The sequence below is a fragment of the Myotis lucifugus genome, unplaced genomic scaffold (assembly GCF_000147115.1).
Source record: "Myotis lucifugus unplaced genomic scaffold, Myoluc2.0 scaffold_118, whole genome shotgun sequence".
NCBI lineage: Eukaryota > Metazoa > Chordata > Mammalia > Chiroptera > Vespertilionidae > Myotis > Myotis lucifugus.
In genome coordinates, this window is record NW_005871166.1 from 1,836,766 (window position 1) to 1,900,440 (window position 63,675).

General features: G+C 38.4%; 1 protein-coding gene across 1 annotated transcript; it reads right to left on the bottom strand.

Moving 5' to 3' along the window:
• Nucleotides 1–36,552: 36,552 nt before the first annotated feature.
• CAAP1 (caspase activity and apoptosis inhibitor 1) lies at nucleotides 36,553–59,479 on the bottom strand. The gene is made up of 5 exons (XM_006093526.3): nucleotides 59,283–59,479; nucleotides 58,185–58,269; nucleotides 57,611–57,686; nucleotides 46,941–47,014; nucleotides 36,553–37,774 (listed from the first exon to the last, which is right to left on the bottom strand). Exons 1-5 carry the CDS (start codon nucleotides 59,349–59,351, stop codon nucleotides 37,428–37,430), a joined length of 651 nt encoding a protein of 216 aa, XP_006093588.1. The 5' UTR covers nucleotides 59,352–59,479; the 3' UTR covers nucleotides 36,553–37,427.
• Nucleotides 59,480–63,675: the final 4,196 nt, after the last annotated feature.

The window sequence follows — 63,675 nt, forward strand, 5'->3', positions numbered from 1 at the left end:
TGCCTTTATGAGGGGCAAGAGAGGTGGGGCAGAGACAGACAATCCCTAACTGAGGTTGTTATGACAGGTGACAGAGTTGATGACATGGAATTCATGTGAGATTATCTCCTTCTATCTCTCCATCCTAGAAGATGAGAAAATTAGGTCCAGAAAGGGGAAGGTTCCAGGTACTATGGCAAGATTCTAGGGCAAAGCTATGCCTGGAACTCTGGCCAATAGGCCCTGAAACCAGTGCCCTTGTCATACGTCAGTATGCCATCCTCCAAGATGGTGCATCCCATTACCATCACCAAGTCAATTCGTTTTACCCATATTTATTAAATATCTGTAGCTTTCCATGACTTACAGCAAATGGTAAAATGTAAACACATATTCTTTTCACTGATATCTCATATCCAAAGCTCCTACTGACTTCAAATTAGAGAATGTATTTTCTGGAAAAATGTTCCATCAGCACATACTATATGCCAGGCATACAAAACTGAATGGCATAGGGAAACAAAAAGAAAAAAAATAAACAAATGGGATTATATCAAACTAAAAAGGTTTTGCACAGCAAAGGAAACCATCAACAATATGAAAAGACAACCTACTGAATGGGAGAACATATTCACCAAAGATACATCTGATAAAGGGTTAATATCCAAAATATTTAAGGAACTCATACAACTTAACACCAAAAAGACAACCAATCCGATTAAAAAATGGGCAATGGACCTGAACAGACACTTCTCCAAAGAGGACATACACATATGAAATGATGCTCAAGGTCAGTAATCAACAGAGAAATGCTAATTAAAGCCACAATGAGATATCATCCACACCTGTCAGAATGGCTATTAGCAATAAATCAACAAACAACAAGTGCTGGGGAGGATGTGGAGAAAAGAGAGCCCCCCTGCAACTGTTAGTGAAAATGCAGACTGGTGCGGCTACTATGGAAAACTGTATAAAGATTCCTCAAAAAACTTAAAAATAGAACTACCGTGTGACCCAGAAATCCCTCTTTTGGCTATTCCAAAGAAATCAAAAGCACTAATTTGAAAAGAAATATGCACCTCTATATTTACTGCACCATTATTTACAATAGCCAAGATATGGAAGCAATCCAAGCGCCCATCAATAGATGTGAATAAAAAAGCAGTGGTACATTTACACAGTGGAATACTACTCAGCCATAAAAAATGAAATCTTGCCATTTGTGACAATATGAATGGACCTAGAAGGTATTATACTAAGTGAAATAAATCAGTCAGAGAAAGACAAATACCATAGGATTTCACTTATATGTGGAATCTAAAAAGCAAAATAAATAAACAGCCGAAACCGGTTTGGCTCAGTGGATAGAGTGTCAGCCTGCGGACTGAAAGGTCCCGGGTTCGATTCCGGTCAAGGGCATGTACCTTGGTTGCGGGCATATCCCCAGTAGGAGATGTGCAGGAGGCAGCTGGTCGATGTTTCTCTCTCATCGATGTTTCTAACTCTCTATCTCTCTCCCTTCCTCTCTGTGAAAAATCAATAAAAATATATTAAAAAAAAAAGATTTGGCTTTTTAAAAAAAAAATATATATATATAAATAAATAAATAAATAAATAAATAAACAAAACAGAAATAAACTCACAGATACAGAGAACATTTTAATGTCTGCCAGATGGGAGATGGGTTGGGGAGCTGGGTGAAAAAGGTGAAGGAATTAAGAAGTACAGATTGGCAGTTACAAAATAGTCACAGATATGTTAAAAGTAGAGCATAGAGAAAATAATCACTAATCTATAATAATAAAAGCACAATATGCTAATTAGACCAGACATCCTTGCCGAGGAAGCCAGGGCTGCGAGGGAAGTCTGGCTCCCAGGTGCCAGAGGGAGCCGGTGCCAGCAGCCAAGGAAAGGAAGGCCTACTCTTGCACAAATTTCATGCATCGGACCTCTAGTATTGTAATAACTATGTATGGTGTCAGATGGGTACTGGACTTATCTGAGCAACCATTTTGTAAGCTATATTAATGTTTAATCACTATTCTGTATACCTGAAACTAATATAATATTGTATGTCAACTGCAATTGAAAGTTTTAAAAAGTTTTTAATGAATGGTCCGAACCCTGTGGTCAAGGAGCCAACAATCCAGGGAAGACAAGATGCCCACAGATGAGCACAGTCCTGTGAGTGCACGGTACCATGTCCATTGGGTGTGGGATGAAAGATAACAGAGCTCAGCAGACCCGAGAAGGGAGAGAAGGAAGAAAAACCTTCACCGACAGGTGATGCTGGAGTGAACCTTGAGGAAATAGTTAGTCAACAGGCAAGGACAAGAAGGCGGCCAGTTTTCATATGTGCCTGGCACAGCAGCCTAGTGCAAGGCGGTGAGGGCTGGAACGGAAAAGTACCAGAAAATATAGAGGAGTGGGAGGCGGGTGGGGCTGGTGGCGAAAAAATCGTCCCGCAAACTGGCAGCCAAGTCAAGTATCAAGGAAAATCCAACCTGTTTTAAATTGTAAGGCAAAATTGAGAGGGGGGAGAGAGAGAGAGAGAGAGAGAGAGAGAGAGAGAGAGAGAGAGAGAGAGGTGTTTCTTGTCTCTAACTGTATTCAGCTGATTAAAAGTGAGGCATCAACCACTGAAATAGAAGGTCTCCAAGAAGGGAACTGATGCTGGTGCTGTACAGATTCAGGCAGCTGCTACCAAACCTACATTTTGGGGTGTTAGTCCTGGAGCACCTGCTCATACAAATTCTGACTTCCTGGCAAAAGTTTCTTTCCCCTCCTGCCCCCTTTTTTTTCTGGAATCATGCCTCTTCTGGCTCCCTCCCACCCCACCCCCTTCTCTAGAGATTCCTTGTGGTTTTTAGGTTAGAAATTCCAATGGAAAAATACCTGGTCTCTGCCGTGTGATCTCCCTGGACCTGCAAGCTTCCGACCAATGATCCTTCAAAGCCACCTGCAGCCGAGGCACGATCGACAGCCCTCAAGAAGCAGCCCCTGCTCTGAAGAGCAAGGTCTCCGGGCATCGGATTACAGGGACATGTGAAGAGGACACTATAACATATCCTTCTTTCCAAAGCCAACTCTGAGGACCATTTCCTAAGAGCTGCAGGACACGTGGGGTGCCACACAGGAGGGCCGAGTGAAGGCTCCCGGGAAATGGCCCCTCTCTGCAGCAGAACAGGAAGCCAGCCCTGGACTGGGCACATGTACACGATGGAACACTACTCAGCCTTAAGAAAGGATGAAATAGCATCATTTACAACAGCATGGATGAGCCTTGAGAACATTATGCAAAGTGAGTAAGTCACAAAAATGCTAAGAACCATATGATTTCACTCATATGTGGGACATAAAACTGAAACTTATGACCACAAACAGCAGTCTGGTGGTTGCCAGAGGGAAGGGGGTATGGGGAGAAGGGGTCTATCCTGATATGAGGTGACAGGAGAAGATTTGACTTTTGGGTGGTGGGCACTTAGAAATCCACACATGAAACCTATATGTTCATGTTGACCAATGTCACCCAAATAAAATTTAATTTAAAAAAAAAGAAGAAGAAGCAGGAAGCCACTCCATTGTTGGGCACCACACTGACAGAGCACTTTCCATGTGTTACTTAATGTTTTCCTTTCTCCTTTCCTTAGTTCACTCAGCTTTATTCTTTCAAGTACCTCACAGTAGTCCGTACACATTGTGTCACTGTTACTAAGGTTGCATTTGGAGATGATTAGAACAAGGAGACTGCCCTTGCTAGGGCCAGAGAAAACCTATTTCTTCAGATTCCCAGATATATATTCTTTGTAAGAGTTCCACTATTTTTCGGACAACAGAGCATTTAAAGATATATACTGACATGTATACCTTAAAATTTCTCTTAAAATACACTGTGGGCATAAAGAATGCTAAATACTCTGAGAGTTTTGCCTTGTCCAAGCACATCCATCCTTCTGTTCAAAATCAGCCCATTTCCTGCAGCTGGGTGCTGCCAGGAGAACGCCCCCAGGAGGAGTGATGGAGCTCTAGGACGACGCAGCCCCCCACCTGGCAGACCTCTCACAATGTCCGGAACCTGACCACGGATTTACATCCTTCCCCGCCGCATGCTTGCTGCACCTAAAATATTAATAGGGTCTTGGTATCTGTCATTCTTAATTTCAGAGAGTAATAAGGACACGCTGAGCCATCGTGCTGATGGATTTGTAGAATATGTTCATCGTAGCTCTCATTACTCAGCTAAGTTACTGAATTTATCAGGTGCTTTTTCTCCACTAATCATTTTTGATATTTCACAATTTGTCACCTGCAACTCTGCACACTAGTTGCTTAGATGTCTACTTATTATGTATTTCATAACATCTTTATCGCAACTATTTATTAAATAATTATTGTGCCCCATCACATAAGGACAAAATCTTGACAAACATCTGGAGAACTTTGCTAAGATATGAGTAGATTGTTAAAACCTGGCATAAGAATGGTATGTTCTTATTTTGAAATGAGAAAGCTGAAGCAAAAGTTAAATAACTTCCTAAGAACCACGAAAACCTAATATTATCTAATTCTAGAAGCTTGAAGTGTACTAAAGTTTAGATTTGAAACATGCATTTAACAAAGGCAAACAGTTATTTCTCTTGGTTAGAGTATATGATTCAAATATAATTGAAAAGGTAACTAATAAGCATTTTTTTATTGTTACCTAAAAAGCAAATTCTCTCTTGAGGTAATGATTCTTTTCAGGTGAATGACATCATACCCACATGTTTCCCCAGTCTTTTTACACTCCTCAATCTAGTCCCACTATCATTTCTAAGAGATCATATTTAATCTGCCCAAAATGGGATGGTGGAGGGCAAAATGTGGTAGAAGCCACAGCGCTAAGTTAAAAGGCTTTATGCTTCATATCCAATTACATATAGCACAGTCTACCTCTAACTACGCAGGATGACCAGTGCTCATACTATACTGCAGATGATTGTGTTACTGCTTACTTACTGTAGTAGCCTCGCCCTCCCGGAACAGGGCTCTGATGAGTGGATAAAAAAGCTGTGGGGCATTTACACAATGGAATACTATGCAGCTGTAAAAAGGGGATCTCTTACTCTTTGGGACAGCATGAATGGACCTGGAAAATATTATACTAAGTGAAATAAGCCAATCTGAGAAAGAAAAATATCACACGATCTCACTTATTTGTGGAATTTAATGAACAAATGAATTGACCAACAAAATAAGACCTGAAGCATGGAGGCATGAAACAGTCTGGCATACCTCGATATGGGGTTGGGAGGATGAGAAGCGATAAACCAAAGAACTTATACCCATAGCCCTTGGACACAGGCAATAGGGTAGTGAAGACCTGGGAGTAGAGGAGGTAAGAGGCTGGAAGGAGAAGGGGAGGGGTGAAAATGGGAGATATCTGTAATACTATCAACAATTTTTTTTTAAAAGGGTGAGGGGCCCTAACTGGTTTGGCTCAGCGGATAGAGTGTCGGCCTGGGTACTCAAGGGTCCCAGGTTTGATTCCTGTCAAGGGCATGTACCTGGGTTGCAGGCACATCCCCAGTAGGAGGCGTGCAGGAGGCAGCTGAATCGATGTTTCTCTCTCATCGATGTTTCTTAACTCTCTATCCCTCTCCCTTCCTCTCTGTAAAAAAATCAATAAAATATATTTAAAAAAAATAAAAATAAAAAAATTAAAAGGGTGAGGAATGCAGGTGGAACCAGAAAAGAATTTGGTTGCACTACCCCATCACTGTTGGTGAAATACCTCTTACTGTGGCTTCAAGCAGAAGCAGAAATGCTCTCCATTTAGAGGCTGAAATAGCCTCGGTTGTGCTTTATCTAAGGCTGCCTCTATCACAAATCAGATAGAGACACCTTTTTTAAATGTGACCGAGGCTCACAAAATGACAAGTGAAAATAACAACAGGCTGCTCTGTTTCTCCTCCTGGGTCACACCTGAGATGCAAAACAACCCAACCAATCAACCGAACAAAAAAACTGTCGGGGGAGGTGTTTTCAATGTTCAATATTGTGCAGTTCACGTTTAAATGGATAATCCAGTTCTCTTCTCCTGACCTTGAAGAAGTTGTTTTTCAATCGTAAAATGTAGATCTCAGACCACCTCCCCAAAGCATTCAATAACTCAATCTACGAAAGAAAACATTACGTAAGACAGGATGCTCGGGAAACAGTGTTGTAATTAACCCAGGAGTCTCCACCAACTCCTTCTTACTTTCCACTCCTGCCACTCGAAATCTTCTGAAAATTAGTTCTTGTTCCATCCTTGGTATTCAGAATATACATAAAAACTTCTTGGGTGAATAAAGCTCCCTCGGGGGGTTTAGTTAATTCATCATTCTGATCAGTGATCAGTCCATGTTACTGCAAGGGTAGACAGTACAATAGAAAGTACAAGAGAATGTTGACAACATAAACATCTTGAGAGTTACTTTCCATTGAATTCCCAACACAAGCACTTTCTCTTGGTATCTCTTTTCGGAAAAGCCTAAAGCGGGTGTGGCAGGAGGGGTGAGTGCAGGAGTGGGAGTGTGTGAGAAGGGAGGAAGACTATGGTTCTGAAGGTTCCAACTGATTGACGTTTGCTCCATCATGGACTGAACTGCTACATAATCTTTTGTATTTTTAAAATATACTCTGCATGTCAACCGTTTGGGCCAGAGAGCAGTTTTCTTTGTCTCAGCCACAATGATACAATTACTTGCTAATGTTGCCACAATAACACCACTGGGCAATGCTGTGGGCTGCATTGTGTCTTCCCCAATTCCTATGATGAAGCCGTAACCCCCAGTGGGATGGTGTTTGGAGATGGGGCTTCGGGCAGTGAATAGGTTTAGGTGAAGTCATGCTGGTGGGGCCTCATGGGATTCGTTTAATTATAAGAGGAGACAGCAGAGAGTTTCTCTTTCTCTGTCTCCAAAGAGGTCACGTGACCCCGCATTGAAGTGGCCACTGTCTGGAAGCCAAGAAGAGAGCCCTCCCCAGAGCCCTGCCATGCTGCACCCTGACCTCACACTTTCAGCCTCCAGAATGATGAGAAATAATGCCTGCTGTCTAAGCCAGCCAGACTACGGTATTCTGTACCACAGGCTGAGCTCACTAAACCTGGTGGAGAGACGGAGACCTTCGGAAAGAGTCATTCCCACAAACAGAGTTGTTCTACATGCAATGGACAGTTATTCCATTTGCTTCATACTCACAGTTATGAAAGTTTCATTGAAGAAGACACCCCTTGGCCAGTGTCCAGGGCTGCCCCCCTTAGTTCAGCAAACAGAAGCAGAAGCTCTGAGGAACAAGGGTGAACACAGGCTTTCTCGGAAGATGGAGCGGTGAATTCCATTGTCTACCCAACATCCTGCTCCACAGGCGGCAGACAGGAGCCCAGGCTCTTCCTGGTCCCTGCGTGAAGGGGCTGGGGCCCTGCCACTGGGGGGCCAATGCTGGGCAGACTGTGGGCTGGGCAGGCCTGAGCCTGCACCTTACTCCCCAGGTCTCCATCCAGCAAACGGGAGTTAACTGGGGAGGTCACTGGCCTCCAACACAGAGGAACTTCAAAGGGAAAGAAACTGCTAAATTCCACTAGACTAGACAAACCAGGTTTGTTCAGCTCTGACTTTTGCAAACCTACAGCTTTCCACGGGACACCAGATGGTTCTGTGACATTAGGGCTCAGGCAAGGCCAATACAGACAGCGAGGTCTGAGAAACAAATCAGTTTCTAATAAACTGTTTTCTCCTGCTTAAAAAAAAGAAAAGAAAAAGAAGAAAATGTCAACACCATGCAGGCAAGTACAGAGATGAAAATGAGAGCTCTGCCCATCGCTGCCAGCTTTCTTTTGTTAAATAAAATTGATTTGGATCAATCTGAGGGAACTGCTGGGCGATGCAAGGTTTTACTTTGAGATGCGTCCTTTCTGTTTGTTCCCGAGATCTGGGCTCAGCAGGGACACTGCCAGTGTTTTTCCAGCGGCACAACGCAGCCCAACAAGAGTTAAAATAAGAAACCCTACCTGTTTAATCTGCCGGAAAACACGAGAGGAGCAATCAGCTCTGGGAAGAGGCGCTCTGAATGAGGCACGCCTGGCTGCTTTAGGCCATGCTGTTTGTCAGTCTTTCAAAATTCAAGTCATTACCAGATGCTGATCTACTATAATATTGTGATATTTTATCTGATTACACTTACCTGATTGTGCCTTATCTGCTATTCGCCTTCCCATTCTTCCGTGTATATTAAATGCAGGTGCTTTTATTATTCTGAGAGCTAGAAAGTGTTGCCTGCTCTGAATATAAATGGGGATATTATATCATTAACTTGCTCGGAAAGCAGGGCCATTCACTGTGTAAATCACATGGAAGGTACCTGCTGGAGACACAATAAACCATAATGTCTTGAGAAAGAAAGCAATGAGGAACGAGTAAGGAGATAAACATTTAAGGCATTGTTCAAGAAGGGTAATCTTCACAATCCTATTTGGTTCTTTCAAACTAGCATTTGTTGATAATATAACCTTTATATTAGAAACTTTTTTAAGTTCATAAAAAAATAACTTTTGGGGGGGGCATCATAACATGGAATGTTATCACCAATAGAATTGCATAGAAACACGACCACTAGCATCCGATGGCTTGTCTAAGTTAGAAAAACGTTTTGAAAGCACGGGCCTGATCTCTTAGAGCAGTACGCTTTGCTTTGGCAAATATATTCTTACCGTGTTTGGGTGTATGGCTTAAACAAAATGAACAAATGGCCAAATGCTTTAAGCATTTCCGGACGTTAAAAGGTGAATAGTTCAGAAAAGTGAATAGTTTGGTTGCAAATTACAAAGGAAGTAACATGCAGTGAATTACGGCAGAACCGTGACAATGCGCGGCTGCCCAACACTCCGGGGTTATACATTCTGCTTAGTTTCCACTATGTTGGCCCCACGAAAAGTTAACCCACAGTTATTTAAGTGGAAAGCTTCAGAAAACCCATTTTCGGAGCAAATGTTACATGAGAGTTTAAGTGAGCCACGCCCAGTGTTAGCTAGACTATCAGATGGCCTGTTCATTGATCTGGGTGCCAGATGCCTCTGCCCATGAGGAGCTGGGAGCCAGGCCGTGCAAAGGAACACAAGCTGCACTCTTTCCCCGAAGCAGTGTGGCCAGCCACCTTCTGACTATCATGTCTGATGTGTGAGACAGAAGAGAACAAGTGGAAGTGTGGCGGGCAGTTAGACAGATATGAGCAGAGCAAGGACAATGGGCCAGGGCCAGAAGGTCACCAGGCAGAAAGCCCTGGGTGCTCAGCAGCTGGCAAAACTGGGAAAACCAAGTCCTTGCCCCCAGGGTAACCTTTCCTCCACTAGCTATCACTGGTCGGGGGGGGGGGGGGGGGGTTCGCCCCCCACCCTTCACCTTTCCTCTCCTGGCATGTCACCAGTTGTGCCGTAAACCCCCTTGGAGGAGGAACAAGGAGCCAAAGAATGGCCTCAAGTGACTCCCCTGGGCGCCCTTTCAGCCCCACTCCCTTGAGCATTAACCCCAGGGGATAACGTCTAGGCCTCAGGAGTGTTTCCGTTCCAGGCCCGGTAACGTAGCGAAACCAGACAAGCGATGTCCTGGCTGACCTCAGGACCAGCTGCATTGACTAATGAAGCTCTGCCCAGGCACCCACCGTTCAGTAGAGACCAAGACCCTGAAAGAACACGCCTGGAGCGCTGATGAATATTCTATTGAGACCCTTCCCTGGGACCTCCCCTAAAGTCCCTGCCCTGGGAAGCCCTAAGGACGGAGGACTCCATGTGCTCTACCTCTGGGGAGCACGCCCACACCTTACCTTTACGGCCCCCCCTCTCTCTCTTCAGATCCAGGGGCCTCTTCTTCTGTCTGTGTAAATTGTTACCTGAACACATTTCTTCTATGGCTCACGTCTTTTACCTCTGTGACTTTCTAAATAAACTCTTGCTTATAGTTTGAGTCTTGACTCTGAATTCTTTCTTAGCCAGGACTCAAGTACCGAGATTTGAACCGAGGTCCGGTCAGACTCCACCGATCCAACACCTGGCGCCATTTTCACCGCCACCAATATAAGGACAACTTGGGAACATGAGAAGTAAAGTTCTTTCTCCTGAGCAATCAAGGAGGATGTGGTTTCTATCCTCACTTTCCTCTCAAATTCCATGTGTGGACACACTGAAGCTGGAGGTGTGGGTACTACTCCTCTCTCCCTGCTGTTCACTGATACATACAAACGCACAGAAAGGTCAATTTTCCTTTAACTGAACGATGCATGTTTAAACCATCTCTGTAAGTCAAGGTTGCTCTTGAATCAATGAATCCTTTATAATTCTTAAACCATATGCTAGAAAACAAAACGTGAACATGGAAGAGGGTTTGGTCTTTCAGTAATTCTGTATTTGCACACACTTTCTCAGGAAAGATCTAATAGGTTTCTCTCAACCTGATTAACTTCACTGATTTGTTCATATATAAAAGTATACTTTAACTGGGCATTTTACATTGCTTAGAAGGTCTATTCTTGAAACATGGTTAAAATTAGTGAAAAGGCAAAATAAATATCCCAAATATAAAAGGTGAAACTACAAGGATTTCAAAAGAGAGTATAGGAGAATATGTTCATGACTTACAGGTAGCCACGATTTGTTAGGTCAAAGAAAGCAATAACCATAAAAGAAAATAATTAGGTTTCATCAAAATTAAAAATGTTTACTCATCAAAAGACACCATTAAAAAAAATGGATAGCCAAGCCATAGACGTGGAGGAAACATTGGCAAAACACGTATCTGATAAAGAACTGTTGTCCAGAATATACAAAGAACTGTGACAAGTCAACAACAGAAAGACAAACAACCCAATTTAAGATGGGCAAAAGATTTGAAGAGTACTTATATTTACACAAATGGCCAATAAGCACATGAAAAAGTGCTCAATGTCATTGTCATCGGGAAATGCAAATTTAAATCACAAGAGGACACCACTGCACACTAACCAGAACGTCCACAGTTAAACAGACTAACACCACCAATCAGAGGATGAGGTGGACCAGCCTGGTTCCCGGCAGGATAAAATGACACAACCACTTCAGGAAAAGGTCAGGAGTTTCTTTTAAAATGAAAGATACACCTACCCTATGACCAGCAGCTCCACGCATAGGTATTGTACCGATGAAAGTGAAAATGCATTCACAAAAAAAGACTTGTGATATTCCTAGCTACTTTATTCATACAGCCCAAAACAAGAGAGTCCCAGAGACCATCCGGAGAACAGGTCAATAAATGCTGGTAAGCAGTGCAACTAGTAATACCAAAGAACAAATTGCTGATACAGGAGAGAATGTAGATAAATCTCCCAAATATTACTCAGAGCAAAGGAAGTCTTTTTTTTTAAACATTGATTATTTATTTATTTATTCGTTTTTTTTATTAAGCATGTGTATATTGTATGACTTCATTTACATGATGCTAGAATATGCAAAGTTAACCTACAGTGGAAAAAAATTCAGAACAGGGGTTGCCTCTGGGGCTTGGGGAAGGGATCCACTGATAAGGGAAATGAGAGAACTTTCTGTATTCCATATCTTGATAGGTTACATGTGTCTATGTGTTTGTCGAAACCCAGTCAATGCATTCTTAACAAAAATCCTTTAAAAAAATTACCTGCTTGTCCAAATGTTAAAGGCAATGAGGCACACAACTGTACAAAGATTATTAAAAATGTGACTTTATTTTAGTCACAGGCCTTTTCTTTTTTTTTTTCTTAAGACTTTTTATTGATTTTTAGAGAGGGAGGAGGGGAGAACAAGAGAGAAACATTGATATGAAAGCAAAACACTGATGGGCTGCCTCTTGCAGGCTCCTGACCAGAGATCCAACCCACCTTCCAGGCACGTGCCCTGATAGGGAGTACAACGGGCGACCTTTTGGTGCACAGATGATGCCCAGCCAACTGAGCCACACCAGCCAGGACATGACATAATTTTTTAGACTCTGTTCTCAAACATGTAACCATCCTGGCCAGTCTATACCTGCCAAAAACCTGCGATGATAACTGCTGGCACCTCAGAGACCATCTCCAGGCATCTCCTGCCACCCCATTCCTCATCTCAGAGATGGACAGAGGGTTGCTTGGATTCATGTTCACTCGCCTTTAGATCATCTCATTCATGTACAGAGTTAGGGAATGATGGCCGATTCCAAATAGGGAGACGGGTTATTAGGCAACATACCTACCAATCAGCTGCAAGTTTACAGCCCCGTGGTAGATGCCAGAGAAGCATGGCAAGGGTGGGAAATGTCTTTGGCTACCAAGGTGACGCTTTCAGACAAGTTCAATGTGTGAAATAAATAAATAAACTGATATTTATATATACAGGTATATATGTATATATCTACACTAATAAAAGAGAAACATGGTAATTAGCGTACGACCGCTACCCTTTTCATTGGCTAATCAGTGAGTATATGCAAATTAACTGTCAGCCAAGATGGCAGCCGGCAGCCAGGCAACTGGAAGCGAACATGAGGCTTGCTTGCTGCAGTGAAGGAGGACTCCAACATTCCCCGCCTCACTTGCTGGCCTCTCAGCTGCAACTCTAAGCAACTATGTACTATGTTGCAAATAAGAAGCTAAAAAAACCCCAGAAACCAGCTTCCATTCAGCCAGGCTCAGACCGCAACATTGTATCGATGTTTTCAGCAGCGAGGCCTCAGAGCTAAAGCTGGCCCAGAATAAAAAAAAAGAAAAGAAAACAAAGAGCGGTTGGAAGCTTTAGTCACTCGCTTCCGGAAAACAGCCCTCAGCCCCTCACCCAGACTGGCCAGGCACCCCAGTGGGAACCCCCACCGTGATCCAGGACACCCTTCAGGGCAAACCAGAGAGCCCCTACCCATGCACCAGGCCTCTATTCTATATAGTAAAAGGGTAATATGCCTCCCGGCACCGGGATCAGCGGAGCAGTGAGGCTCCTGGCACCGGGATCAGCATGACAGGGGACAGCGCCCAAACCCCCTGATCGCCCTGCGGCTCTGTGTGTGACAGGGGGCGGGGCCACAACCTCCTATCCACTCTGCTCTGTTCGTGACAGGGGAAGGCAACCCAACCCCCTGATCGGCCCTGCTCTGTGTGTGACAGGGTGCGGCGCCCCCCCCCCCCACACAGGCCCTGCTCTCTGCCTGATAGGGGGGAGATCCCCAATCCCCTGATTGCCTTGCGGCTCTGTGTTTGACAGGGTGCAGCACACCAACCCCCTGATCGGCTCTGCTCTGTGTGCGACAGGGTGCAGCGCCCCAACCCCAACCCCCCCACGGGCCCTGCTCTGTGTGTGACAGGGTAGAGCCATAACCTCTCCATCGGCCCCGCCCTGAGTGTGACAGTGGTGGCGCCCCAACCTCCTGATCGGCCCTGCTCTGTGGGTGATAGAGGGTGGTGCCCCAACCCCCCTCCATGGGCCTTGCTCTGTGTGTTACAGGGTAGAGCCATAACCTCCCCATTGGCCCTGCCCTGAGTATGACAGGGTGCAGCGCCCTAACCCCCTGATCCGCCCTGCTCTGTGTGTGATAGGGGGCGGTCCCCCAACTCCCCTATTGGCCCTACTCTGTGAGTGACAAGGGGGAGCTCCCCAACCCCCTGATTGACCCTGCTCTGTGTGTGACAGGGTACGGAGCCCCAACCCTCCTGATGGACCCTGCTCTGTGAGTGACAGGGGGCAGTGCCCCAACCCCCTGATTGGCCCTGCTCTGTGAGTGACAGGGGGCAGCGCCCCAACCCCCTGATCGGCCCTGCTCTGTGCGTGACAGGGGGTGGCGTCGCAACCTCCCCATCGACCCTGCCTTGAGTGTGACAGGGGGCGGTGCCCCAACCCCCCAATTGGCCCTACCCTGAGCGTGACTGAGGGTGGCATCGCAACCTCCTGATCCACCCTGCTCTGTGCATGACAGGGCGGCACCCCAACTCCCCAATCTGCCCTGCTCTGAGCCTGACCAGGGGCTGCACTTAGGGATTGGGCCTGCCCTCTGCCACCCGGGAGCAGGCCTAAGCCAGCAGGTCGTTATCTCCCGAGGGGTCCCAGACTGTGAGAGGGCACAGGCCGGTCTGGGGGACCCCCCCCCAGTGCACAAATTTTTGTGCACCGGGCCTCTATAGTAGGTATATAAATATAAATAATATAAATATAATAACAAAAGCACTGCATAATCCAGCCTCATAAATCTGTCAAAAATAAAACTAGGCCACCCCAACATATGACTGGCAGGTTTTCCCAGATCACTGATGAAATCTATGCTTTCTCATCCCACGACATCAAGGTCAAATTCAACTCATGAGACAGCCAAGGCACATCTCCATGAGGACAAGCTGAAGAGCAGAGTGTGCAGAAGCGGGCGAGGAGTGTCTCCCCTGACATTACTATGTCCCTGCACACACCAGTCCTCCGTTGCTCTCACCGGCGAGTCTGCAGGCATTTCTCGATCTCTAGGGACTCACAGAAATCCAGGGGTCTGGATAAGCAAACACACGGAGCCTTTTTAAAAGTCAAAAGAGGTTGAGTAGCTATTTGCTTATAGACTAACTCATCCATCTAGAGATTGATCTCTGTCACATTCCCGCGATCCTGTTACTCTATTATTTATGAGGACCGTGGCACCATGTTTCAGAGATTCGCAACCAGTCAGCACTGATGGGTAGGCATTTTTGTTGCTCACTCAGTGGCAAGACACATATGTAATAAATTCTTAGGAACTTTACCTTCTTCAGTTAGACTCAAAATAACTGCTGACTCAATGATTTGCCACAAAATCTGTCCCTGGATGAAAGGAAGGACGAAGGACCACACTCTACAGAAAAGAACTATTTCAATAGTTCAGCATTTCCAAGAACAGAGCAAACTAAGAAACTATGTTCCATGGCTGAGAAATTGTGTCTAAATATTATTATACCATTTTAAATCGGTTCCAAATGGAAAAATAGCAACAGATTAATTGCCCACATAACCATTGGATAAAAAAATTTTTTAAACAAACTTTTTTTTTTTACTTTCATAGTTGCAGATAGGAGTTATTAACCACCTGCCTTTCTATTAAGCATTATACAAATAAAAATTATTTTACAACCAGAAAATAGTTATTCATAGAATTGAACATTTATTCCCTAATAATTCTTCTTTGCCACTTAAATAAAGCTTGAAGTTAACATGATTTCAACTCTTTTTAAAATCCATTACCTCTAATACTAAGAAAAGTAGATGACAACACAGTATTTCATTGTAAATGAAGAAGGCCTTAAAGAGATTCTTAAAAATTTACCAGCAACATTCATTATCTGCTTATGAGGAAATAGTTAAGAGGGGAAAAAAATGACAATCTAAATTGGAACTCAGGCTGTTAAAGGAAATGAAGGGACGCAAACAACGACCAGCTGACAGTCCTGCTCACTGATGCTCTTACCAGAGCAAGCTCCCTCTTGCATAACAGCCCATGGAGAGGCGAATTGACATTTTACTTCTCTACCTCTTCAAAACACAGAAATGAGTATGTCTCCAGAATCAGACAGTAATCAGACAAGGCTTAACATCTCCTGAAGAGAGTATGTTTTGACCCAAATTTGTCAAGATTAGAAAAACACCCTAAAGAACAGAAGTCAGGCCCTGGCTAGTTTGGCTCAGTGGATAGAGCGTCGGCCTGCTGACTGAAGGGTCCCGGGTTCGATTCCGGTCAAGGGCACAGGCCTGGGTTGTGGGCTCGATCCCCAGTAGGGGGTGTGCAGGAGGCAGCCAATCAATGATTCCCTCTCATCATTGATGTTTCTCTCTCTCTCTCCCTCTTCCTTCCTCTCTGAAATCAATAAAAATATGTGTGTGTTTTTAAAAAGAACAGAAGTCAGCATAAACCAACCACAGAAAAATCTTCATTGAAGACAAACTGTGAGGTGCACTCTACACCCAAAACGAGCGAGAACTCGGGAGCAAGGCAGAGGCCCCCACAGGTATGCGGCTGAGTACTCAGCAGGGCATGCAGGTGAGGAAGCTGCCAAGGTCAGGACAGAACCGCCACCAGGGCAGGAGGTACTAGCGCCCAGCACCCACACAAGGCTGGGAGGAGGGCCTGCTCCAACCGCCACGGGCAGCCTCGGGATTCACGGGGCACTGAGTGCATAGAGGGTGTTCCATCAGTGGTGGGAACAAACGTGCCCTAGAATGAGCATGTTCCAGTCGGACCTAACAATTCTTAAAGGCGAGAATGGGAAGGATCCAATTATTTACAAATAACTCAGCTGTGTCTCAGTAAAAAGACTCAAGACTATTTAGATGAATACAAATATCCAGCACCCAACAAAGTGAAAGTCACAGCGTCTGCCATGCAATCAAAACTGGCCTCTAGGGACACTGGAAAATAGGATCCATCATTAGCAGAAAGTTTCATCAATTGAAACTAACCCAGAACTGACAGAGAATAAGCAGAAAATGACTTTTTAAAAGTTATTATATAACTGCTGGTGGGAATGCAGACCGGTGCAGCCACTGTGGAGAACAGTATGCTATTTCCTCAAAAAATTAAAAATGGAACTCCCATTTGACCCAGTAACCCCACTTCTAGGACTATATCCCAAGAAACCAGAAACACCAATCAGAAAGGATATATGCACCCATATGTTCATAGCAGCACAATTCACCATAGCTAAGAATTGGAAACAGACTAAGTGCCCATCAGCAGATGAGTGGATTAGAAAACTATGGTACATCTACACAATGGAATACTACGCTGTGGTAAAAAAGAAGGAAATCTTACCATTTGCAACAGCATGGATGGAGCTAGAGAGCATTATGCTAAGCGAAATCAGCCAGTCAAAGAAAGATAAATATCACATGATCTCACTCATTTGTGGAATATAATGAAAAACATAAACTGATGAACAAAAATAGAACCAGAGCCATAGAAGCATCAAACAGACTGTCCAACCTATGAGGGAAAGTGGGGGGTGAGAGGGTAAGAGATCAACCAAAGGACTTGTATGCATGCGTGTGAGCTTACCAATGGACATAGACTAGGAAGTGGGGAGGGGAAGGGAGGAGGCTGTAAGGGCATGTGCTGGGAGGTGGGGGTGGCTGGGGAGAGATCAATGGGGGGAAAGGAGACTTATGTAATACTTTAAACAATAATAGAATTTAAATTAAAATAAATAATAAATAAACAAATAAATAAATAAAAGTGATTATATAACTGTGCATGCTGCCAGGTGGTACTGGAAATAGCTGGGGACTTGGTAAAGTATATGATTGTCTAAGCACTATGCTGTACACCTGAAACTGATACAAACTAATATCGAATGTAAACTGTGATTGAAAAATAAAATAAAAAATAAATGTTGCACTATCCACAAAAAAGTTATTATAACTATTTTTATATGTTCAAAATGTTAAACAAAGACATGGAAGATCTAAAAAGACACAAATTCAACTTCTTAAATTGAAAATTACAATGTTTAATATAAAAAATGTATTATATGATGTTAACAGCAGGTTAGATATTGCAGAATAAAAGATTGGTGAGTTTGAAAGACAGAGAGAAAAGAGAATTTTAAAAAATGAACAGAGCATCAGTGAGCTTTGATTAAAAATTTGAAGTACACTATTATACATGCATCAGTGGAGTCTCCAAAAGAAAAAAAGGAGCAATAATAAATATTTGAAAAAATTATCACTTAAAATTTCCCAGATTTGATAAAAATAATAAACTCACAAATCCAAAATACCAATGAATCTCGAAGCACAAGAAACATAAAGAAAACTAGAAACAAAATCACATTTTAATCAAATTGCTCAAAATCAGTAATAAGGAAAACTGTAAGAGCAGTCAGAGAAAGACGTTATGTGCAGAGGGACAATGATGACAGGAGATTTCTCACTGGAAACAAGCCAATGAGAACCCAGGGAAGCAACATGTTTAAATACTGAAAGAGCCCTAGCCGGTTTGGCTCAGTGGATAGAGCATCAGCCTGCAGACCGAGGGGTCCCGGGTTCTATTCCAGTCGAGGGCATGTATCTTGGTTGGGTTGCAGGCTCCTTTCTGGCCCAGGCCCTGGTCAGGGTGTGTGCAGGAGGCAACCAATTAATGTGTTCTCTCACATCGATGTTTCTCTGTCTTTCCCTCTCTTTTCCACTCTCTCTAAAAATCAATGTAAAAATATCCTCAAGTGAGGATTAAAAAAATAAAATAAAATACTGAAAGAAAAAAGACAAACAATAACAAGTGATGGCAAGGAAATTGGAACCCTGACACATTGCTGGTAGAAATGCCAAACAATACGGTAATTTTGGAAAGTCTGTAAGTTCATCAAAAATCTAAACATACACCTAGCAATTCCACTGCCAGAGAAAAGAAAGTGGGTGTCCATTCAAAAACCTGTGTGTGAATGTTCATAGCAGCATTATTCACAGTAGCCGCAAAATGGAAATAACCCAATAGTCAACCAATGAATGGATAAACAAAATGTGATGTATCCACACAATGGAAAATTATTTGGCCATAAAAAAGAAGGAAGTACTGACATATGCTACAACATGGATGAAGCTTAAAAACAAAAAAGACAGTCCTAACTGGTTTGGCTCAGTGGATAGAGCGTCAGCCTGCGGACTCAAGGGTCCCAGGTTCGATTCCGGTCAAGGGCATGTACCTTGGTTGCAGGCACATCCCCAGTAGGGAGTGTGCAGGAGGCAGCTGATCGATGTTTCTCACTCATCGATGTTTCTAACACTCTATCCCTCTCCCTTCCTCTCTGTAAAAATTCAATAAAATATTTTTAAAAAAGACAGATACAAACAGCCATGTCTTGTATGAAATATCCAGAGTAGGCAAATTCATAGACTGAGAGTATATCAGTGGTTACCAGGGGAAGGTGGGCCTGGGAGTCACTGCTAATGTGTATGAGGTTTCTTTTGGGGGTGATGAAAATGTTCTGGAATCAGATAGTGTTGGTGGATGGGCAACTCTATAAAAACCTCTGAACTGTATACTTTAAAAGGGTGAACTTTAAGGTCTGTAAATTACATATCAACAAAGCTGTCAAAATAAATGATAGAAATACATTGCAAAAGGTATATAAAAGGTGAGAGACAGTGTTACAAATGCTATGCTACGTACAAATACACTGTAAAGAAAATCTAACAAATAAATAAAAGGTCAAGATTGTAAAACTGAATAGAAAAGGAAGACCTGACCATCTTCTGCCTACAAGAAACATAACTTAAATCTAAAGACACAAATAGATGAAAAGATTGGAAAAGATATACCATACTAACACTAATCAAAATATTTTTTTCAACATATTTTTTTCAAGAAAAACAATTTTAAATATAATAATGTTACATGCAATAAACATTAATATTCCAAGCAGAAGTGGCCCTGGCCGGCGAGGCTCAGTTGGTTAGGGCATCATCCTGTGCACTGAACGATTGAGGGCTCAATTCCTGTCTGGCCACATACCCAGGTTTCATGTTCCATCCCCAGTCAGAGTGCATATGGGCGGCAACTGATCGATGTTTCTCTTTCTCCTTCTCCCTTCCTTTCTCTCTCAAGAATCAATGAAAAACAGATACTTGGGTGAGGATTAAAAGTAAGAAGAAAATCAGAAAGCAGAAGTTGTTATATTACAAACAGGAAAAAGAACGATTTCAAAGCAAAGAGCATTACTGGGGAAAATACTGTTATTTCATTATGATAAAGAGATCAATTTTTAAAGAAGATGTAACAATCTTAGACATCAATGCACCTAGTAACAAGTTTCAAAATACTTGAAGCAAAAATGACAGCATGACAAGGAGAAATAAACAAATTCACAAATTATTGTTGGAGATTTTAATACTCCTATGTGGTTGCCAGAATTTTAAGAGCACCCCCAAAATTCTCAACCTTGCTCTTGATGCCCTATATAATTCCTAGACAAGACTTGAATATATGATATTTCATTCCTGTGGTTACATTATGTTATATGGCAAAAAGGAAGGATTTTGCACCAATGAGATCACTTGTCAGTTGAGTTAATTGAGAGAATTATCCTGAGCAGGTCTGACCTAAACAGGTGGGCCCTGCAACATAGGATCTGGAGGTTAAAGATGGAAGAAGTCAGAGACTCTTTGGAAAAACAGGCTGCCACGGGTTCTACAGCTGCGTGGAAGTGAATTTTGCCAACAACCACCTGGGCTTGGAAGGCTGCCAAGCGTCAGGGGAGACCACAGCCCCAGCTGACACCTTGATTGCATTCTTCTGAGACCCTGAGCAAAGGACCGGCTACATCCTCCCCAGGTTCCTGACTCATGGAAACTGTGAGATAATAAATGTGTGCTGTTGCCGAAACTGGTTTGGCTCAGTGGATAGAGCGTCGGCCTGCGGACTGAAAGGTCCCAGGTTCGATTCTGGTCAAGGGCATGTACCTGGGTTGCGGGCACATCCCCAGTAGGAGATGTGCAGGAGGCAGCTGATCGATGTTTCTCTCTCATTGATGTTTCTAACTCTCTATCTCTCTCCCTTCCTCTCTGTAAAAAAATCAATAAAATATATTTTAAAAAATAAATAAATAAATAAATGTGTGCTGTCTTAAGCCCAATTTTTGGTAATTTGTTATGCTGCAAAAACGATATACCCTCTCTCAGTAAGTAAAGAAATATAGGCAGAAAATCAGTCAGAATATAGAAGATTTGAACAACACTATTGAGCAACCTGACCTGATTGACATTTATAGAACACCAGACAACAGCGGAGTATGCATTCTATATGCGTGTTCAAGAACTGTTTACCAAGATGAAAAAATTAGGGGGAGTGATTTTACCAGAATATTGCAAAACACCAAAAAGACTGAGCAATTAGAGCTTCACAAAGTTTAAGGTAAATGAACAACCAAATGAGACTTAATTATTGTATTTAAATATTTTAAAATGCAGCTACTATAGAAGATAATGAGCTCCTATTGCGGGAACAGAAACAGGAGTGTTACACTATCAAATTTTTCCCTGTAAGCTGACAAAAAGAAGCTGTCTCCGAGCCTGATGGCAATGAAAGACAGAAGATGAATCATTGCTTGTGGAAAGCAATTTATTTAGTCACTTCGGACTGCTGTTATTTATTACTTGTCAGCACATGCTGTTTGTTCGATTAAACATAAAAATCTGAAGTTCTCTTTCCTTTCCTACCCCCCATCTTAAATTTAAAAAAAAGATACAGATTTAAAACATTAACAGAACATCTTAGGCTTCTTGTGTTTCCATGATGTCACTTCGGTGCTGTTTATTAAACATTCTGCCACAAATGAAAGATTATTCATTGCTTTGATAAGTCAAATTTAAATGCTTACAGGGACTAGATATGGAAATGAAATTTGGGAGCTCTCCTCCCAGGATCATACAAACACAAACATTTCAAACAGGGCACTCAGGAAAGTGTTCATTGCAACACTGCACTGAATTGTGAGGAAGCCAGAGGCAGCAAACTCGTGGTGAACAAAAAGTTCCATTTCTTGACTGTAGTGCAAACTGAACCATCTCAGATAAGTTATAATACTAACATTTGTCACATACTGAGTATATATTTTGTTTTGACCGTACCACAAGATTCTCACCATTTAACTGCAATCAACCTTAAAAAAACAAAAACAAAAAAACTTGTTCATATAAAAGTATTGCCATAAAAAAAAAAAAACGATATTTGGAGAATCTGCCAAGAGAGTATTATAAGTAACGTATGTCAAGTAAATGCGCCACCTAGACCTGCCAAGCATAAAAGCCTGCTATCCTTAATTCTGTTTCTCACTGAGTTTATACCTTTAAAATGTCAAACACAGCCCACTAGTTCAGGGCTAATTTCAGCTCTCAGTGATAAACATATCGTATGCTTCGAATAACATTAAGTGGCCATCCATCTACCACAGAGTACACAGGTCCACTTCCTTTATTCTATTGTTTCAGTGAACAGAAACGACACATTTTCCAGCAAACAAAGAGTTTGACTGCAACTAGGACTCAAATAAAATGTAAGTGCATATAACAGACATGTTCAAATGTCTGAAGATGGTGCCTCATTTATTCAGCAACTCAAGAAAAGAAGCCGCCTACCCTCCTCACACCAAAACAACTTTATTTTTTTACACTTTACAATAAAACGTCTTTGCACACAATTGCACGTGTTACTTGCAGACTGGTTCATCATTAGACACATCAATTACCACACGGAAGTGTCGTACTTGGAGCAAACAAAACTCCTGTTGTGATACTATTTGCCTCTGCACTGAACAGACTCTAAGGACCACGCAACTATCACTTCTCTCACGCGAGCTGTCATTTCTCCCTATTGGCGGTGCTTCCTCCGCACATATCCCACTGCTCCACATCCTCTGAGCTTAAGTAATCAGTTCATACACAATTCTAAGATACTGACACTTTATAATTTCTTGATTATACATACTAGATCGTGATATCATAAATATATCAACCAATGGTTTTCATATTTGTGCAAATGCTTTTCCTCCGCATTGTTTGCTTTTTACCTTTCTCCTCTTTATAGTCTTGCCAACACTGAGTATCTCGTGTGTGTGTGTGTGTGTGTGTGTGTGTGTGTGTGTGTGTGTACATGCGTCCGGGTGCATACGCCTGTGTGTACTCCTAATTTATCAACAGATAATAAGTATTAGAAAAAAGAAAAGAAAGTTAGAGGTTAAATCTACATATCTACATACTGGAATTCTTTTCTATACCTCCTCTTTTGTCCAAGTTATCTGCAATACACGTATAATGCTGCAAAAGAGAAAGAAAAATATTAGGAATTAGGAAACAAAGCTTTTTAAAAAAACTCTGAACTCCAAATCATCTAGTGGAAGAGAATTCATATTTGAGTGGAATGTGCAATTATTATGGGGAATGGTGAAAGGAGGTGGCATAATATAAAACTTTAATCTTTTCTTGTAATGAAAAATACTAATTCAATAATAAATTTTTTGCCAAGTCATATGCAATAAACACTCAACATGTTGGCATTTTGAACTAGACCTTTAATAGCCTCTTCAATCAGAAATTCTATTTCTCTGGTTTACTATTATAAATTTTTCAGTTATCTACACTAAAAATGAAAAACAGGTTTTTAAACAACATACTTTTGACATTTAAAAATTTTTTAAGTGTACAGGTTCAGAATACAACAAATAAAAAACTTTATCTCAAATAATAATCAGTTAGGGAAGAAAGTGCAAGACAGGAAAATGGAAGAAGAGCAAAGGAAAGAGTTAATAGTGAGGTGGAAGAAGAAAAAGAAAAAAAGACCAAAAAGATTTACTAAAAAAGTTGGTCACATCGATTGATGCAGAATAAGCATTTGACAAAGTCCAACACACTTTCTTGATAAAAACTCTCAGCAAAGTGGGAATAGAGAGATCATACCTCAAAATAATAAAAGCCATATATGACAAACCCACAACCAACATCATACTCAATGGGCAAAAACTAAAACCATGTCCCCTAAGAACAGGAACAAGACAGGGATGCCCACTTTCACCATTCCTGTTGGACATAGTACTGGAAGTGCTAGCCAAAGCCATCAGACAAGAAGAAGAAATAAAAGGCATCCAAATTGGAAAAGAAGAAGTAAAATTGTCATTATTTACAGATGACATGATACTGTACTTAGAAAACCCTAAAGACTCCATCAAAAATTTATTAGACCTAATAAATGAATTTGGCAATGTAGCAGGATACAAAATTAACGCCAAGAAATCTATGGCATTTTTATATGCCAATAGTGAACTTACAGAAAGAGAAATTTTAAAAAAAAAATCCCATTTACCATTGCACCAAAAAAATTAAGATACCTAGGAATAAATTTAACTAAGGAGGTAAAAGACCTCTACCCAGAAAACTACAGGACATTGAAAAAAGAGATAGAGGAAGACATAAACAGATGGAAGAACATACCGTGTTCATGGATTGGAAGAATCAACATCATCAAAATGTCCATACTACCCAAAGCAATCTATAGATTCAATGCACTCCCCATTAAAATACCAACAGCACATTTCACAGACCTAGAATGAACTCTCCAAAAATTCATCTGGAATAAAAAAAAAAAAAAAAAAAAAAAAAAAACAAGAAAAAAAAAACCCGAATAGCTGCTGTGATCCTGAGAAAGAAGAACAAAGTAGGAGGGATCTCAATACCAGATATCAAGCTGTATTACAAAGCCACTGTTCTCAAAACTGCCTGGTACTGGCACAAGAACAGACATATAGATCAATGGAATAGAATAGAGAACCCAGAAATTGACCCAAAACACTATGCTCAATTAATATTTGACAAAGGAGGCAAGAACTTACAATGGAGTCAAGACATTCTCTTCAATAAATGGTGCTGGGAAATTTGGTCAGACACATGCAAAAAAATGAAACTAGACCACCAACTTACACCATACACAAAAATAAACTCAAAATGGATAAAGGACTTAAATGTAAGATGGGAAACCATAAAAATATTAGAGGAATCCACAGGTAGCAAAATCTCAGATATATGCCGAAGGAATTTCTTCACCAACACAGCTCCTAGAGCAATGGAAACTACAGGGGAAATAAACAAATGGGACTACATCAAAATAAAAAGCTTCTGCACAGCAAAAGAAACCATCAACAAAACAACAAGAAAACCCACTGCATGGGAGAACATATTTGCCAATGATATCTCTGATAAAGGTTTAATCTCCAACATTTACAGGGAACTCATACAACGTAACAAAAGGAAGATAAACAATCCAATCAAAAAATGGGCAACGGACCTAAATAGACACTTTTTGAAAGAGGACATACATAAGGCTGAGAGACATATGAAAACATGCTCAAAGTCACTAATCATCCCAGAGATGCAAATCAAAATGACAATGAGGTACCATCTCACACCTGTCAGAATGGCTATCATCAACAAATCTACAAATGACAAGTGCTGGTGAGGATGCGGAGAAAAAGGAACCCTCGTTCACTGCTGGTGGGAATGCAAACTGGTGCAGCCACTGTGGAGAACAGTATGGAGTTTCCTCAAAAAACTAAAAATGGAACTTCCATTTGACCCAGTGATCCCACTTCTAGGAATATATCCCAAGAAACCAGAAACACCAATCCGAAAGGATATATGCATCCCTATGTTCATAGCAGCACAATTTACAATAGCTAAGATTTGGAATCAGCCTAAGTGCCCATCAGCAGATGAATGGATTAAAAAACTCTGGCACATCTACACAATAGAATACTACGCTGCTGTAAAAAGGAAGTAACTCCTACCATTTGCAACAGCATGGATGGAGCTGGAGAGCATTATGCTGAGTGAAATAAGTCAGTCAGAGTAAGATAAATATCACATGCTCTCACTCATTTGTGGATTATAATGAACAACATAAACTGATGAACAAAAACAGATGTAGAGACAGAGAGGCATTGATCAGATGCTCAAAACTCAGAGGGAAGGTAGGGGAGGGTGGAGGTGAGGGGGAGAGATCAACCAAAGGACTTGTATGCATGCATATAAGCATAAATGATGGATGTGGACAATAGGGGGTGAGGGTGAGGGCAGGATTGGGGGGATGAGGGGACATTGGGGGGATAAGGACACATTTGTAATATCTTAATCAATAAAGGGAAAAAATTTTTTAAAAAAGGAAAAAGGATAATTTTAGCCTTAAAAAAAAAAGTTGGTCAGGCCCAGCCAGTGTGGCTCAGTGGTTAAGCATTGATCTAGGAACCAGGAGATCAAGGTTCGATTCTTGGTCAGGGCACAAGCTGGGTTGCAGACTCAATCCCCAATGTGGGACGTGCAGGAGGCAGCAAACCTATGATTCTCTCTCATCATTGATGTTTCCATCTCTCTCTCCCTCTCTGAAATCAATAAGAATATATTTAGAAAAAAAAAAAGTTGGTCAGGTAGGGCTGGTTTAAAGTAGACATATCAACCAAGCTAATGTGGGGAGCCTCACCCCTGTTTCCTATCCACTTGGTAGTTCCATAAGTTCTATATATAAACATCATTTTCCTACCATTTAAAACTCTATTTTCTGATAATATTCAGCTAATAAAGGCAAATAATTTAAAACTAATTTATAATATGTGCTTTTTTTAAAAATATATTTTATTGATTTTTCACAGAGAGGAAAGGAAAGGGATAGAGAGTTAGAAACATTGATGAGAGAGAAACATCGATCAGCTGCCTCCCGCACACCTCCCACTGGGGATGTGCCTGCAACCAAGGTACGTGCCCTTGACCGGAATTGAACCTGGGACCCTTCATTCCGCAGGCTGACACTCTATCCACTGAGCAAAACCGGTCAGGGCTATAATATGTGCTTATAATTGATAACTCACTGAATTTCTGTATACTAACAATGAAATATCAGAAAAGAAAAGAACAATCTTATTTACAATTGTAACAAAAAGGACAAAATACCTAGGAATACACTTAACAAATAAAGTGAAGAATCTGTACACTGAAAACTATAAGACATTGTTGAAAGACATTGAAGACACAAATAAATGGAAAGATAGTATATGTTCACGGATTGGGAGAATCAACATTGCTAAAATGGCTATATTATCTAAAGCAATATACATATTTCATGCAAGCTCCATCAAAATCCCAATGGCATTTTTCAAAGAAATAGAACAAAAATTTCTCAAATTTGTATGGAACCATAAAAGACCCTGAATAGTCAAAGCAATGTTGGCGGGGGGGGGGGGAGGGGGGCCATGGGGGGGAGGGGGAAGGCCAGAAGCATCACAATCCCTGACTTCAAACTATACTACAAAGCTACAATAATCAAAACAGTATGGTATTGGCAGAAAAAACAGACACACAGACCAATGAAACAGAACTGAGAGCCCAGAAATAAACTCACACATATATGGACAACTAATGTTTGACAAAAAAGCCAAAAACATATAATGGAGGAAGGAAAGCCTTTTCAATAAATGGAGCTGGAAAAACATATGCAAAAGAATGAAACCAAACTGCTGACATCATACACAAAAATTAACTCAAAATGGATTACAGACTTGAAAATAAGACCTGAAACAATAAAAACATGTAGAAGAAAACAAAGACACTCAACTTAAGGACCTTGTTCTCAGAGAGGTTTTAGTGAACTTGATCCCAACGGAAAGGAAAATAAAAGCAAAAATAAATAAATGGGACGACATCAAACTAAAAAGTTTCTGCACAGCAAAAGACACCATCAACAAAACAAAAGGCAATCAACCAAATTGGAAAATACATTTGTAAATGATACCACCAATAAGAAGCTAATATCCAAAATATGTAAAGAACTCATATAACACAACAGGAAAACACAAATCTCATTAAAAATGGGCAGAGGACCTGAACAGACACTTTCCCAAGGAAAACACGGATGGCCAATAGATATATGAAAAGATGCTCAACATCACTATTTATAAGAAAAATGCAAATCCAAATCTGAATGAGACTGCACCTCACACTTGTGAGAATGGCTATTATCACCAAGACAAGAATCAGAAGTGATGGAGAGGAGTGGAGAAAAGGGAAGCCTTGCACACTGCTGGTGGGAATGAAAACGGGCATAGCTATTATGGAAAACAGCATGGAGGCTCCTCAAAAAATTAAGAGAGATGCCATATGACCCAGCAATGCCTCTTGCAGATATCTACCCTCAAATTTTGAAAACATTGATTTGTAAAGATATATGTACCTCCTACGCTCATTGCAACATTCGTTATTCATATTAGCCAACATATAGAATAAACGAAGTGTCCTTTGAAAGATGATTGGATAAAGATGTAGTACACACACACACACACACAATGGAACACTACTCTGCCATAGAAATTGATGAAATACTGCCATTTGGGACAACATGGATGGATTGTTACAGTATCAGACTAAAAAAGTGAAATAAGTCAGACAGAAAAGAACAAAAACCATATGATTTCACTCAGACGTGGGATATAAAACAAAAAGCAACAAACGAACAAACTCATAGACAGACAGCAGAACAGTAGTTACCAGAGTAGAAGAGGGAGTGGGAAGAGGATGAAAAGGATAAAGGGGATCAAATATATGGTGACAGAAAAAGACTGGACTACAGGTGGCGAGCGCACAATAGAGTATACAGCTGTTGGATAATCAAGTTGTATACATGAAATTTATATAATGTAACTAACCAACGTCACCTCAATAATTTAATGTTATAAAGAGACTGACAACTCACAACATTTAAACACGTGAGGAAGAACCATAATTTAAAGATTCCCGAATTCCCAATCAATGCACCTAATACAGATTCATTTTAGGGCCCAAAAGCTATTAGCAAAATGCCCGTCCTTCACTAAAGGCTAGCACGCTATTTAACAACATCAATTAACACTAACACACAGATGGAAATATGAAAACCGAGTTCTTACAGTTGTCATATGTCGACATAACCATGTTTTATACCAGGATGGAATGATTCATTCACTCAACATGGAAAAGAGTAAGTTATTTAAGACTGATTTTTTTGCCATAGGTTAAAATTCACATTAACTTCTGACAAAGGATCTACAGATTCGGTGAGGAAAGATGGCATCTTAAGATATATTTAAAACAGAATAGCCAATTGTATGAATACGTATTTAAAAATCAAGCAGGGATGATTACATGTCCTCCACAGTTTCCTCTCCCTGCCGTATTTACAGTAATTGTCTATGGTTCTTTCTCCTGTGACTACAGCAGCAGCATGACTAACCTAGTGTGCAGCTAAAACCTTTTTGCACGCTTCAGAATCTGTAAGTATTCCATTTACATTTTTAATGTGAATGGCAAGAAGTATAAAACATGAAACTTGTCCCAACAAATGCAGTATTTTAATATTTAAATCTGGCTGTAAATAAGATAAACATAATAAACACTTTTAAATAAACATGAAGGTTTATATATCCATGAATAGGCCAAAGGACTTCATAATCAGATTTTAATTTGACATCTTAGTGTTTTTGATATTATATTCTCTTCTGCCATGTTTACTAATAGAAAAATCCCACAGATAAGCTATTACACAGGTGTTTTAATGCCCCAAAGGTTGTTTTATAGCTATTAGCTACATCAAAGGACAGAGGGGAAAACTTTAGGTGGTAGTATGTACTGATACGTTCTGAATCTCATCTCAGACAGAGGTTTTTCATTTGTGTCTTTGTTTATTTTGTGAGCACTAATAAATGTGATAGGAAATAATACCAAATTTCTATTAAGGTGGTGATTTTAATTACACTAAAGATAGAATTAAACAAATATATTTTAGCCTCACCCTATGACATATCTACTGATTTTAGAGAGAGGAAGGGGGAGGGGGATAAAGAAAGAGGAACATTGATGTGAGAGAGAAACATTGATAGGTTGCCTCCTACCATGCCCCAAGCCAAGATTGAACCCGAAACCTAGGCATGTGCCCTCACCGGGAATCAAAACCACAACCTTTTTGATGTACGGGATGACACTCCAACCAAGGCAACTGGCCATGGCTAAAGATAGATTCTTATTAAAAATCCTACATCAGCCCTTGCCAGTTTGGCTCAGTGGATAGAGCGTCGGCCCTCAGACTGAAGGGTCCCAGGTTCGATTCCGGTCAAGGGCACATACCTTGGTTGCAGGCTGGATCCCTGGCCCAGGTCAGGGCATGTTCAGGAGGCAACCAATCAATGTGTTTCTTTCACATAAATGTTTCTCTCTATATATCTCTCCCTTTCCCTTTTACTCTAAAATTCAATGGAAAAATATCATCATCCCTAGCTGTTTTGACTCAGTGGATAGAGTGTCGGCCTGCAGACTGAAGGATCCGGGTTCGATTCCGGTCAGGGGCACATGCCTAGGTTGCGGGCTCGATTCCCAGTGGGGGGGCGTGCAGGAGGCAGCCAACCAATGATTCTCTCTCATCATTGATGTTTCTATCTCTCTCTCCCTCTCCCTTCCTCTCTGAAATAAAAATATATTTAAAAATATCATCAGGTGAGGATTAACCAAAAAGAAAAAGAAAATCCTGCCTCAAATACATTTAGAGAGAAAAATCAGTTGCCTACCAAAATATGTAGTCAGTTCTCTTTTGGACTTTGAGAATATAGGTTCCAGACTGAGAAGATATACTAAAACATAAGAGTGATAAGTAAGTATAAGTTGTTCAAATAAAAAAACAACAACAATCTTTAAAACTTCTAAAGAGTTTTAAAATAATGTTAAAATACTGGTCCTTTGAATCTATAATACCATATCTTTTTATATAAATGAGTTTTAGTCTTAATAGATTTTTAAAAAATCCTTAAACTGACATGAACTATTATACCTAATGATGCTACATTCCTTTGCTATTAGGGAGCAGAATTAACTTATTTTGCCTTCAGGCTAACAACTGCTCCTACCAAGTAGAATAAACAGGCATTGGTTTTAAAATTTAAAAAAAAAAGTAACTTAAAAAACTTAAGAAAGTCTTGTCATAATTAACAAAATAATTTGTAAATAATTCAGTAAGATATTTACATATAAATTAGTTCTCCTTGATATACAATACATTATTATTTGTATACTAGAGGCCCAGTGCACGAAATTCATGCAAGGGAGTTGGACCTCGCAGCCCCCCCCCCCCCCCCCCCTGGGCGTTCTGGAAGGGTGTTACCCCGTCCAGGCTAATTAGCATATTAACTCTTTATTATATAGGAATAGAGGCCCAGTGCACAAAATTTGTGCACGGGGTGAAGGACGTTCCTCAGCCCAGCCTGCACCCTCTCCAATCCGGGACCCCTGCTGGATTGGGCCTAAACCAGCAGTCAGACATCCCTCTCGCAATCCGGGACCCGCTGGTCCTAATCGCTCACCTGCCTGCCGGCCTGATCCCCCCTAACTGCTTTCCCCTGCCAGCCTGATCACCTAAGACCATCCTGCATATCAGATATTTACATTACAATTCATAACAGTAGCAACATTAGTTATGAAGTAGCAACGAAAATAATTTTATGGTTGGGTCACAACATGAGGAACTATATTTAAAGGGCCAGAAGGTTGAGAACCACTGCCCTAACTGCTCTCCCCTGACCGCCTGATCAACCCTAACTGCCTCTGCCGCGGCCCCGCCACCATGGCTTTGTTCTGAAGGACGTCCGGAAGGTCGCCCAGAAGATGTTCAGTCTAATTAGCATATTACCCTTTTATTAATATAGATAATAAAGACTGAATACATATTTTAAGATGAAAACACATGAGTATCCTGGAAGGTAGTGCTAGCAAAAGCTTTTTTAAATTTTTTTTATTGCTTAAAGTATTACAAAGGGTATTACATATGTGTCCTTTCTTTTTCCCCCGCCCTTGACAATCCCCTGGCCTCCCCTACCCCCCGCAAAAGCTTTTTTAATCTCTCCAATTCCCTACATAAACTAGGCAGAGCAATAGAAAGAAAAACAAAAACCCATGGACAACATAACATTTAAAATAAACCAAAATATAGGTATATCCCATAACTCCCAAATATAAACATGTTAGAAGAAATCACCAACAAGTCATAGGATCTTCATAATATCAGCACTACTGTGGGGGAAACCAAAGGGACACCAACTGGGCATCTAATAGGCCTGATTCTAAGAAACCCAGAATTAGTAGAAGTGATGGCAAACCAATCTGAGACTACCGAAACTGGGAGGGGCTCTGCCTCTAATCAGAGCAGGCGAATGCAAGGTGTAAGGTCTGAAAAGAGCTGGATCAACACATATTTTACTAAAAGTTACTGGAGTGAAAGAAGAAAAACACATGACCGCCTGCATAACCAAGTGTCATTGCCTGCTGCAAGTATCGCTTTCTCACCTGCTGTCATCCTTGTCCATCTTTCGCTCACACCTTCCCATTTATGATCAAGATTCTCCATTAAATTTAGAGTTAGAAAAAAAAAAACACCTCTTAATATTGACAAAGCAAAAACAGGTTAAGGAATCAAATAACATCTGCTTAAACAAAGAATACTAAATACCACATTTGCCACTGTTCCCTCATCAAAGTCTTCTAAAATAACAAGTATAGATATTGAAAGGACTAACCCATTTAGATCAATAGACAGATTGGTTAAGAAAATTTTGGAAGTTGAAACACAAATAAATGAGGGGAATTGACTTCATTGATGAAGAAGGTTCAACCCAAGGGGGCCTATAGGAAACCAAGAAGCAACTTGATTCTAAACACAAATCCCAGCGAGGTTCAGCAACGAAGATCCCACATTCCTCCAAAGACAGAATACAGTGGATGAAACATGAAAGCTGGTCTTCATTCATCAAGGCCACAGGCATAAACTCAGGCATACCACGTGGAGTTAAGGGCAGGGTTAGTCTATGAAAATACAAGGAGTCAGTAAAAAGCCTTCAGAGTGAACTGTGGATAGCCTCAGCCAGCCCGAGGGAAAAGTGAATTCTACCAATTAATGAGCCTCATTCACAAAGAGAGCTCTCAATCAGCTTTTTAGTGTCTTACTCATATATATATACATACATACATACATATACATACATACATACATATGAAAACAGCCAAACATCACCAAAGAGTTAAGGGAATTTGAGAAACATCAGATAGAGAGCAAAACAAGAAAAAAATTAACTTGAAGGAACTAGAAGGCAAAAAGTAGAAGACAACTTGAAAATAACCACTAAAATTAACATCCTCAGAGAGGTAAAATGTTACATCCATGAAACTAACAAGCAAAAGGCCAGGGCCAGGCCAAGTAGGCAGATTTAGCTGGTAAAGAAAAACAATGAGCTCTCTGTGATTCAGGCAGCTTATTACTTGCATAGACAATGAAAAAGAGAGTTGTCAAAGGTGCCCAGTCCCCATGGTCTTTGTGCAGGGTAATGACAAAGTAAAAGATGAAGAGGATTGATGGGACACCCTGTTGCTGAGGAGCTAATGCAGCTAAGCAATTCATAGCCTGCAGCGGTACCCTAAGTGGGGCAAGATAGTCTCAGATCTCAGGGAAACCAGAGGCAGATGGGAAAACTGCCTCAAGATATCCTCTGCAGGACAGCGAGTCCCTCTCAAGAAAAAAAGGCAGATGAGGAAATGATGTGATGGGTCCTTACAAGACTGCCTCTCTGGCCATGTTTCTGGGAGGACCTCAGGGTGCTGCTCCAAGACTAAAGCTGGTCAGAGGTCAAGCTCTGCCTGCATGGCCCAGGCCTCACAAGGTATGTGCCAGATCCCCAGGACACAGGACGGAGCCATTGCCCTACAGACCAAAAGCACAATGCTATTTTTAAAAGGAAACATTCAGAGATTAAAATACAAAAAGGCCTTTTGGATAGTAAAAATAAATTTGGGAAAAAATGTTAAAAAATAAAAATATGATAGAAATTTTTTTTTAAAAAATCATTGAAAGAACTGGAAGAGAATATTGAGAATATATATAAGAAAGTACAAGAAAAAGGTGGAAAATAGAAACAATAAAAAATAGGGAGCATTTGAGATCTTGCTTTCTGGAAATTGTCAACAGTTTGGCTCAAATAAACTCTTAACAATTCAAAAAAAAAAAGAAATTAAAAAACCAGGCCTAGATATCAATATCTTAATAAAAGGAGTTCCAGAAATAGAAATAGAGATCAGAGTAACAGTAGAGGGAACTCATCCAAGAAGCAATGTTTAAAAACTTCCCAGAACCAAATGACATAAAAATTTGCCCCTGAAAGAGTACATCTTCAATGAAGGAAAAAAGATCCATCCAACAGTTTCTTATTTGAGGACTAGGACGAAGCCTGGAGAAAAGGTGAATCTGATCATTTCTAGTGTAGGCTCCCCTGCACTTACCTGGCAGGGTTTTCACATGGCCAGGGTATAAAGCAGGAAAAGGGGGAGCAGGAGTAGTATCTTTTAAAAAAAATCTGTCCTCTGACACATCATCAACAAATTTCAGAATACTGGGAATAATGATAAGCTCCTAACAGCTTCCAAAGAAACAAACACTGAAATAAAATTTAAAAAAGAGAATGATGCCGAAACCGGTTTGGCTCAGTGGATAGAGCGTCGGCCTGCGGACTGAAGGGTCCCAGGTTCGATTCCGGTCAAGGGCATGTACCTTGGTTGCGGGCACATCCCCAGTGGGGGGTGTGCAGGAGGCAGCTGGTCGATGTTTCTCTCTCATCGATGTTTCTAACTCTCTATTCCTCTCCCTTCCTCTCTGTAAAAAAATCAATAAAATCTATTTTTTTAAAAAAGAATTAAACAGGTACAATAGAGGAAAAAGTATCTATAACTGAACTCTCTTTTCCTACTTTTTATGATGGAACAGAACTGTGAAATTTTAAAACTTTTAGGCTGCCAGCTATATTTGGCCCAAACTATGGGTTCACCCCAGCTTTATCTACCTTGAAAACAGTATTAAAAAATAAATACAGTGTGGGGCAAAAGTAGGTTTACAGTTGAGTATGCAAAAGTTTATTCTTGTATTATTATTGTATTATTTTCCATAGAATTAACTGTAAATCTACTTTTTCCCTACACCGTATTTTGTCACAAATTGTTATTCCTGTTCAAATGACTTTGAACACCTCTACTCAGATAGCTAATCATGCCCTGGGATCTAATAATTTGTTGAAAATAGGTTTTGGTAACAAGATATATTTTAAAAGGATATAGTCTGGTAGTTTTAAGGAATTGATGGTGCTCAACAAAAGGATGTGAGGAGTTTAGGTGATTTTCCATAACTAGTATGTTACACAGGTAATGTGGTAATAGGTTTTTAGGATATATCTTAGTGTGTAAATTAGCAGGAACATCAAAAAATGGGCCAAGGTCTAGTGCAGAGGACCCCATTATTATCAGTTGCCACCTATCATTCAAGATTTTGGCCAAGTTCCTAGTCAAATGGACTGCTTTAAATGGAAAATTAGGCTGCCCAATTTTTTCTCTTTTAATTAATGGAACATTGTCTAGAAATTTTCCTTACCTTGGCAAAGGAAGGAGGAATGAGATATAAAAGGAAGTAGCACCCGTATCTTTTTTAGTCAGTCTATTCTACACTTAAATCTATACTGTAACATCCTTGAGTTTAAGATTCTGAAGAAGACTAAACACCTCAAAGGTAATCAATAAATACCTGTGAGCAGATGATTTAAATAACAGCATCAGATCAATATATGTTATTTTCTCATTACTTAGGCATGTCTAGAGCAAACTTATCCCTGTTCTCTAAAGCCATTCATTTTCAAAAAGCTCTGTCTTTCAACATTAAAAAAGAGTAAGATAAAAAGTTGCTTTTCTAAGTAGGACTCTAAGTAACCTCTAATTTGCTCAGCTCATTCCACCTCACACATACCAACTCTACTCAAATGTCCTCTAACCCGCCTGCACGCTGAATAGAGCACACATAATGCTGAAGGTGGTGACTTTAATCAGCTACACAACACTCAGACCTTTTCCTACTCCCATATGTTTAATCACACACATCATCAACTGCATTTTATAATTAGTAGCAGCATTGTTACAGTTTATTATGCAGTATTTTATCATTTTAACTTTTAGTGTAAGTTGACAGAAAATGTTACTATAATCAACGCTTTTTTTTTTCTTAAAGCAGTTAGCTACAAGAAACCATATTTAAACCACTACTTAAACCATATTCACATTTACCAGCCTAAGAGAAGCTTTTCAAATGATGCAGGCCTCCGCTTCATCAGAAAGATTCAGGGAGAAAAAAAAAACATGACAAAGTTATTTGTTGTTCAGGAACAACAAAAAGAATTTATAACTGCAACTCCAATGTTCCATAAATACTCCCTATAAGTCACCTTCTAAAATCCTATATAATAAGAGCCTAATATGCAAATTGTTCCCTCAGGTGGTCGTTCGACCAGGAGACCAGGAGACTAGGAGTTCGACTGCTGGGGCATCGCGGAACATGGTGGGCGTTGGTGATGCGGTGCTGGCAGCAGGTGGCAGTGGAGGCGCTGCTGGCCCCGATAGGCCCCGACGAGAGCAGGATGGTAGAGCAGGTGAGTGGGCGGCGCCAGGGCCAAGGCAGGTGCGAGTGGGGGCCCAGGTGCTGCCCAGAAGCCAGAGGTCAGCTGGAACCTACCCTTCCACGCCAGATGCTCGCACTTCTATGGCCGGCCAGGCCTAGGGACTGCACCCATGCAAAATTTCATGCACCGGGCCTCTAGTATATATATAATTAAGCCAGCTATAAAACACAACCCCTGAAAGTTTAGTGTCTCAGGAAAATCCTCATAGAATATTTGGAAAGCATGGCTTATACATAAAATACATTATAATTGTGAGCAACTATAAAAACAACAGTTCGAGATTTATATTTTAGGGAAAAAAAAAACAATTTATTTTAAGTTAAGCGTCTCTACCTAAATGTATTTTGGTATCAAACAACTACAATTAGTGATGGGGCAAAATGCATCCATAACTATTAGTTATTTACAAAAACTATACAAAATTAGATTAATTATAACATCGACTTATCAAAGCTTCCTGAAATTAATTTTGCTTTTGGAAAAGTATCAAAAGTCTTCAAATTCAGAATGACAGTCTTTATTATTTTTAATTCATGGAATTATAGCACATCAGATCATCAAGCAAAAACAACAGACGAACATCTCTATGATAAAATATTCTCCTCTTCCCTATAGCTTGGAATGAAAATGAAAACGTGTTCCCTTTTTAGTGAAGAAAAACACTTCAACAAAGTGTCCAATAAAAATCAAATACCTGTCAGAATGGCTTGTCTATTGGAACTAAAGCTGGGCAACTACTCTACATTATTAAAAACTGACTTACATTAAGTCCTTTTTTTCTTTATTAAGTAAGTTTTTCTCAGACATTTCAGATCTCTAAGCCTTACAGTAAAAAATGTTACTCGGTTTTTACTAGTAAATCCACAACCATAGAAGGTATATATCTTCAAGATAATACATATTTTCAAGGTGCATATGAGCATAACTAAAATTCTTAAATTGTTAACAAATCTAGGAGCACTAATTTAATATTTCATTGCAAAATATAGGTGGTCTTAAGAGCAACATTCTTAGTCAATTTTTCTTAAGCTGTTAGGCTTGGTACCAAAATATTTAAAAATTAAGAAAAAAATTACCATGACTCTGCTAATGGCTTTTCAGATATTAATCTGCAGACAAGCTAAAATACTTATCTAACAAAGTATCCAATTATCTAACAATATTTGTCATGAACTCATAAAACAATAACACATATATAATATAAAAGTAACATCAACAAAAATAGCCATAGGAATTTTAGGTCTAGATTGAGTTTATCTAACAAGGGTAACATGAGAAATATCACGTAAGACCCAAATAAATTTCAGATACGAAGTCATACCATGTGGCTTTGTTCAAACACACCTAAAATTCAGGTTCAAATTAAATAATTAGGCTGGCTTTTTTATATCACCAGCTTTCATCAGGGCTTTAATGGCTCTTGCCCTCATCTCAAGTTCTAGCAGCTCCAGCTGCTGTGCAGAAGGCTGAACATCTTCTGGTGGAGGAACAGTTAGGGTAGCTGCTTTGGGCTCCTTTGGGCTAGACTCTGCCAGTCCCAGAATCTCATTCACACTTTTTTCAATGTCTTTCTCCAGATCATCTATCTGACCAGCTTCACTCTGGACTGTATTTTCTGGGACCTCAGGAGCAGCTGCCTCTTCATTGCATGGGCCTTCTATGTCGCTGTCATAAGCATCTGCATTTATACTGAGAACATCACTATCTTCCCCTTTGCCTGTAACAAACAAAAAAAGTGGGAAAGAACCATGTAATCTAATTGCCTTAGTCAAAATTTCCTTTCTATTTATGCTTAACGGGCTTCTTTGACCCACACCTCCCACCATGGATCCCCCATCCCACTGACTCCTCCACTTTGAAAACAGATATAATTTAATGTAAACTTTAATGTGTTTTTCATTCCAATTTAAAACATGTAAGCATTGGGAAATTTATACCATTATATGGAGTTCTGTGATCTTTTTTCCTAAATAAAATATCGTAAAACTTTACACCACAGTGAAGCTTCTACATTACAAATTGAAAACTGACATTGGAAACCCTTTGGGGATAGGGTACTGCTTATTATTGAAGCAAAATTCCATTCTAGAAAGAGTTTAAAATACTTTGCTTTATAAACTACAAAAAAAGGGAAAAAATCATTAGTAAGCTGGACCCCATGTACATTGCAATTATCCCAAATCTTTTCATATGCTTTTTCCAACACTTTGTTCTAAACCAATAAATTAAAAGAGAATGCCTAAGGCCATTTTCTAAGATAAAATACGTTTTCATCAAGAGGATTATAATTAATAAAGTTAGTACACCATAATTTTTAAAAATGCATTTGTTATAAAACTTCTATATCTGATGACAAGTGAATATAAATGCAGATTATAGCTCTCAGCCACTTGGGCATTGGACATCACTCAAATCCAGGTGTCATTTACAACTCTGAGTGCTCATTTATACCTTCAATTTATTTATCTTTTAAATTCTAATATATTTTAAAAGTTATGATCCCCAAAATGTTAACTTTCTTAACTTCCTTATGATAAGGAAAAGTTATTTACAAAACAGGTTGATCAATGAAGAAATTCTGATAATAGAAGGGATCAGCTTCAAAAGTCAAAGAGACATCATTCAGAAGAGGTATTTTTCATAATCCAAAGGACACAAAAGGACCAATAAGTAAAAGCTACATAAATGCAGACTATAATTCAATATAGAAACAAGTTTACCAATTAGATAGCCAGGATGATACGGAGGGGATGAAGCAGAAAGCATTAATGACAACAATAATGATGGTAGAAATAATTACAAGAGCTAATATTTATTGAGCACTTACTATTACTAAGCACTTCTCTATAACTCTTTTATGCCAAGATAATATTAGACACTCATAATTATTATCCCATTTCATAAATGAGGAAACTGAGGGGCAGAGAGTTTAAGTAACTTCGTTCACAAACTAAAATGGCAGAAGCAAAGTCAAACCTGAGTATATTTTGAAAATCTATGCACTTAAACATTCTATTCTGCCTCCCAGATCTTAACAGAATCAGAATGACCACAAGCTTCACAGATTAGAATGCTGGTTCAGGCTGAGTATATCTTCTTCTCATAGGTCTCTTAAAGCCACCTGAATAAATTCAACAGGGGTCCTCAAACTTTTTAAACAGGGGGCCAGTTCACTGTCCCTCAGACCGTTGGAGGGCCGGACTATAGTTTAAAAAAAAAACTATGAACAAATTCCTATGCACACTGCACATATCTTATTTTGAAGTAAAAAAACAAAACGGGAACAAATACAATATTTGTATTTGCATGTGGCCCGCGGGCCGTAGTTTGAGGACCCCTGAAATACAATATGTAAGATACATAGACCTACAAAGTATGTGTAAATATGAATAAATAATAAGAGAATGAAAAGACAAGCCACAGACTGAGAGAAAATATCTGCAAAACACATCTGATGAAGGAATGAAATCCAAACTATAGAAGAACTCTTGAAACTCATCAATTAGAAAACAAACATCCCAATTTAAAAATAGGGAAAAGATCTGACGAGACAAGTCACCAAATAAGATATATGGATGGCAAAGCATATGAGAAGAAAATCAACATCATATGCCATTAGAGTGTTACAAAATAAAACTAGACACCATTACACACCTATAACAACAGCCAAAATACAAAACAATGGAGCACCAAATACTAGCAAGAATTTGGAACAGGAATTCATTCATTGTTGGCGGGAATGTAAAATGGTGTGGCACTTTGAAAGACAGTCTGACTGTTTCTTACAAAACTAAACTTGGTATTTACCCAGAGTTACAATTATGTCCACATAAAAACCTGCCTACAAACGATTGTAGCAGCTTTTATTCATGACTTGGAAGCAAACAAGATGTCCTTCAATAGGTCAGCGGATAAACAAAGTGCAGTGCATCCAAACAATGGAAAATTATTTAGCAACAAAAGAAATGAGCTATCAAATCACAAAAAGACATGGAAGGACCTCAAATGCACATTGACAAGTGAAAGAAGCCATTGTAAAAAGACTACATCCTCTGAGATTCTAGCTGTATGATATCCAGTAAAGACAAAACTAGACAGTAAAAGATGGGTGGTTGCCAGGAGTCCGGGGGAAGGATGAAGAGGTGAAACTATACTCTAATGGTACTGTAATGGTGGATACATGTTATTATAGTTATCAAAAGCCATAGAATATAAAACCCTAGGAATGACCCCTAATGTAAACAACGGACTTCAGTTAATAACAATGTTTTAATACTGACTCATCAATTAAAACAAATTTTCCACACTAATGCAAGATATTATAAGGGAAACTGGGAGAAGAGGTGGTGAGTGAGTGAGTATATAGACACTCTAAAGCTATTTCAAAAAACTAAGAAATAATAATTTTTAAAAAATTAAAGTCTGTTATCTGTAAGCTCAACATAAATCAATTATATGATGTGGCAACCAAAACTGCTCATTAAATCATAGACTAATGGTGGGGGATGTGTAAAAGGGTCAGGAACTGATAACAAAATCTGACTGCAAGCCTAATGTTGACTATCTTTCCTTTGGTAGGAGCACTTCTACACAAGAAGGTACTTTTCCCAATGAACTAGATAAAGCACAGAGGATTCAGAGGGGATCCAAACATCCGATGAAGGTTTGGAGTTTGTGACCGCCAAAGCAGCTGCCCTAACAGTATGTATGTCTAGGAGCCTATGAAACAGAATGTTTAAAATGGGTATAATTAAAAAACACAAAAACACATGAAAATTAACACTTCTCTCAAAATACTGAATCAAATTATTTGTAATTTCATTCTTGACAAAACACGTAAGGCATTATGCATCTAAAAGCCTTGCCAGTTAATTCATTATTTTTTAAATCTAGAAAGTATCATATTTAATTGCAACAGAGGGGCTTTCAAAGGGTACAAAAACAGTGTGGGCTAACAGCCATAGAAAATGTAATTTTCACCCTTTCCTTTAACTACTACTCATAGAAAGAGACAAATTAAAAAGCAGAGTTGGAAAATATTAAATTAAATTTAAAAACACAGGGAGATCCTGGACAGTGTAGTTCAATTGGTTGGGCGTCGTCCTATGCACCCTAAAGGTTGCCAGTTCAATTCTGGGTCAGAGCACATGCCCAGGTTGTGGGCTCGATCCCAGGAAAATGGTTCAGGAGACAGGATTTATGTCTCACTCTCACTTTGATGTTTCTCTCTCTCCCTTCCTCTCTCTCTAAAAATCAATTAAAAATCTTTAAAAAAATAAAATAAAAGGAGGGATGATCCCATTTGGTGTCATTGTTGGTAATAACTTGTGAAAAGCTCAAAGGAATGAGAAAAGAAATGTAAATTCTTAAGTTGCACTGATGGTTACACCACTCTTTGCTTCACCAATTGCCGAACTGGACAGCATTTTCCCAGAACAGTGTTTGAAATCCTTTAAAGAAGTTAACTCCTTTTGAGAAGCTGCATTCTGTGAATACAGCTGATCAAGGAGGCAACTAGGGTTAGGAAGAAAGGAATTAGACTCAAACTTTACCGGTGGTACATATGCTTCTCTGCTTCCAACACCAGGCAGCCCTGTAACACTTTCTTCCCAGTCTCCCTCAGCTTTCTAGCGCTCATGCCTGCAATTTAGACATACAAAGGAAGAGGCAGCACAAAACATCTGCCAATCCAGACAGTTACTCGGCAGCACGTACATGGTAGGCATGGAAAACTCTTGGCCTACCAATGCTGCTTAATTAGCTGATAATCTTTATTCTCTTCTTTTACAAAGCAATAAAAGTCTCTCTGGTGGCACTTTTCTCTACCTTTTAAATTTTATATAAATGTATTTATTCTTTGAGCTACTGGCTGTGAAGTTCTTTTTAGCAAAATTCAACATTAAAGCTGCAAATTCATTTCTTTTTATTCTAGTCCCTCTACTTACTCAGTTTTGCCTCCCCTAGTCAGTACTACCTTAGAACAACAATAACAGCACCAACAAGAACGAAAATTAATTGGGTTTTTCCATTTATCTCTCACTTTAAGGATTCAAATGGTCTCATGTAGTTTTATATTTAATACCTTTACTAAACAATGGTAATGTTATTTTATATTTTACCCCCTTTTTAAAATATATATATAATTTTTAATTGAGAGATGAAGGGAGAGGGATAGACAGAAACATCGATAGAGAGACACAGCTGCCTCCTGCAAGTGCCCCTCACTGGGGATTGAGCCCACAATCCAGGCATGTACCCTGACCAGAAATTGAACCATGACCTCCTGATTCATGGGCTGATGCTCAACCACTGAACCACACCCGCTGGGTGCAATTTTTCCTCATTAAAAGTCTAATTTTCAATTTCTTAAAGCTCTTATTAAGAAGATAATTCTCAAAGATAATTCACTAACTCGTGAAATAGAAGGCCAAAATATAATTGCATGAGGCAACTACATTTTTAAAATAAACTAATATGTCAAATTATAATGCTGTATATCTGAAACTTAAAAATGTTATAAAACAAGAGATTTTCAATCAGTGAGCTGCAAGAATTTTTAAAGCATGCAATACCTGACTATTTAGTCAGGGGCACTAACCTCTTGTCCCTTAGACTGTCAAATAAAAAAATGACAACAGCCAACACAACAATAGCTGTCCAATGTGAATGAATGAAAATTATACCTTTTTCTTCTGTGAGATCGGGGAAAAAATATAATCTTTTTGGTGCGTCGCAGAATTTTAGTAATTAATATATGTGTGTCATGGGATGAAAAAGGTTGAAAATTGCTGTTAAAAACCAATGTTATCTGAATAAAAAAGAAAAAGTGGCCAGATCTGAGCCTAAGCACAACAAAACTCTGCCTGAGAAAACTAATGTAAAAGATTCAGAATAAGATGTAGTACACGCCTTATTGATTTCGATAATTTTATATGCCATATGGTTGCATATTTATTTTTATGATTATACTCATATGTATGCATTCCAAGGAACCATCATATAATTTAAAGACATTTTAAATCAAGTATCTTTTCCTCTAATAGAATAACAAAATGCAGAGTTAGAAAGAAATTGTGTATTTCATCCTGCTTCCATTAAACAATTTAAGAAACCAGTTATTACGCACTCTTCCCAAGTGAAGACACTGCACTAGGCACTGGCGTTAACAGAATCTGACAGCTCGAAAAGAACTTCAAGATCAAGGCCAAACAGCCAAACATTTACTCGAGTCAGCTCTACAACAGTGTCACCAAGTGGCCGTTTATTATAGCCTGTTTTCAAACACCTTCAGCAACAGGAATGTATTTCAGAAGGCAGCCCACTGCATTTTCTGTTACTTGTGATTATTTGAAATATTCAAATGATAACTTTATCTGCTGGCCCTATTTTTATTCTCGAAAACAATATAGATCAAACCTAATCACTCTTCCATTTAGCAGACCTTCAAATATTTTCAAGTGATTTCAACTTATCTTCAACCTAAATACCCACGTTTAACTTAGGTATTTCTCATGTATAATAAAAAAAAAATGTATCCTGCCCTGGCCGATGTGGCTCAGCGATTATAGTGTTAGCCCACATACCAAACGGTCTCCAATTTGATTCCCAATCAAGGGCACACACGGGGGTTGCAAGCTGGATACCATGCTCCGGTCCTGGTGCATGCAGGAGGCAACCAATCAATGTATCTCTTTCCAATTATGTTTTGTTTTTGTTTTTTCTTTCTCTCTCTCTCTCTCCACCCTCACTCCCTCTCTTCCACTCTCTTAAAAAAAAAAAATCAATGGGAAAGTATCCTTGGGTCAGGATTAAAAAGAAAAGTTTTACCCTAACAACTTCCAAGGACAAGAGCTTAATTCTTTAAGTTACAAAGGAGAATAATTTTCAAAATTACACATATTCCCCAATTGTAAACTTTATAGCAACAATTTGAATATAGATCATTATTTTAATATTACTGAATGTCTTAAGCAAGTTTATTTAGATAAATAATAGAAAAACTCATTAATATTAGCAGAGATTTGATATTTTAAAAATATTTTCTACCTTTAACAAATAGCAGTTTTTATTTTAATGACAACACAAATAACTAATTTAGGAAATTTATATAAACCATTATTATTTTAAAAGCTGAACAAAATCTTTTCAATAATACAAGCCTTGAAATCCTCCAGAAATTAACGTAAGATCTCAGGCTTGCATATGTAAATGTGCATGTGTATACAAACATAGCTATGCTAAAGACAAAAAGCAAAACTATATCTGGTGTTTCTTTTACAACTGCCCTCTTGCTAAAAATGAATGACTCAGGAAAATAACCTCAACAGAATTTCTATTTTACTACAATACCAATCAATCCCCAGTAGATTATATTTATATTTCAATAATGTTTGCACATGGAAGGTGAATCTTCAGATATTAATCCTTTATTAAAATGTGACAGAAGTCAGGGTATAATCTATACCCATCTTTAGCAAAACCAGTTTTATAAATGTTATTTCCTATCAACAAAATCAATAAAACCAGTACTAAACAAAGAAATGCCAATTTCAATTTAAGTAATTCATAGTTAATATTTAACAATATTTGAATATTTTAGAAGCTGAAAAAAAATGAAAATGTAATTTAAATAACCTGTCAGCTTCATACACCATTAATAGGTCGTACAGTAAGATTTATTTTATTCTGAAAGAGCAAAGGGAAAATTCAATGCTGCTTTACATTTTGGTCTACTGAACAAAGGGTTACTTTAGTAAGCAAGCTTCAATGAATTTTCTTAAACAGCCAAACCATTAAATAAAATGACAATGCATTCACAAAAAGCATTATATTGTTTTTATTGAGCTCACTGTGAGCAAGAATAGCTAGCTGTGCAAAAAAAGTTAGAGAAAATATTAAATCAATTTTGAAAGTTTTGCATATTAAAAATAGGCCACATTAATTTAGAAAAAAGGCAATAATCTGTATTGAGCCTACCAGAATTTCTATTTCCAAGCAAGTTACTTATTAGCTGGTTCAGATTTCAGCTATACAAATATTTATCTGGGACAAGCTCTACATAATTGAATCGTCTAGGTAATTTATGTTTATCCCATTACACAATAAAACATTTTATATTTTAATCATTTTTGTAGACATTTTTCTAGAAGACTTATTTCCCTGCTTCCTTTAAAAAAGAGTTGAAATTCAGTTTAACCATTTCCTACAGATTTGGTCACAACATGAACTGTATTGCAAAATGGAACTAATATGCTCTGATCTCAAGGTTTTTTCACCTCTGCTTACTGTCACTTACTGATGATCATGTGTTTTTGACAGTTCTGATGCCTCAGTGAGAACCGAAGTGGCCTATAAAACCTCCTATGCATAAAAGCTTTGTGGTATCTGGCTACTCTGAGTCCTTTTTCTCTCCCTCTCTGTCTCCATGGCTGGGTTTCAAATGACTGAAGTTACCATAAGAAAACTAAAGCAAAACAGGCTGTTGACACTGGGAAGGGAGTTCTAATGACTCCAGGTGCTTAAACATGGGAGCAGAAAAACATCTTCCCTTAGAGGGCGGCACTGGCTACTTTGTACAACGAGGTCTCCATTCTTTCTTCCCTAGAATCAGCCTGACCACTCCAGTTTTTTTCTGTCCTTTATATGACATTCTTCTCTCCACAGATGGTCTAACCTCCACACTGCCTGCTCATCTGATGCAGAGTAAAAACAAAGGCAGAAGCAACGGCAATGTTGTCCAATTACACAGATAAATGGTGCAAGAGCTATAAGACTATGACTACATTTTATGAAAGTGATGTGTGCTTTGCATTATTTATATATGGCAAATAAATGTAAATGAAAACTATGAATCTGAGTTTATGTCTGTGGGGGGTGCTTGGAAGTAGTCAGAATACAAAGACATGATTTCGTCTGGCTAACAAAAAGAGGACTTCTGAAAAGCAATGGTATTCTCAAGGTCAATCAGAAATATTTATAAACTCAACAGTACTTAACTTAGAATTACAGAATATCTAGGCTTTGTTCTCTCTATATATAAATTGAAAGAATCACAAAATTCATTATCCAACACCTTTTCAATTTGTTAATTAAGCATTAGTAACAGACCACAGTTAAAACAAATTCTGCCTAAATAAATTGATAACCTGATTCTCTCCATGAAATGTTCTTATAACTCAAGTTTAAAAAAAAACTATTCTAAGTTATCAAAGATTAGTTGCTTACATCATAAATATTACAATCCTCTTGGCTGCAAAAGGTTATCACTGCTCTGAAGTATTTTTAGCAGGAAAAAGAAAAAATGTGATTTTTGAGTAATAAAATTTTATTTTTACTTTCAATTTTCCCATTGAGGATGTGAAGAAACAAACAAAAAATATATATCTAAAAAATTAGCCCAGTTATCTACTTGGCTCAAATAAACCACAAACTGCCACTTTACTTCTGGTAAATGGTAATGTCAAAAAATACCGACTTATAGAAAACAATAAATAAGGAAGAAAGTAAACAAGGAGAAGACATCTCTGCAAAAAAAAAAGAGAGTAAGTTATCCCATAAGATTTCTTTTTTCCACATACAACCCACAGCTACCAGTTAACATATCTCTGATATCTACAACTAAGGATATGTAATAGAGATCATCAAATTAAAACTATTTAAGATGACAACTTTCTGGTGGCCTCTGTAACTACACATCACTAAGGCAGAACCACTCTGGGGCTGAAGGATTCATGAAATAAAGGATGTATTCTTTACTCTTTTGATCTTGAATCAAATAAACTTTTCTGTCATCTATCTGTAAAATAAGGTGAGCTGAAAATGTATTATTAGTGCTTATAATCTTCAGGTAAATGCTATATAAAAATTAAGTACTTGATTCATACCTTGTTTTAATTCCAGACCTTCAGGTTGCTTGTTCTCTTTTAGGGATGAAGAAGAATCTATACAGATGTCTTGTCTGAGGAATAAAAATAAATAAAAACAATTGTTAAAACTACAGTCAATCAAATAATATTTACAGCTCAATATCTAAGAATTAAGTTAGACACTTGGAAAGGCACACTGAATTTTCTACATCCCCAGGGTACCATTCAGTGCAGCGGTCGCTAACCGGTGGTCCGTGGACCATTGATGGTCCGTGAGGCCGAAAGGTTGGCGACCGCTGATTTAGTGTACTCTGGCAACTCAGAAACATGTATACAAGGGTCAGAAAGAGCAGCTCTAAACTACCACCAATTTAAGCAGTATACTTCTCTGTGAAATCAAGGGGCAAACCTGAAAGGAAATGATGAGATAACGTCGTCTCCCTTCTAATACCCTGCACAGTAGCTAATGAAGAAATAAGTCGCAGATGAATCCAATAATTTATCAAGTTCAACTGCTAGTTTAATGGGTACTCTGGAATTCAAATTATTTTATATTCACCTAATTTTGTAATCCAAATGGAAAATACATATAGATTAAGTGTAAGATCATGCCCTAAAAAAGTTTTGATTCACCATGTTCTGCAACAGAGCTGCAAACTAAACTAGTGTTCCTTCTTAGAGGGTATTATATCATCTTAATATTGATACTACAAATAGTTTTCAGCGGAAGTCAAATTAATGAATTTCATATATTCAAAATGGCTATTTTCTTTAAAATAAATACCCATTACCTTCTGAGAATTTTTATACATACACACCCTAAAACTAATACACTAAAAGTATTTAGGAAATTTTCCTACTCAAACTATCTACTTAGTAACAACAAATTCCTTAAATAACCAAAAGATAAAGACATAATAATTTTGTTGAGAAGTTTGTAATATTCTTTCCAATCAACATAATTAGAACTTACATGTTTGTTACATATTAAAACTCTAATACAAGCACAAACTCAAATAGGGACTACAAAATAATTTGAATTTGGTATTATCATCTGAGAGATTTATAACTGTGATAACTGTTTTCTGTATTTCTTTCTGTCTAATGCCAGATTTTATTCTTTCATCAGAATGACTGGCAGAACTCAACAAGGATATCAATAATATTCCTTGGCAACCCAGGGCAGAGTGAATGCCAATATACTACACTAGAGGCCCAGTGCACAAATTTGTGCATGGGTGGGGTCCCTTGGCCTGGCTGGCCATCGGGGCCAATCAGGGGCCACGGGAGGTTGGGGGGGAGTGGGGGGGGCCTGGGAGATTGGCTGTGGGAGCGCACTGACCACCAGGGGGCAGCTCCTACGTTTAGCGTCTGCCCCCTGGTGGTCAGTGTGTGTCACAGTGACTGGTTGTTTAGTCATTCAGTCGCTTAGGCTTTTATATATATAGACTAGGGGCCCAGTGCATGATTCGTGCATGGGGGGGAGGGGGTGTGTCCCTCAGCCCAGCCTGCCCCCTCTCACATACTGGGAGCCCTCAGGGGATGTCCTAGTGACGGCTTAGGCCCGCTCCCTGCTCCCCTTGGGGAGCGGGCCTAAGCCGTAGTCTGGCCTCCCTTTGTGGAGGTGACTGGGCTGATCAGGGGAAGGCACCAGCCCATCACCCCGCTGCTGCAGCCACTGCAGTCACGCAGCCAACAAGGTTTTTTCATCAACATGGACTCCAGTCCCTTCACCATGAAAAAATGTCAACTTTCTTTAGGCATTTTCAAGATGTGTCTTTCATATAATAATTTCTTTATTATTTTTTTTATCCTCACCCGAGGATGTTTCCATTGATTTTTAGAGACTGTGGAAGAGAAAGGGAAAGACAGAGAGAAACATCAAAGTGAGAGGAACGCTTTGATTGGTTGCCTCCTGCATGAGTCCTGACCTGGGCCCCGCCCAGAGAGGAGCCTGCAACCTAGGTATATTATATGCCCTTAATCAGAATTGAACCCAGATCCTGCCATCGGCAGGCCAAGGCATTGTCCACTGAGCCAAACTGGCTAGGGCAGGATATGACATTTCTTAGCCCTCCAGCAGCGGACCTCCATTTTTTTCGCCAGGAGTGTGGTGAAAAACCCTAGATCACCTTTTTGGATTCTTATTACCTAAGTTATTAAGAATATTACCAGTGGCATACAGGGAGCTTAGCCAATGAGCGGTCAGAAAAGGTGTTTCCTCTGTAGTTCACACCAATCACCGGCTTGGCCCCCCCCCCCCCAGCCCAGACCTGACGCCTCTGGCCCAGGCTTTCAGGCCTGGGAGGGGACCCCCAGACCCCTCTGATTGCCGGCTCCACCCCCTGTCCAGGCCTGACACCTTGGCCAGAGGCGTCGACCTCCATTGCCCTCTAATCACAGGATCGGCCCCTTGCCCAGGCCTGACACCTCCGCCAGAGGTCTCAGGCCTGGGCAGGGGACCCCCATCTCCCCCTGATCACCGGCTTCTGGGGCTTCTGGGGCCGGCCTGCGGCCCTGGATCGGATCCGATCACTGGCGGCAGGCAGGCGGCTTCTGGGGTCGCACACAGGGGCCTAGATGGCGGCTCTCGAGCTGGCGGCTGCGCTGTCCCGCCTTGCCTGCAGTATGCAAATTAGCCGCCATCTTCGTTGGTGGTTAATTTGCATATCGTGCTGATTAGCCGATGGGCGGCGTAGTGAAGGTACGGTCAATTACTATGTTTGTCTATTATTAGTTAGGATAAAGAACTTTCTAAAGAATAAAGTTAAAATGTACTACCTCAAACCTTATAGTCAAATTAGATTTTACCTAATGAAAGCATTAGTCTACATATCTTCCTTTAAGAGGAAATGTTTTTTCTTACAGTCATGATGGACACTGAATTCTTCTTCTAAACATATACAACTGAATTTACAAAAAATGGTTTGAACAAAAACATACTGTAACATTACCGTTAAAAAAAGACCATGAGCATATGAAATACACTAAGAAGGACACATCACCCATGCAATATTCTAGCTGAGAATGTATAACCCAAAATGAAAACACTGATTAAAGATCAATGTTATAAAAGACAAAGAGAGGCTGTGGAAACATCCCAGGATAAAGGAGGATAAAGAATCATAAAAATTAATCATTATATTTGACATGAGACTACTGAATTAGAGGGGGAAACACTGTAAAGGACATTTACTAAATCAAATGACAAATTAAAATACCAATGGTAGATTGGATAAAAGTACTGTACCAATGTTGAAATACTGAAGTTGAATTAACTAAAGTTACACTATATTGTGGTTATATAAAACAGAATACCACCATCCTTAGGAAAAGCATATTGTAGTATTTAGGAGTAAAGTATGTAACTTAGTCTCAAATATTTCAGGAAAAAACACACCTATATAAAGAGAAGGTGTGCAAATAGGATAAAATGTTAATGATAGGTAAACCTAGATAAAGAGTATATGAATGTTTCTTGTAGTAGTCTTATCCTCGTGACATTTTAATAAGACTGAAATTATTTCGAAACAAAAAGTTTTAATAGTGCAACAAAATGAATTATTTTATACATTATTTTATTTTCTCTGTGAAAGTCCCTTGGATTCCCATCAAATAAAACTAAATCCCTCTATAAAAATTCTCTGCTTTTATAAATAATTTACTTTAGTGCCCAAAATGAACTTTTACAATGTTCTGTTTTATCTTAAGGCTGTTGAAGAAACTCAATCGAATTTCAGACAGTAAGTCCAGTGCACCACCTTGTGTCTAAAAAGTGAAACAGTAGATGATTTTATACCAGTATTATCTGAAGTTGAAAAAAATTTCAGAAAATAGTTTGGAACTTTAAAATCTAGTTAATTTTTCCAAGATGCAGACTTTAAAACTACAATTATATACAACATTCAGATTTCTCTAATACAATTTAAAGATCTTCGTCAAAAAGCGTGAAAGGCAAGATATATACAAAAAAAGGAAATGTCTTAAAGTATAAGAAAGCTACATGTACATATGAAGTATTTCTTTGCTAGTTCTATGAAAAATTTTATAAAAGTTACCTCTAGATGATAAGACAAACTAAGTGTTAGAGTTAGGAAAACTAAAAAAAATTTATATTTAAGTGATATTTTAATAAAACAGTTTAAAACTATGTAAGAATTTTATAACAACTGGAGAGAGAGAAGTGAGAGAGAGAAAGGGGGAAGAGAGGGAACACTGCTAATGCTGGTTTGGGTTAAGAATCTTGCAATGATATTTTGTACCTCTTTCCATTAAGAAAAAAAAACCCAAAAAACTTCATTTTTTATTTTTCTAATTCCCTTCTCTAACCTGCACTGCTCCTTCTTAAAGAAGCTTAATTTACAATCTTGGCCTTGAATTATAAGTGAATCCTATACCGATCTCTGGAATTTAAGTGCTCAAACCAGTATCAGTCCAAATTTCTTTATTTTACCTCAAATATAGTTCTACTCTTGATCCTTTCTATCACTCAATTAATTTGTTTTTTTTAACTCAGAATAATACATTGAGGAGATTTGCAGAACTTAAGAACCACATGTGAATTACTACAGGTTTAAAAAAATTTTCTAAACAGAAAAAGAAAGTCAATTTTTTGTTAATGATAAATACTGAGAGGATACCTAAACAGAAGGATAAAGAAACAGGACCAAACTAGCCAGATTCTTTCCATTTTAATTTTTTAAAATAAATAAATAAATAAATTGTGTGTGTGTGTGTGTGTGTGTGTGTGTGTATTTTATTGATTTCAGAGAGGAAGGGAGAGGGAGAGATAGAAACATCAATGATGAGAGAGAATCATTGATCAGCTGCCTCCTGCACGCCCCACACTGGGGATCAAGCCTGCAACGTGGGCATGTGCCCTGACCTGAAATCAAACTGTGACTACTGGTTCATAAGTGGGCACTCAACCACTAAGTCAAGCCGACTGGGCCGCAGCCTTACTTTTAATATGAATCCATAGAAAAAAGCTCAGTCTCAACCTACTCACATAAGCCATTTCCAGTTTGGGCTTATTTAAATTGCAAAAATATGAGTTCAAAAAAATAGCCCTCTGTATTTATACTATGTGCCCCAAAATTTTATTGTTGCTTATCCCACAGCTAAGTGACAACTTTTTAGAAACGCCTCTTTGAGTTTTTCCAAATCATTCAACTTTCCTCTGTTACATAGATACTTCATCAGTCCATACATTTAACTAAAATTATGCAACTAAGATAATTGAATTGGAAACAAACATGAGTGACTCTTGGTAAGCAAACAGTTCAAAAGGTGAGAGAAGTACACAGGAGGATTAGAGAATTAACAAGTTTAGTGCGTTGTGAACATTAGTGAATTTATTTTTCAAGTGAAACAGTAAGGGCAATTACTACAATGAGTCAGTTAAGTGTTAAAAAAAAATGTCAACTTCAAAAAGTGATGAGGGAATAGCAGAAAAAAAGGAAAAATGCCAGCTAACATCCAACCCAGTGCTTGAGCAGCAGGATGAAACAATACCCTGACAGAAAAATGATGAGATACTTTCAAAATCAGGTTTCTGTAATATAAAGCATACAAACTTTGTGTGTGGGTTAGGGGGGGGGGGGGGGAAGGGCAGTTACAAAACAATGCTTCCTCAGTCCCTCAAAGTCCCCCTGGGGAGCACAGCTGCAGTTCACACGAAGATCCCATCTAAAACCGGAGAAGCTCACTCCCTTCCCTTCTAAGGGATGTTCCAGAGCAGTGATGGCGAACCTATGACACGCGTGTCAGAGGTGACACGCGAACTCATTTTTTTTGGTTGATTTTTCTTTGTTAAATGGCATTTAAATATATAAAATAAATATCAAAAATATAAGTCTTTGTTTTACTATGGTTGCAAATATCAAAAAATTTCTATATGTGACACGGCACCAGAGTTAAGTTAGGGTTTTTCAAAATGCTGACACGCCAAGCTCCAAAGGTTCGCCATCACTGTTCTAGAGATTCCAATCTGCTTAACATTTAAACTAAGTAGGTCAAGATTTGCTTCAAAGTTATCAATTTGGCAGAAATTGGGAGGATAGAATATGAGAAGGGACATAGTGGGTGGGTGATAGATATGCAAGGGTTCATCGTACATTGAAAATTTCCCTAACAGAGTTAAACAAACGAACAAACAAATAAATAACTAGTACAAAACACCATAAATCTCAGAGTGGGTAAGTGAGCTGGGTGAATCCCAGGGTGAATTTCTCAAGTGTATCATTCCCAGCAAGCCCAGGTGTCGGGTCTACCTGAGGCCTATTTTTGTATCCACTGATAAAAATGCTTACTTAAATCAGTACTGTAGACTTATGCTACCCATTAATCCAATTTTCCAAAGCACAGTAACTTCTATTCAAATATTTTATTCCACTGAAGTTTAATAACAGCAGTTAGTTCCAAAATCCACTGACAGTTACTGAGAGTTTAGCATTTGGCTGAAAGCCATAGCCCCTTTGAAAGTTACTTATATTTAGATATTCAAGTAATATATGTTACTTGTGGAAACAAACCAAATCCTTAGTACTCTACAGATAGCTGAGCTGAACCCCTTGGACAGCCCTAACTCATCAAAGAGAACATGGAGGTTTTATCCTTATTAAAAACAAAAGGTGGCAAGCAGCTGTATCATGATAGCTCAACAGGAAAACTAGTGCAGTGTTAATCACTGGCTTTTTAATAAACAAACAGCATCAGAGCTCTACCACGTATTACTGCCAGGTTCAGCAATAGAATAGTGGTCATAAACCCAAATCCTAGTTCTTGCTCTCAGTCAGACAATGATCAAGCCAGAGGAATAGCCCTTTATTTTCAAGAATAAACATCTTAATGAACTATGCTGTTCTTTCATTTTAACATCTCTAAAGTGCCTAAACTTACTATAAACAGCAGTAAACAGCAAGCTACTCATTTTAAATGGTGGAATAACTTGTAGACCACTTAAGAAACATAACTATTACAAATCATTAAAATCTAGTATATTGTAACTGATAACCAGCACATTGTAAGTAGTAACTTGTTTTAAATGACATCAACTTGCTCTTTTCAACCACTTATATTTTAAGAATACTCATGCATGCCATTTTAAGCAAAAGCACTGACATTTCAGATTTACAAAATGGATAATTAAATGGAGATTTAAAAATAATCCCTACCCAAAATTTTTTCACTTCACAAAACAATTCCCTGTGAAATTTTATTTGCTATTTAAATAGTCTAGTGAACATGAAATGGTTCAATTTATATGTGTTACTTAAAATTCCTAAGACCTATTTAGGAATATCTAATTTTTTTAAAAGTTAACCATCCAAAATTGGCATTGAATATTTTAGAACATATCCATCCTCTGCTAAGAAAGTAGCAGTGGCTAGGAACAATGGTTTCAGGACACTCCTGCTCTGCGGTGTGCTTTATTTTGAGAACCCGGATTTTAAAATTTCTGTATCTTCTAGAACTGTGACATTATCTCAACACTGCTTATTATCTGTTGGGAAATACAGCTTTACTTCTACTGACATCTCCCTCAGTATCACTTACTAAAAGCGTATTAATTTAAAATTCATAAAAAGTTATTAGAGCAATTCTAAAATATTGCTAAGATTTCCCTAAAGTGTTTGTATTTTTATTCTTTATACATAAAACTTCAATCCTGATTATTTTATTGCGCTATTCAAGACTTAAATTTCATTATAAACATATTCCTAAGAGCATAATCACCTTGCATTATAGGCCAAGTTAATACCTGTTCTCATTTTTAGTGCTATTTTAGCTACAATAAATCTTCTTTTCCAGCAGCACATCTACAAATGGAGATAGCAACTAAACCCAGGCCTCCATATCACAGTATTAACTTAAAATTGTAATTTTTGTTAAGCAACTGTCATAATCTGTAACATTTGCAAATCTTGTCACAATACCTAAAAATTTTAAAACACTACAAAATCACTGACACTAAAGATTTTAGAATACCTATATATTGTTTTATAAACTTAGACATTTGCTTACTTAAGGTGAACTAGTTAGATTCACACGTCTCCTTCTTCCTTCCTGATCTCAATTAAATTGCTCTCCAGTTATTTCCTTAACTCAGCAATTTTTAACCTTTTTACATCTCATGACACACATAAACTAATTACTAAAATTATGACCAAAAAAATAGGTATAATTTTGACTCATTCACACTGAACGGCTATTGTTGTGTTAGATGCTGTCATTGTTGTGTTAGCAGTTTTATTTGACAATCTAAGGGAAAAGAGGTCTGTGCCCCTGACTAAGTAGTCAGGTATCTCATGCTTTAAAATTTCTTGCGGCACACTGGCTGAAAACTGCTGCCTTACCTAGATCCAAGAGTTTATCTATGTTCTAGTTTTTACAAAGACCAAGTTAATGGATTTGTTTATCCTTTCTGTTTTCTATTTCTTTAGTTTTAATGTTTACCTTCATGTTTCATTTCCCAATTTCCTTTTGGTTTGTTAATTTTCTAATTCCTTTAAGATCTGTACTAAGTTCCTGGACTAGCCACAAAATGTATCTAACCCAGTGATGGTGAGCTCGGCATGAAAAACCCTAACTTAACTCTGGTGCCGTGTCATATATAGAAATTTTTTGATATTTGCAACCATAGTAAAACAAAGACTTATATTTTTGATATTTATTTTATATATTTAAATGCCATTTAACAAAGAAAAATCAACCAAAAAAATGAGTTCGCGTGTCATAGGTTCGCCATCACTGATCTAAATCTTTCCTTTAAACTCAGCTTTGTGATATTAACAGTCAAATGGAACACATGAACTCTAAATGGATCCTGGACCAGAATCAACCACTTAATTAATTAAAATAAATAAATATACTATAAAATAATTGTTTTAGTAATTGGGGAAATTTTACATGACAATACATTCAATGACATCATTTTAATTACTGTTTATTTTCTTATGAGTGATGATCTTGTGGGAGACTGTCCTTATTTTTAGGAAGTGCATAATGAGTTGTTTAGGCATGAAATTTTATGACATCTACAACTTATTTTTAAATGGTGTATGGGCTGAACTGTGTTTCCCCCCACCTCAAAATTCCAATATTCAAGCTCTGACCTTAGTACCTCAGAAGGTGACTGTTTTGGAGACACACCCTTTACAGTGGTAATTAAACTAAAATAAGGCATCATGGTGGGCCCTAATCCAAACTGACTGGTGTCCTTATAAGAGATTGGGACACAGGGAGAGATATCAGGCAGGGCCGCACACACACAGGACATCCACGTGAAGAGGCAGAAAGAAGATGGCTATCTGCTAGCCAAGGAGAGAGGCCTCAGAAGAAAGGAACCATGCCAGTACCTTGATCTTGAACTTCAGGCCTCTAAAACTGTGAGAAAGTAAATTTCTGTTGTTTAAGCCAGCCAGTCTATGGAATTTGCTACAGAAGTCCTAGCAAACTAATACAAATGCTCTGAGGGGAAAAATGAGAAATATACAAAGAGAAAGCAAAAACAGAAAATGTTACTGTTGATGAATCTAGGTGGAGAGTATATGGATAGTCATTATATCAATCTTTCAACTTTCATGTAAGTTTAAAATTTTTCCAAAATAAAAAGTTTGGGTAGGAAATTTCACCAGAAATGTGTATATGTGTAAAATTAGTTTGGTAGGGCTGCCACCGGCTTACACAACAGAAATTTATTTCTTACAGTTCTGGAGGCTAGAAGTTATAACAGGAAATGAAATTGTCCTTTTTTTGGTAATACTCGCCCTGTAATATTCTATTAGAGATGACAAAATACTCAAGATTTCAGGTTAACTATGTACTACTTATTTATGCTACTGCCACTGGTAAACTCTTATTTGTGCCACTACCTTTGCAAAGAGAGATACAAGTCAGTCTTTGGCATTTACCAAAAAATAATTGCTTTAGTCAAAAATCATCAACAGATGCTAAAATTAGTAGTGACAGAGCAGAATTATCTAGAAAAAAAATTAGCATGCTGTTTCTTGATTAGTCAGTGTTCTAAAACTTTAGGGATTTTATATCATAACTAGAGGCCTGGCGCACAAATATCATGCAAGAGTAGGCCTTCCTTCCCCCAGCTGCTGGCACCGGCTTCCCTCTGGCACCCGGGGCCTGGGCTTCCCTCGCAGCCCCGGCTTCATCCGGAAGGTCATCCGGAAGGTTGTCCAGAAGGACATCCAGTCTCATTAGCATATTATGCTTCTATTATTATAGATAATCCAATTATACATATCTATATAAAATAAACCACCTGATTATCGTATCTGTGAGATGAGGCAATTACTGCCTAATGTTAATAAGCATGAAGAAGAATTCAGTGAAATAATGTTCTAAGTCATTAACATAATGACTGATAGAGTAAGTACTTAACAAATAGTGGGTATCACTATTCAAATTCCAAATGAGAGATGTGATTCTGCTTCAAGTTGACATTGCTGTTGTTCTGTATCTTGAGTAGCTATTTAAAAAAATCACCTTAATCCTGTCAGCAATAAACTTCATCCTTATATATACCAAAAGAAACCAATCATTACAAGTAAAGTAAATCAATCTTTCTACACTGTTTAATTATATAATACACAGAAAAATAATCATTCTTCAGGTAACAACTCACCAAAGGAGTAACAAAAACACTTTAAAATGAAAAAGTTTTAACTTACTGACTGACTAAATCAGATCCCTTCTTCGAGCCATCATCTGCCTCCTCTTCCATATCAGAGTCCATTCCATTGTCACCTTATAAATGAAACAAACTATTGAAAGCATGCTTATAAAATGTCACAATAATTTAATTTTAATCATTACATAAAAAGTGTCATCTTTAAACATGATGAAGATCAAAGAACTTTAAAGTTTATAGGTTACTAAGAACAATGAGATTATAAAGCAGAAAATAAAATATTTTAGGAAAAAACTTTGCTTTCTCAAAAACCAATTTTATAGTATTTTGGGTAAACATTTTTTATTTCATTTTATTATTGTATACAAACTTATGCTCTTACCTATACTCTTGAGATGGAAAAACCACACATACATTACAAAGTCTATTTTTGAAATGCTCTTCTGGTATGTAAACTATATTTCTCTGAACAAACAGAATTAAAAATACTTTTCAATGATTACCCAATAATAAAATTAAAGTAATATTCAAGTAAGAAAAAGAACACCTCAGGATTTATTCTGAATATAGTATTAACTAAAAAGTTATTAGAATGGAGAAATATGTATTCTTACCCTCAAGAATCTTCAATATTTTTTTTTCAGATAGGAGTTCTAACTGTTCTTGGCATAATTTTTTAATTTCTTCTACTGAACAGTTCTAAAAAACAATGACATTTCAAAAAATGCATTTATGTAATATAATGGCAATGTAAACTAGGAAGCAGCAATCACTAAAAAGTCCAGTTAGCAAAACTTTACAATAAAACACATTAAAAGCCACATAAATCCTTTCCTTGGATGAAATCTGAAAAACTGACAGTTAACATGTGAACATTATAATTTATCAAACTTGATGAGAATTTACAGTCATGCTATCAGGAAAAAACAAACCAAAGAGTAATTAGGAGCCCAGATATTATCAACAGCATTCTACTTATGTCAGGTAATTCTTCTAAAGGTTTAAATATTCAAATCCTGGTTCTCTATCTTACATATATGATTTTGAGCCTAACTTGTCCAAACCCTATTTCTACAACTCTAAAATTAGAATAGCATGTATTACTCTGAATAATTTTCAGAAACAAATACATGAAAACATTTGTAAATTTAATAAAATATAAGCCACTACCAAACATCATTGAATACTGTTACACAGCAATGTATTATCTTTTTTTGTTTGTTTATTTAAAGTGTTACAAATAGTCTCCTTTTCCCCCCATTGACCTCCCCCTGGCCTCCCCCACACTCCCGGCACATGCCCTCACCCCCCTGGTGGCTGTGTCCATTGGTTATGCTTATATGTATGCATACAAGTCCTTTGGGTTGATCTCTTACCCTTCCCCCAGCCCTCCTCTGCCTTCCCATTGAAGCACCAGAAAGAATCATTATACCTCTAACTTAATTACTAACAATGCCTGCATTTAATAGAATTATTTCCAGAAGGTCAATAAATTCCTTACCTAAGCACACTAAATTCACCCATTTTTTTTTCTTGGCAAATTTTTACATATACAAAGCCATTTACATAAACTCCCTTTTCTATATGTTTTTAAATAGCTTGTTTTAGTTGAAAACATCCAATTATAATTTGCATTAAGTAAGCCAACTGCTACAAAAAGGTGAGTAATTTCTTTATATGTGTATAGTCTGGTAACATATGTAATGAAGTACCTTTAACACGTCAGGCAGCATTTTCTGTAACTTCTTCTCTCCGATGATACAGAAGCACTGCTGAAGCATTTCTTTTTTGTCTGATATGTAGAAACTAACTGGTTTTAATGACACAGTCAGGTCCAGACCACCTTCTTCAAGATCACTGTGCTCTGCCAAGAATAATTCTTTTTCCAAAGTTGGTAAAAGATATTTGGCTTCCTAAAATTAAAGGAAATTCAAGAACCATTAAATACTACTACTTACAGTGTATGGAATATGTACATAACGTCACACATATTCATTTAATAAATTCTTCATGAAATATTTCCAAATTCTTGGTTTACATAGATTATTTATCTAAAACCATAGGAAAGAAAAATTATTTGCTCAGTATTCTCTGAACTTACTCTCCACACCACAATTATCTCATTAAGTTTATCTACACTAATAAAAGAGAAACATGGTAATTATACTCAATATTGAATGATTTCCTACAATTTTAGTCTTCTAAATAATTGGAATAATCCTTCAGTTGGCCATTCATCCAAAAGTTTTATGCATGTCTTGTCATTATTCTTAAATTGATATAGAAAACAAGATAGCAGCAAAAATATTACAAATCACAAATATTATACAGTAATGTATTACTGCTTACCGGGAGCTATTATCACTTTTAAAACTATCATAAAATTTAATCATAGTCAAAGTAGCCAAGTAATTTAAGACACTTCTGTCAAATCTATCCAGTCTCTCCAAATCTACTGCCATAATCCTGATCCAAGGTACCATTACCTTTTGCCCAGATTACTTCACTAGCCACTTAAGTGTATTTGCTGAACATAATCTGAGGTCTCTCCAGTTTGTTTTGTATAATGTTACCAGAATGGATTTTATAAAATGTACATAATATTCATCTTTCCTATTCATAACCTTTGAATGATTTCCCACTGCTTTTAGGGTAATATGGTCTAGCTAGTCCTTCCTGCTCATTCTTTGTTTCAAAAACAACAAACTTCTTTGAATTACGCAAATATAACCTGTTCTCCCTTCACCTCATACAGGCAGGACTTCTGTACATACTGTTCTTCTGCCTACAACAATCTACCCTACCCCCATTTCGCATACCACACACACACTATCCTTCCAAGACTAACAAATGCAGATAGCAATTCAAAAGTCATTTTCCTTGGAAAATCCAAATTATGTAGCTCAGGTAGATTTCTTCTTTTTCTTTTCTAATGAAATTGTTTAAAAACCGGTTTCTTGCCCTGGCCAGTATGCTAAGTGGTTAGAGCATCAACATGCACACCAGAACGTCATTAGTTCGATTCCTGGTCAAGGGCATGTACCTGGGTTGCAGGAAACAACTGAACAATGTGTCTCTCTCACACTGATCTTTCTTTGTCTCCCTCCCTTCCACTCTCTATAAAAATCAATGGAAAAAACATTCTTGGGTAAGGATTAACAACAAAAAAATTAAAATTAAAAATAATAAGTGGTTTTTTAAAAAGCCTAATTAGAAGGATACTATAAATAGAAAAAGTAAAGGAGGTCAACTCTGGTTCTAATGGCTTACAAAATATTTCAAATGTTAGTAAGAATGTAGAGAAACTAGAACCCTCACACATTGCTGGTAGGAATATAAAATGGTGCAGCCACTTTGGAAAACAGTTTGGCAATTCCTCAAGAAGCTGCTGTGTGACCCAGCAATTCCATTCCTAGATATATATCCAAAATAAATGTAACCACGTCTGCACAAAAACTTATGCAAAAAAACATGTACACAAATGATCATACCAGCGTTATGTATAATAGCCAAAAGGTGGAAGCAATCCAAATGTCCTTAAGTGACAAATGGAATAACCAAATGTGATATTATTCAGCCATAAAAAGAAGTACTGATATGTGTATCAACATGTATGAACTTTGAAAAAACAAGTTAAGTGAAAGAAGCCAGTCACAAAAGACCACATACAATATGACTCTATTCATTATAAAATGCCCTGAACAGGAAAATCAATAAATCTATAGAGACAGAAAGTAGATAAGTAGTTGCCTAGAGAGGGAACAAGGTGAGGGTGCATCTTTGAAACAGCTAAGATGTACACATAGGGTGTTGTTTTTGGGGGGGAGGGTAAAAAATATTTTCACATTGAACGTAGTGATTACTGCACAACTACTCAAAACAACTGAACTGCATACTTGAAATGAGTAGATTGTATGGTCTGTGAATATTTCCATAAACTGTTACAAATAAATACATAAATAAATAGGAACTCAATACACAATAAATATAATGGCACTCTTGGAATTCTGAAATGTTATCTATATGACTAACATAATTTCTTTTTTTCCTTCACAAATACACTTACTTCTTAGAAATAGGGTTTAGTTCTGTATGCAAATGTTTACAACTTAGCATTATTGATCTGAGCATCATGATACAGAATACTAAAGATATGGAAACTATTTTAAGATATCCAAAATTGAATCTAGAGAGTGTGGGAAAACTGAATACATCTGTAACTATCATAGAATTTGGAAAATAAGAGTTAAGAGAGAAAAAAAAACCTACTAGACACAGATTGATGTAAGCTGTATAGGTCAATAGTTAAGTTTGGACAAAAAAGGAAAGGATCTCAACTCAATCCATGAGGCAAGCAGAATTTTGATACCAAAACCAGAGAAGATAACAAGAAAAATAAAACCCACAGGCTGCTTTAACTTAGGAACATAGACTGAATTAAAAGTAAAAATACTGAATTCAAGCCAAGTACAACCAAACCAACAAACCAAATACTAGTAGGTATCTCGAAGACTGCAAGGATAGTTCAATATTAGTTAATATATCAATAAAATTACATTATCTTATTACTGAAGGAAAACTATGTAATCATCTCAACAGAATGCCATAAAAACATTGGATAAAACTCTACAGTCCTCATGGAACTAGGAATTGAAATTTCCTTAACCCAATCATATTTATACTCCAAAACCTATGGCAAATATACATATTGGTAGAATATTACAAATGTCCCCACTAAAAAAGAACTAACTCGTACACAAATGTTCACAGCAGCGTTATTCATAACTAGAGGCCTGGTGCACAAAGTCCAGGAGTGGGGGGCGGGCCTAAGCTGTCAACTGGACATCCTTAGCGCTGCTGTGGAGGTGGGAGAAGCTCCCGCCACCACTGAGCGCACTGACCACCAGGGGGCAGCTCTTGCGTTGAGCGTCTGCCCCCTGGTAGTCAGTGTGCATCATAGCAACCGATTGTTCTGCTGTTCAGTCGATTTGCACATTAGCCTTTTATTATATAGGATTATTATATAGGATAGCCAAAAGGTGGAAGCAATCCAAATGTCCATTAAGTGACGAATGGAATAACCAAATGTGATATTATTCAGCCATAAAAAGGAAGTACTGATATGAGTATCAACATGTATGAACTTTGAAAAAACATGCGAAGTGAAAGAAGCCAGTCACCAAAGACCACATGCAATATGATTCTATTCATTATAAAATGTCCAGAAGAGGTACCCAGCAATTTCACTTCTGAGACTCCAATCTAAAGTAAAAGTAATTCTTGCACATGACACATGTACAAGGGTGTTCACTTTTGTATCATCTCTGCAACAGCAAGAAAACTGAACACCTAAATATTCATCAATAAAGATACAATGAAATATCGGGCAGCCATTAAAAAAGAAGCAATTGCATATATAAAGGCCCCTCATCTCAACAATGCAGCCGTATTATCCAATTCAATGGGGGCGATGTCACAATAAGGCTTATATGTAGAAATTTAAGTACACACGTCTGGTAAGAATTAATAAAGAGACTGGGTATCAAACTATTAATGGGGAGGGAGGCTTAAAGAGCGCCTGCCACGCTTTCCCCTTTATATCTGTGTTGTATAAGTTTTAAGTATGTATTTGTGCACACCTTATAATATACTATTAAGGAAACGATTTTCTTAAAAACAGCGGTATCTTGGCAGGTCGATGGAACATAAAGAACATGTCCCTTAGAGCGTGGGCCTGCGGACTGAAGGGTCCCAGGTTCGATTCTGGCCAAGGGCACATGCCCAGGCTGCAGAGCTTGATCCCCAGTGGGGGCTGCAGGAGGCAGCTAATCAATGATTCTCTCATTATTGATGTTTCTATCTCTCTCCCCCTCTTCCTTCCTCTCTAAAATCAATAAAAATATATTCAAAAGAATAAAATATAAATTAAATGTTACTTTAAAAAAAGAACATGTCCTTTACGTAGTCAGACACTGGACACAATTCTAGACGCTGGTAACCAACTGTGACTGGGCAGACGTCCTTAACCTCTAACTCAGTTTCCCCGTCTTGCAATGCGGAGTTCATCGCCACCTGTTAAAGGTAAGCTGTGGAGAGAGGCAAAGC

Bases quoted from the DNA above. Each gene is read 5' to 3' on its own strand.
- CAAP1 (XM_006093526.3), bottom strand. From the start codon at position 59,351: ATGCTTCAGCAGTGCTTCTGTATCATCGGAGAGAAGAAGTTACAGAAA. The intron at 57,687-58,184 runs GTAAGAATACAT...TTCATTTATAAG, and splicing joins AATATTGAAGATTCTTGAGG to GTGACAATGGAATGGACTCT. The intron at 37,775-46,940 runs GTATGAATCAAG...TGTTTGTTACAG, and splicing joins AGGTCTGGAATTAAAACAAG to GCAAAGGGGAAGATAGTGAT.